This window comes from Dicentrarchus labrax, unplaced genomic scaffold (genome assembly GCF_905237075.1).
Source record: "Dicentrarchus labrax unplaced genomic scaffold, dlabrax2021, whole genome shotgun sequence".
NCBI lineage: Eukaryota > Metazoa > Chordata > Actinopteri > Moronidae > Dicentrarchus > Dicentrarchus labrax.
Window position 1 is genome coordinate 8,868,152 of NW_026136711.1, and position 71,516 is coordinate 8,939,667.

Genomic DNA, 71,516 nt, shown 5'->3' on the forward strand with positions numbered 1-71,516 from the left:
GAAGCGAGGGAGTTGCGATCTGCGACTGTACTGCTAGATGCCATTGAGTTCTACACATTTAAATTTTCAGCTGTTTCTTTCTTTCTTTTTCTATGGGTAATGTGCCATTGTGACACACTGCCGAGGTCCCTGTTTCTCTCCTGGGTTTTCAGGTCACTTTGGTGTGATTTCAAAACGTGTCCTTATGTAAGACCTGCATTTATGTATTCTCTGTGTTTGATGTATCAGTGACTAAAATCCAGCCCAGCTCAGTTAGACTGTACTGATATTCCTGTGTACCCATTCATTCAGGAATCTAGGCCTATTGTTAAATTAAAACTTCTTTCTCAGCCCCCTGGTAGTAAATTAGTAGGCTTGTGGAGGAGACTGGCACCGCACGGGCACACATTTCCACACACATGGGGGTAGAGGGAGGGGACGTGCTTGTGCTCACTGGAGGGGGGGTGGGGGGGTCTGTATCGTCAGCTCAGAGTGTGGAGGGAGGGCCCGCCTTGTGGCTTCCTGGCCCCCTGCACCGGACGGGTGTATTATAGATGCGCATGCAAGCAGCCGGGCGGCGGGGGCCACTGGACGGGTGCAATGTGACGGGGTCGGGGAGAGAGACTGGGACACAGCCTAAACCGCGCGGTGAGGAAAGGTTTAACCATTAACCACCATTAATCATTAAGGGAGCTGTGCGGAGCCGGTACCGTACTTAAGGCGTGCTCACCGGCGTCCACGCCTCAGCCAGAGCGCGTTAGCAGGAGGTGGAGGATGCACGCAGCCGGCCACACGGATCCCTGCGCTGTTACTGAACATCACTCCGGGTTGTCCGCTTCTCCTCTCCGGACCGCTGACACTTAGAAGGTAACCGAGGAGCTTTTTTTTATGACTACCTGCGGGACATTTCAGCCGCTGTTACATAGGAGAGAGAGCAGGAGACCGGCTGTGGGAGTCACATTAAGCCTTTAACTAACGGAATGTGACACTCTAACTTAAACCCCAGCTTCTACCCTAGGTGTGTGTGTGTGTGTGTGTGTGTGTGTGTGTGTGTGTGTGTGTGTGCGCGCTGTGGTGATGGTAGAGAATTGAAAATGATGGTGCGTTTGCATTCATTCTCATGAGTTAAATACTCGTGGTGATAGTGGCAGTGACATGGGGCTCCAGCCCGGTGCTGGAACAGAAAGCCCTCTGCCCTTGTTTAAGTGAGCAGTAGAATAGAAAAGGAGGGCTAGTCTATTCAGTCCTGACCAGGGGAGCACTAATTTACGCCTTTGCCATGTTGGGTTCGGGCGGTATTGGTCCTGACTACTAAACAGAGGATTGTTTCAGCGGGGAAAGCCAAGTCTGTGTGCGGATGTCGCAACATGCAGGCGGAGGAGAGCTGCGTCAGGGCAGCGTCAATTAGACTGGAAGCAGGTGGAGGGGCCTTCAAAATAAAAGCGTTTGTTTCTTCTGTTATGCAAGGACTGTAACTTTTGGCCGAATGTATGATTTGTTTCATGTCTGTGTGAGGAAACTGTGTGGGACCCTTTCATACTCTGATGCTGAGCTGAGCTTAAAATTGATCTTGTAGCTGTCACACCAGAGATCAGCCAGGTTTGTCACTACTACTGTCTTGAATATTTGATTAAGTCATTGTTCTCTTCACCACCAGTGATATAAGAATAAGCCTATAAATGAAACCAAGGACAGACTTGCTAAACTTACTGTAAGAAAACTAACTTTACTAAAATGATCATTTATTTATAATATGCATGACAGGGTGAAATATTTTCCTTCATTTGACACTAAATTCCCTTTGTAGTTGAAGCTTGGTCTCTCAAACACAATGATGTTTTAAATGTTATTTCTTACTTGTATAATTTGGGAAGAAGCTCTTTATTACAGTTTCCTTAAATGAACCTTTTACATTTTCTGTCCATAATTTGAATTTGAGAGTGACTGATGTTGCTTTACTTTGAAAGGTGTGACAGGAATTGCTGTCTTTGCATTGGGGCTGCGTTGACGGTGGGGTGACACTCGGTTTCCAGAGGATGTACGCAGCACTTCTGTTAATGGTAGAATATTTTTAGCCGCCGGGAGGAAATTTGGCGCTGGATGAAACTGTTTTTAAACTCACTGTTGGTCTCTCCTTACTTCTGCCACAGTGTCAGTGGAGAGTGAAGGACTTTTTTTTGTTGCTGGGCTTAAGTACTATGATAGTCTATTACAAGGGCTGACAGAGCATTAGTGGTAGCCTACTCAAACTGCACTCAAATTCTAGCAGTTGTAAGTTATATTATTGTGCTGCTATTATAGTTAGTTTTTCAGTATTTTTTTATTTATATAATACATATATTTTGTTTACTGGACATCTTGCATATCATTCTCCATTATGTCTTACTCAGGCCCGATTTAGTTTTCGTTCTATATAATAGCTTTTATGTGTGGGTAACTTAATCTGAATTTGATAGTTAGGAGAGAGCCTCGGTCTACCAGTTACTCATGTTTGGAAATAAACCTGGAATGGAGCTGGAGAATGTTAACATTAACGACTGAATAATCAATGAATTTGTTCTTTTCCCAGGTGACTGCCCACTCTGGTTGGGGGTACTTTTCCGCAGCCGGTAATTCAATCCTCACACTGCAGACCCTTAAATATCTCTACTGAAAACCGGCCAGCAACCACGTGGTGTAAGGTGAGACATTCCCAACCCAGTACACCACACCAGTCCCACATGGACAGTGGAGTGAGAGCATGACCAGTCTGCTGCTGCAATCTGGCCACTTAGACCTCTGATTTTATTTTTATTTTAGCCTATACTGAACTTCAAAGGACGGTTTACAAGTGAGGACAGGGGATTGCTGTGGTGAGTCCCCAAGCCTCTTGTTTTCCTTTCTCTTCTGTTTTGAACCAGTATGCTTTCTTCTTTTTTTTGCCGGCCTATCCTGAGCACCTTGCAGTGAATGGAGAACATACTGGTTCTGCTCCCGAAGCACCGTCAGGAACACGGGCTCTGCAGACGCACAGCTGCATGTGCCTTGCTGCAGGTTTTTTCTTACAGAGCAGTTTTCTCCTGGTCTTTAATAGCGACACCCACTCCCTGTAAGCCTCTTTAATGGGATAAATTAATTGGACTGATCAGGTTGAAAACCAGATCAGGTGGCCAATTTCATTCTGACTTCCCCAAAACTGTTAGGCCGAGGCAACCTGACCTTTTCTTGTCAAGCTCACTGTCTTCCAAAGGCTTCCGCATGGTACTTTGGTCGAAAGAACAAGACAAACTCCCCGACATCGACATGTCCTCCGGGGCAATTGAGATGAAGAAGGAGGGAGGCCCCCTGACCCCGGCCTTCCTCAACTCCAACTGCTCCATCCACCCGGTGATCCTCACCAAGGGCCCTGAGGAGATGAGCCCAGGGACCGGGGGCGAGTTCGAGCTCACAGAGGTCACATCTTTCACCGAGAGAGTCGGTGAGACCGGGGAGGATGAGGAGAGGTCGGAGATTGTGGTGGCGATGGACTGCCGGGCCAATGCCAAAGGTCAGCGGGAGGAGGATGCTCTCCTGGAGAACGCAAGCCAGAGCAACGAGAGCGACGACACCAGCACCGACCAGAGCCCAGAGCCACCGGCGCCCCTCAAGGAGACCTCCTTCTCCATTGGCCTGCAGGTGGTCTTCCCCTTCCTGCTGGCCGGGTTTGGGACAGTGGCAGCGGGAATGGTGCTAGACATTGTCCAGGTGAGTAATCCCTGCGTACTCTATACTAGTGAACACACTGCATGTATTTATGAAAAATGTGCTTGGTAATCAGAGATTGGTTAAGTGTCACTTTTTTGCACAAAAAGTTCTTCATTGAACCAAATGGGGTTCTACTCTTGTACAAGCCTTAAGAACATGTATGGAAAACTAATGGAAAGTTAAATGATTTAGGTACTTTGGAAGCTGATGACAGGTGGGGAACAAAACAGTTTTTGCCCACCATACTTTGATCTCAATTTGGAGAACAGTATCAGAGGAATGCCTGGATTCAGATATCCAGAAACTGGATTCTAAATAACTAATTCAGACATTAATCTGGTTAGTTGAACTCAAATGTATTCCCTTTTTTTAAAATCCAGTTACCTGTAAAAAACAATTGGAGCGCCGTCTTATTTAAAGTCAAATTAATTTATTGTTTTACAGTTGCGTTTCTGAGTAGACCGGCTGACCATGTGTACTGAGTCACACTGTGGGAAGGGCTCTGGAGCATCTGAGTGAACTGGTTTAGCGAGTCCAGTTTGTCTTGCCATGTGTCTGTCATTGTGCTGCTGGCCTATCTGATGGCATGCCCTTCGGGATGGGAGGATGGTACATTTGTGACACTCCATGGGGGTATTTACATAGCCTGCCTGCCTGTCCCCAGGGCTGGCACACACTGGTACACTCTTTGTCTTCTAATGACCTGTCACACACCCTTCTATTTGAAATCTGGCATACTTTGATACAATAGAGACAAGAATAGAAGGTATTTATTGTAGTACAGTGTGTAGCCAGAGAGCTGCTAGATCAACTATGCCTCCAAGAAAAGATATAATTCAGTTTATTATATCTCTCCTTCCTTCTGTTCCTGTCGACTCACTGCAGTTGATCTCTCGCTCAGAGTATATCTGAATGTGAATGTGCAGAGTGGAAATGCAGGCCTACATGCTGACAGGTCATATATTTCTTTAAAGTCAGCTTGTGATGCAGATAAAGCTGGAGGTGTCAGGCTGCCAGGAGACCAGTCCGGGGACACTGTGTACACGCACACTGATGCCAACATGGTGGACCCCAGAAACTCAGCACAGAGAGAACGGGAAGAGGCAGGGGAATAAGTGTGCTTTCTTTGAGCACCTGAAATGGCAGCTGACCTCAGTCGAGCCAGAGTCAGAGTGAAAACAAAATACAGTGCATTGTCAAAGCCTCCATTACGGTGTGGTTAGGTATTCCCGCTAAACCAGGAATGCAGAAGTTTGAGGTCAAAAAGTTTTCATGCTGCCTCAACTTAGGCACCATGCTGCTGCAGTTTCTCTAGTTTCCAAAACACTCTGCGCACCATTCCTTTGGAGGTGAGGCTAACTGGGAAAGAGGAGACACAGAGGGTACAGGGCCTTATCTTTCCCTGTTGGTCAGCCATGCTTGCCTGTGGGCAAACCTTGAAGAAACGCTTACACTGAGATGCGAGGTGAGGGTTGATGGTCAGTCTGAAACGAATGTTCCATTGACTTCGGCTGAGCACCTAGCAGGTTGTCTCGCTGCCTAATTCCCCCTCCATGACACCGTGAAACGCTAACTCAGCTAATCCCTCCTGTCCTTGCAGGAAGGTAATTGTCTAACTCTCTCTCAGTCTCTCTCTCTCTCTCTCTCTCTCTCTCTCTCCCTCTCGCCCTCTCTCTCTCTGCCTCTCTGGTTTGGTCAGACTACATTTCTCTGGATGAAAACTGTAACACGCTAGAGCCTTTCGTCTGCCTGGCCTGAGTTTGGAAGTTGCGGCTTGACTTGGCATTTTGCGTCTCTCTCTATGAGGTTTCTTTGAAATGTGACCTTTTTACCGTTGATCACACTGACTATGTACAGCACACACACAGAGCTTATGGCCTCATTCCCTCTCAAGGTTGGCCCAGAAAGGACTGTCCAGGCTGGTATAGAGGAGTGAGACGTCTGCATAGTTTGCTGAGTGACTTGGCAGCGGACTGACCTAAAACCGTCAGTCTCTCACAGCCAGGGCCAGAAACTTAGGACTCTGAGGGTGACCGGCTCACTAAGACTAAAGGTTGTGCATGGTTTGTAAAGGTCATGTAGTGCTAGTTTTCCTGGGAATGCCAGTGTCAAAGGCCAAATGGGTGTTTTCTATCGGTCACAAGACACAGTTTCATATTCTAAAACTTACAGTTCCTTGCTCTGTGCAGGCCAACTCCAAACCAAGAATTAAAAGAAAACTGTTAGCACAGTAGACTGCCATTATCATCTGTGTGTGTAAGTCTGACTTAGTGTCTAGCTGTTTGTCCTGTGCTGGGTCCGTAGACATACACCAAAATAAAGCAAAGAAGTGGGACACAGCTTAAGCCTCAAAAACAGTCTAAGTCTAAAAATACAGGCACCAGTAAACAGGAAATTCGTAGTGGACACAATGGTTTAACAGCAGCCAAACACTCGCTGCCCACCAGACACCATTTTGGTCCAACCACATCCACTTGCCTGGTTTTCACACAGGAGCCACTGGGAAACCAGAGCATGGGCGTATTACCTCAAACTGAATCATTATTCCAACTACTGGCTTCCAACCAGGGCTCTGTTCATTGGACAAATTTGATGCTCAAATATGCATCATTCCATCCAGAATTTGCCTCAACAATACCACTTAAAATATATACAGTATATATATATATATATATATACAGTATATGATCTATGATCCAAAGTGCGTTTTTCTAAACTTTCAATGGTATATGACTTTTTACACTTCCTATGGATTTGTTACACAGCAGATATTTTGCATTGTCATAGCAGGAAATCCACAGGTGTATTAATGACTGCAGGCCCTGCTATTCCTGCTATCGGTTCACTGTCTCTGACACTAAATGGAACTGAGCTGTTGTTACTGTTATTAAGTCCACCTGTGTTTATCTGTCTATGACAAGTCAAAATGTCTGCTGTGCAGCCAGTCCATTGCACTGATTGACTGCTTGTTTTAGGTCTCCCATTCATATTGGTCAGTCTTTTCCTTCAGCTAAAGATGTTATGTCCTGACAATCATTAACAACATATCAGCTCACAGCTATTAACACATGACAATACCCCAGTTACTTTTTTAAGGATCTGAGTGATAGAGATTGAAAGGATTAGTAGGTTAGAATGCTTTTGTGTTGCACCAAACCTTGGCTAATCTTTCACTCTGTCCAGGATCCTCAGGAATCCTAGTCCCTTGTTGCTTATTTGCACTCCTTCTGGTCAGATAGTTTTGGCTTTACACTCAGTCTACCATCACCTGGTCTTTGGACGCCAACAGACTTCTTTAAGACTTAGCTTAAAGCCTCATCATGTTTTTTTTGTTCATGTGTAGGAGCTTAAGTGCTTATTATTATTATAGGGAATTCTTCTTTGTTCGTCCATTTAATACCAATAAGGTCCGGCTGCATATGTGACATTCATCTTCCAGCTTTAACTCGAGTACACCCACCATGTCACGTGTCTGCACATGAGGCTGGGACCCAAATTGTACCATCCATGCTACAGCAAATGAAACAGACACCACCTGATGTTTTTGTGACGCTGTCGGCGTTGCTTTGCCCTTGCACGCCATCAGGTTCAGGCTCCCACTCAGTACAGCAAGTACAGTGACCACAAATAAAATGGGGCCATGTTACTCAACTGGGCAACTCAACCCTTGTGGGGCTTGCATACCAGAGCTCCTATAGGTCTGTACACAGAGGTACTGGGGTTGTCCAGTAGAGTTCCTAGAACCGAGGAGGTGGCCATGAGGAGGGAGGGCTTGTTTGGCTCAGAGCCAGTGTTCCATGGAGACAACAACATATATCACCACAGGGGAGGCAAAGAGGGAGATAGGGGAGTGAGACAGAAGTAGAGAGGGAGAGAGAGAGAGAGAGAGAGAGAGGGAGAAAGCTTGAAAACATGCGACTGTGAAAGAAGAGAGGAGTGCTCACAGAGGTACTCACAAGGCTGCTGGGTTGGCAGAAGGCAGTGAGCCAAGCTGAGGGGCTGGCTGTTGGAAAGGATCTCTGCTTGGCTTGATGACAGCAAGAGGATAGACAGAAGGAGTTTAACCCACAATGGAGTTTTGGTGCCACACCTACTGATAGAACACAAACTGAATTGTAGACGACAACCCCTATCAGCTCTGTACATCTGGATGCACAGTGGGAGTAACACAGTGAAGCAGAATGAGTGTATTAGCTTGTTAGTGTGAGAAATGCTGGCCAACAGTGTTTGCATGTTGCATCAACGTCAGCTACTCCTCTGTTTTCCTCCCCTCGTCTATTTTCTCTTCTCCTTCTCTTTTCTTTTCTGTGTCAGCCTCGGTGAATATTGATTCAGCTCTGGGCAGACTGGACTGTAAGTGCTGGGGGCCTTTGAGGCCGGCTCCAAAGATAAGCACTTTTTCTGGAGATAGATCGATGGCCTCAGCCTCAGCAATAGCTTTGTTTCTGGCCACAGTAGACCACAAACTTGCTATCACTGCATGAACTCTAATGGAGGCACAGCAGAGAGAGGCACTTCAACACGGTGACAAGCCCAGGGACTCGCAGGGTACCCACCTCTCAAGGGCTGGCCAGCAGCCAGGAAGGAGGTTATCAAGGGTCAGGTCTAATAACACCAACTATATATTTCATTACAGGCCATATACAAGGAACTGGATGCAAAGCTGAGCAGACACGTTCTCTTGCACGTGCCAAATATGATTTGTCATTTTTTCAAGCAAGCCCACCACCAAGTTGTCCTTTAGATCTAGCTGGCCTAGCTCCTGGCTGACTTCTTTCTTTGGTTCATGGGGCAATGCATGGAGCAAAATGTTGCTTTTTTAAGCTGAGGTAGGCGGTGAGCACGAAGCTGAAGCACTTTGAAGAGGCTTTGAATGATGTGCCAATCTAAGTATGTTACATGGTACATGGTATAGTCCTGTGTTCTCTCTCTGTTTTAGAGCGAGAGCGTCCAGACGATTTCTGTCGACACAGGGCTTTAGTAACGGTTGCTAGGAGCAGCTGACCTCACGTTTCTAACAGCGACCAAAGAAACACAACAAATCATGAGTTGTTATGAGTTGACTTACAACAAAATGTGCAGTTCCTTCCATCTCATCCATGCTTTTTGACATTATTCTTTTGCATGTTTTGATGGGTGCAGCAAGACTAGCTTGCTAGGTAGGAAGATGCTGTTTCCATTCTTAAAGCATTGTTTGGTCGACTCTGACTGGCTGGGGAAACACACTGTGCTACACACAGTCGAGGGCTATAAAGCTTGCGCTGTGTACAGACGGGACCAACAACTTCCCTGGCTGTGTTGGAATTTATTTCAGTCTGGACAAAGGAATTGGAGCAGAGGAGCCTCTCTGCAGAAATATACAGAATGAAGAGTTATACAATAAAATAGAATACATTTCCCAAAGTACTTGACCAAAGTTATACATATTCACTGTCCTTACCACTGAACACAAACCTGCAAAATCCCACTCAATCCAAACAGCTGTCCTACTGACACTTCCCAAACACCGACCATTATACATCATATACTTCAAAAACAATGAATAAAAAATTGGAGTGCAAAATCAGCAAAATGAACTTTATATGTACATGAAAGGGTTCCCCAGCAGAGAAGATGATCTGAGTTGATTTTTGAATTCAATGCTGTGCAAATTTAAGATATAAAGTTTGGCATTAGTGTGCACTGCCCATGTGTATTGACAGAAATAATTGAGTGTTTGCTAAAGTAATAACATCATTATAAGGGCTGCACAATATGGTTAAAACATCTTATTGCAATTAGTTTGACAGATATTGCAAAATGATTCATGATTAGTGTGAGAATGATCATTTTTTTAATCAGGAGAACAAACTTTGTACACCAGGGCATCTCTGCAGCACTACAGTACTTCATTACAATGCTGTTTTGTCACATTTTACCTTATTATCATAACTGCTAATTTGTACCATTTTGATGCTAGTGAAATATGAAGCAGCCCAGTCTGCAGTAGAACGGTGGGTAAAGATGAAATCACAAGGGAAAGGGAAGAATGGAAGCCAAAAGCGGAGGATCATAAATCATGTCAGCCTGAAGTCCCAGTGACCTTGTTCTGGTACAGGAGAGCAGAGAGCTGATATGATACGAGTGTAAAGGGTCTGTACAGACAGACTATCTGCTCCATCATATGGCTCTGGTTTCACCACTGAATCAATATTAAAGAACAAGGTCACAGAGACACTCGGCTCCCAACTAAGGATAAAGTGTATCTATGTAGGTGACACTGTACCGTGTCTCAGTAATTCTGATATGCCCCGTTTCAATACAGCATGGAGTTCATTATGTTGATGTTGTGTTACTGATATTACATGGTGGTCGTTTCAGCACTGGACGGTGTTTACGGAGGTGTCGGAGGTGTTCATCCTGGTTCCAGCACTGCTGGGGCTCAAAGGCAACCTGGAGATGACGCTGGCCTCAAGACTTTCCACAGCGGTAAGAAACAAGTGTGTTTGTGTTTGAGTCTGTGTGTCGGTGAGGTATCTAGTAACCAAATTTACAGTATGTCCAACCAGAAGAGCCATATGTTGTATTCTATTCCATTATACAATAGTTACAAAAAATCTTTTCTGTAAGACTTCAGAGATTTTGTATTCATTGTCTGTGTATAACACTTAATGTTAGCCCAGAGAATTGTTTCAGTAGATTGTGGTTGTGTAAAGTGTTTCCCCCTCAAAATGTACCCAATCTGTGTCATTGCTTGGCAACCCCCGTCAGACCCATTAAAGCTGATTGTTCTCGGAGTCAGAGGTCACGTTGCCAAACGCGACCTGGGTTTCACACAAACTGATAGCAACATTCCTGACCCATTCTTTTTTTTTTTAACAATTTCACTGACCTTGCCCAGCCCATTCACCTGAACACACAGGTTGCTCTTTATAGCTGAACTAAAAATGTCCAAACTTTTCAAACATCCATTGAGGAGCCAGGAGCCTATAATGCCGCTCTCTGAGCTAACATTGTCCATTGTATAGTCTGAGGGGTCCATGACCTAGCAGTATTGCTAACCAGAGGTCAGCAGCACACCCCAGTATTTCTCTTAAGCACACCAATCCTAACATTCTTTCCACTGGATGGTGGTAAACATGATGAAGCTGATTAGCATAGCCCACCCAGCATGGTGTGCTCAACTCTGTCACAATACAAAAATAATCTTTCTTTGAGTTTCGAAACAAGATGAAGAGTCATTTGCAAAAAAAGCCATTCTTACAATGAATAAACCAAATAAACATCAGTTTTATTGATATTCCAGCGAGTGCACAAAAAACAAGATTTAAAGATCCCCTCCAGACATGTATTAAGATGAATAGTGCACAAGAATGTGTGTCTGATATGTTTTTTTTTACAGAAAACTAAGTTATAATTTACATATTAAAAATATCCAACTGTAGGAACAAAAAGAACAACAGTTTTTTGAGTGGAGGGGCGCTTTAAGAAAATAAATCAATATGGAGACATCTGCTTTTGCAAATGTAGCCTTCCGTACAGACATGTTTTCCAAAATATGTCTTGGTAAATTTCTATTGTACATTAATCCATATAAGCTACAAATAGCTACAGTTTCATCAAATGTCCAAATCCTTATGGTATCAACCACACTGAGAAATAGTATAGCTAAACTCAAACATTTATTCAAGAATTGAATCTTAAAGAGTGTTCGCATGAACAGAACATATATATATGATTTCCATCATGCTTTTTACAATAAAAGCCAAATCATGGCTGTGGATGAAGGAGAACTGATAGTGACAGTATTTGGAAAAGTTAAATATTTATTGAGCCACCGATTTTTTTAACATTCCATGTTGTTTCCATATTCATTCAGAACGGCAGATGTGATGGTGAATCAATGTCAGATTTGGGAAGTTGATTCAACAATGTTTCACTAGCGCTTCAGCACTGCTTTAACAAATTGTCAATGGTTGTTGGTGCCTGGCTAATATGTTAAATCTGGAATCAAGTGTGCCTCAAAGTGAAAATATTTAGAAAGAATTAGCAGATAGAATGACTTTTTAATATTAACATTTTTAACTTCTGTCCCATTTGTCAGTCTGCATAGTTTTCAGTTCAGCACAAAATGATTCTCACATCCATCGTCACAAAGTAGGCCAGAGTCTGGTGCTTGTCCTGAGACATTACTGTTGTACTCTCTGCTGGCTGGGCCCAGCGGGACCACGTTTCTTTCCACGCCACCGCTAATTATGAGCAGATTAAGACCACTGCAAGTTTCCTAATGCGCTTATTACTGAAAAAATAATGTAATCCCTCGTACTGGCTGGCTGTAGGAGTTTTCATTTCACATGACCGTGTTTCCTTTTTGCGTTTTTTTCCTTTGGTCTTTTTGACCTCTTTGTCTTTGAATGTTAAACTGAAATGAGGCTTGTGTTTCCATATTTGCATCATTGTTTATCTGAACAAGCAGCTGTTTTCTTTGTTCTCATCTGATCCCTTCTCATGTTATTGAGCCTAATTGATTGTACGTATTTGGATAATGATATTTTGTGGATTACTGGAACTTGGCAGTGCCTGCGTTGCAACTGTTTCCAAGTTGCAAAAAACCACAACATTGACCACACTGGTATCAGAGATTACAACCACTACAAAAGCCTACCTTATCCTCATTTTGTGTGTATTAGATGTTTCAACACCTACGTTCAGCTTCCAACCTTGTAACGGATTTTCCCCACAGTTAACAAGTTGAAAATGAACAGTATTATTATTCAACGTAATGGTGCTTTTGAAACGCTGGGTATTTCAGCCTCTCATGCATCTTATGTCACCCGTGAATCACTTTCACAACATTCACCGTGCTCCATCTCTGTGATGATCCAAACACCACTAATCCAGCCGCCCACACACGTACAACCAAAGCCGAGGACTTGGCATCATCATCACACATTATCACCAGCCAATGCTACTGCGAATGTCTGAGCTTCATCTGTGTACGCAGTTTTGCTGTGAGTTGCAAAAAGCTTTTCAACTCTCCCTGTATAAAGCTAAGGCTGCTTATCTGAAAGGTTTTATTTCAAGTTCTGTCCAAAGGCAACCATGCTCTGCACAGATGTTTGGCTTTCTCTTGTCTTTCTGCCTCAGACCTTCTTAGTAGTATTTGTGGCAGTCAGCCACAGCTTGCCCGGCATAGAAGGAGGCATACGAGCACAGGTTCATATGGCGCTAATGGGCGTGGCTGTAATGCTGTGTATCTGGCTGATGCACAAGTTATAATGACGTACAGTCCGGCACACATGGACACATGGTCCTCTTGTCAGTCGGGCTGGTGAGGCCTTCCTGTCAGGCTGCCAGATATGTTTGTCAAGTAGGGACGGTGCTAGATTGTGAGAAATTTGAGAGGGTGGGAAAAGCACACACACACACACACACCCACACACAGAAAAAAATTAACACCCAGTCATTGAGATCGTCCCACTGTGGCTTTCCATTATTCATCAGTTCTGTAACCTTTCGATACTTTTTATGCATTTCAATATTTTTAACATTTAACAACTTCATCAGTTATCAGTAGAATAGTCATGATGGGATTGATTTCAAGGCTGTTTGAGCATTTCAGAAACTCCTGTTCCAGTCTCAGTTGTTTTTTTTTAACTAATAGTTTTTATGTTTTGCCCTAACATATTGTTTCTAATCCTTTTTATATGTTTTGTATGAATTGCATTTGCAATTTTGGATGCTTTTTGGAAAAAGAAACAAATACAGTCAATTAAAAGGATTTATTTAAAGTTTCAGTGTATAAAAGTCAACATTTTATTTATTAAAGCTGCAAATATCAATACAGGCTAACAGATATGCAGCCATAACAAACATAAGCATTTCCTTTGAGATTTGTTTCTAGCTGTCAGACCAATTAAGTCCAGTATTCACTCTCCCCTTTCCCTGTTCACTCTCTGGTTCTCAAACAACGTCTGATAAAAATGTCTTGGTCTTTATCTGCTGGATATTTTATATAGTTGCTGTACTGCAAAAAAGTTGCTGTACAACCAAAACAATGGCCTCAAAGAGGCTAAAAAGCTGATAAATTGAGTGGTCTTTTGCATTTGATTTTATGTTAATATCAAACATATTTATTAACGCAGGTACAACTGAAATAAGTTTATTTTTATAGGAAATAGGATCAATTTACTCAATACCAGAATAAATGTATTCTAAACAAGTTTATCAGATAGCTGTTAGCGTAGAGGCCACAGGGATACAATCTGGTTTATTATAACTTGGGTCCTATTTTTTTTTTGTTACGTTAGCTGTAATTTCGTGAATTGCTGACATAGTGGCATCCCTCAAAAAGCAACAGGTCAGACAACCAGGTTAGGCAAATATATTGTAAAGAGAAAGGTATTATAAACTTGTTACCCAAACTGTTTCCAGAATGACTCCCTGCAACACTGACCTGATCTACTTCTACATCTTAATTATGCACACACAGTTTAAGCAACACTTTGAGTGCAGTTTTACCTCCAAATGAATGGATAATCTGGCTATACTGTTAGCTTGTTTACAGCCTGTCTGACTGTTTGTTGCTGTGTTCCCACATCTCAAATTAGTGAGTACAAACACTATGGAAATAAGCGAAAAGTTTTAATAAACTGGAATCATTCTCCAAACATTTAAAACTCCATTAAGGAAAATGTGTACATATTCATATAAACTCAGACTGTTTTATTAACCCAAAACATGAAGCGGATATTCTCACAGGCAGACTTACATGTGTTTGGATGTGTCCAGATGTTTCCCTTCCCTCTGCATATGTAAATGTTAGAGGGGGAAAGGAAGAGGAGACCCTCTGTCTGTGTCCTCTCACTGTGGATGAGCATTAGGATCATTGCTCTGGACACACAGTAGCCCACTGTAGCCACAGCCACTTGACACTTGAGACCATCAGTGTGTGTGTGTGTGTGTGTGTGTGTGTGTGTGTATGTGTGTATGTGTGTGTATGTGTGTGAAAGAGGGGAGATGAGATAAGTGGAGTCGGCCACAGGGTGGGGGATCAGATCAGAGTGTCTTTGTCCAGAGAACTGACATCTGATTGTTCTGATGGGACCAAGAGGCAACAGCATGTACACACGCTGTACACCCACACACACATACACACAGACACATAGATGATAATGTGTTGACTTTGTGTGCTCTTGTCTCCCTTCAGGCTAATATTGGTCAGATGGACACAGCCAAGGACATGTGGAAGATGATCATGGGGAACTTGGCCCTCATCCAGGTAAATGAAACACATCTGTAGAGGACGATGAAGTGGACTGACCTCGCTTACATCCACTTAACAAACCAGGTTACAGGCAGAAATCCGGTTAGGGCAAGAAAATCAGATAATAAGTTAATGTGCCGTTCAGTTCAGTGGTCAGATTGCTCTAAAAGTCGGTTTACGTGCAGTCAGTCAGTAATCAGATTTCGCCACAACAGCAAATTAATCCCTTTTTCTAAAAATTCTAATTTTGACTGAAGCCGCAGAAAGAAGACGGTCAGTTTACGTGCAACTTTGCATTGATTTATCTGAATACAATTGCGCAGGCACTAGTAATGATGTTTCTTTTCATTCTGTCATACTTTAAAAACCTGAGTACTGTAGCAAAAATAATCTGGTTTCTTCAACAGAGTTGAAATTTTCTCTTGATCCCTTAACCTGATAAAGGAAACAGATTTTCATGACATTTCAGGAATCAAATTACTGCCAAACCTGGGAAAAATCTGGTTAGATAATTGCACTGTGTGTACAGTAAACACAGAGACTGATCATTACGGGGCACACCAATGACACGTGTGCACTGCATGACTGAAATCACATAGCGACACACAATGTGAATGAAAGCACACGATTAAAGCTCCTGCTACACACTAATGCTACACCCTGTGTTTCTGATCCGACCGCACCTACAGAGTGATGAAGGTGTAATTTGTCCTGCCCGACAGGTGTAGCAGGAGATGTCACAGATATCTCAGTCTGAAAATAACTTTCAGCAGGTGGGACAGGAAGTAGCATTGGCAGGACACTGCAGCAGCTAGTGTAACAGCCATTCCACTAGTTGTAAATTACCAGTGTTACTGTACATAAACAAGGACATAAAGTCCCACTGCCTCTATCGAACTGGACATATATATATATATATATATATAGATCATTTTCCAGTATTTCATTTCCCAAAATGAACTCCTGAGGGTCTGCCATTTGAAGTGGGCTCATAGTTATGTAATATTTGGTGAGTCCATATTTCCTGGAACACTTTAAACCAGTGCTGGCCGGGTGTTGACACAACCTCCTATATAGGGTCACTGTGGGTCACAATGGGGCTCCATTCAGAGAGAGATTCATCTACTCACTTAACTTTGTGTCGACTGTGGCACTGTGGCACTATATGTTACGTATACCTCCACAGTGTGCAGACTCTCAAAGCTGCTGACATGTAACGAGAGTTCACATGTTAACAGTAATCCATAGGAACCATTTTAATGTGCATGTGTGTGTGTTCAGGTCCAGGCCACTGTGGTGGGGTTCCTGGCCTCCATAGCTGCTGTGATCTTCGGCTGGATCCCAGAGGGACAATTCCGGCTGGGCCACGCGGTGCTGCTGTGTGCCTCCAGTGTGGCTACGGCCTTCATCGCCTCGCTGCTGCTAGGTACTGTATGGCCCGCACACAGGATGTGAGGGATATTCACAGTGTAAACAGCTGCTCATTACGCATATATGGGTTACGTTTCACTGTCGGTGCCAGCGCTAAAGTTCTGTTCTCAGCTACAGTTTCAACTAAATGCCACCTAAGATAGCTAATGTAACTGTCTGAACTCCTGGATGTTTAGTTGTACAGTTAGGTGCTTAAGTGCATTCAGCTAGCTATATGACACAGTAAAATTGTTAAATATTACTGCTGAGTACAATTAATGATGTACATTTACTTGTAGCCACAAACACAGTGTTTCATTAATTAGTAAAAAACATGTGAAACAATTATTAAAGATGTCTCGTTTCAAAACTATTCATGAGTACAGGTTGTTGCTGAATTAACAACATTAAACTTAAAAATTATGAAGTTAGTATAAAAGTGATCAGGAAACAAGTTCCAGGACTTTGCTCCTCTGACAGACGAAACTGTCTGGGCCAAATATGTTTTACAGAATGGAACTTTACAATGTGGTGGATGTGCTGCAGCTCTGCAGGCCCATGTATTTGCAGAGAGGCTGAGGGGCAAGTCCATTTAAACATTTAAAACAATCTTTACGTAATTAAAAGCAATACAATTTGCAAAGCTTAAGATCTGGTATTTAACTAAAATGCTGCAATGATGGTACCTTATTTGCTTTCTGTCTGAGATTTTCAAGGCCTGATTGTAAAGACACTCAATGGATTTAACTGGTTGGCCTGGTACTAGGCAGTCAAACCGTAGGACCTCTGTGACAAAATCATTGAATTTAAAAACACCATGGCACCCTTTCCATGAGACAAGGCATATCTTAAACTGTCCTTAAGCGACAGAACCCCGTTCACTGTAACCTGCAGTAAACACTGTGCTGTAGGAAACAGGATGTATTCTATTTCTGATGTGAGGGAACATAAAATGTATGTGCTTCAGATCTTCTCACTTTATGTTTTTAACCTTCAGGTTTTGTTTTTATCAGCTTCAAAACAAAAGAATCCCAATCCATCCTCCTGGAAAACACTCTGGCTGCACCCTTAAAGTCAACATGTTCCCCGTGTTTTGCTCCATTCACTTGTTTTGAAGTTAACAGCCAATAAGACCCCAGAACCCTGACAATAGATGTTTACACTGAACATCAGCATTATTATTATTATTATTACATAGAACATCACATGTAAACACTATGCAACTGTGCGTGTTGTTCCACGTTGTGACATCTCCGACCTAAAACCCCCGCAGGGCTCATCATGATCGGCGTGATCATCGCGTCCAGGAAAGTCGGCATCAACCCGGACAATGTGGCCACGCCCATCGCTGCTAGCCTGGGAGACCTGATCACCCTGTCCCTGCTGGCAGGCGTCTCAACAGGACTGTACAAGGAACTAGGTAATAAACACAAACACAGGTCGCAGATTAAATCTGATACATTTAGTATCTGGTGCTTATTTGTGCTCACATCAGTGTCGGACAATTTTTATGACGTCTTTGGCCTTCACAGATCATTCAGCTGCAGGTGAAGGGAGGACATTTTTGTTATTTTATAGGGTCGTTTTCACTCGTTTGCTAATTGCATACAGTGCAGGCTGTGCTGAGCTGAACATGGGCAAGAAATATACGGAGGAGACCGGATGGAGAAATATAATATATTTATGACTATTTTACAGCTTTATTCAGATGTCAGATACAAATATCCTGTGCATTCATGGCAGGAAAAAGGAAAAAATATCTAATACACACACAACTATCAACAACAGACTGAATCGTCACGTGTTTCATCACAGTTTCTACGTTTATGATACGGCTTCAAAAGCCTTTGAAGATGTTATCCTAAAAGGGAGCAGCCTGTGCAGAAACGTGTGAAATGTGACTCTGCATCTGGCTGCACGGTAAATAAGGATGAAAGCCGCCCACACCTAACCTAACCTAACCTCGCTGTGTTTTAGGGGCGAGAAACTCCACAGCTATTTGGCTCTGTGATCCCCACTGACACAGCCATCGTTTCCACAGACAGGCAAACACTGACACACACAGGAGCAGCGTGGAGTAATCCCACAGCTCCTCCGGTCGTCTGGGAGTCTTTACTGTCTGACTCACTTTAAATGCCACAGTCAGGTACTACATTGAGCCTATTTGGGTTATTTTAGCTCAAAAAAACGCAGCCGGTGTCTGGGTCTGTCTGCTTAAATGTTGTGTTTGTGGTGGTTGTCTCCCGTAGAGTCAACTTAGTGGTAACGCTGCACCCTAGAGGTAACAACTGGAATTTACTGTCAGTCCAAAACGAGTCCTCACAAGCTCAGAGTTGCTACAGTTTATTGGTTAAATGTCAAACTCAGCTTTTGTTTTTTTGTTGTTTGACCTGTTGGACTTTAATATGACTTTATGCCATTTGAAGCACTATGATTATGATCTTTGTTTAAAGTGATTGGTGTATGAATCCACCTTCTCTTTCTCGCACACAGAGTTCAATGACTACGCCAACCCGCTGGTGTGTGCGGTGTTTGTGGCGTTGTGCCCCCTATGGGTGCTGATAGCCAGGAGGATCCCCTCCACCAGAGAGCTCCTCTACTCCGGCTGGGAGCCGGTCATCATCGCCATGGCCATCAGCAGGTAGAGTTTTTTTAAATATAACTATTAGATATTATAACAACAAACTATTCATTTGAAGACTGTAGTTGTAAAATTATTTACAAGTTTACTTTTTGCATTTATGTAATTTTCTACTTTGAAATCAGACAGTATACTAAAAGTAAAGAAAATCTTCATATCAGTAGTAGTAAGTATTAATACAAGTTACTACTGCTACAAGATACTATTAAAAGTAAAGGTCCTGAATTCAAAATCTTAATTATGTAAGTATTATCAGCAAAATGTACTCAAAGAATCAAAAGTCATAGTGCAGTGGAATGCTCCCTGTCAGTGTGTTACTATTATATTGGATGTTTTTGGATTAATATTACTGCTACATCAATGTGTAGGTTGCATTTTACTGCTGTACATACTTTAATATAATATACATGTTTTTCTATATACTGTTGGGTAGTTTCATCTACAGCAGTGCATCATATCATCATATGTTTGTAGCATGGCTGTCCTGTGAGAACCATGTAACTAACTAATATCTAATCCAAGAAGTTTCTCAAATAGATTATTTTGCTTAAAAAGTAGGAACATTGCCTCAGCCCATAAAGAAACATTTCCTCCTTCAGGTTATTCAAAATATTCAAATTCACAATCACCAAATTTAGAGATAGGTGGTGTTCACTGTAGAGGAATTGTAATCTGAAAAGAAACTAATAATTTAAGCTGTCAAATAATAAGTAGTAAAAAGTAGAGTAAAAAATACGATATTTGCCTACATTTTGCTAATGTTAGCAAAAAGTTGGCTAAGTAGCCAGCTAATCTATATCAGTTGTTATGTAGTTTGTTAGCTAACCTATATACCATATAGCATGTCTAAGTACAGGAAAGAGAAGGTTGCCTGACGTTCCACCAGCTCAACTGCTATTGGAGCACAGTGAAAAGGGGGCGGGATTAAGTAAGGGTCAATTTCGTGATGGGTCTTCATGTATCTTCTATGTAATGACGGCAGGTCACACAGCACTTCAGTTAATCCCTCTCGTCTGTCTTTTAGTGTTGGTGGTCTGATCCTCGACAAGACTGTCACCAACCCAAACTTTGCTGGCATGGCTGTCTTCACCCCGGTCATCAACGGTGAGCAGTCACAAAACCTAAAGGATGAAAACTTTAATGCTCGCTTTGGGGAAATAAGATACAGAAAGAAAGAGATGAGTGAGTGGCGTAGATAAAAAACAGCTAATAGGTTACTAAGTGGTGGCGAGATGGATGCTTCATCCACGCAGGCGGAGAACAAATATAGAAAAATCTGTTCTTGCGCTGAAGTGTGTATTTGAAGTTGATGTCACCTCCTCCGCCTGGTTGAATAACAGATGGATGTGTCAAATGTGAGCAAACGAACGTGCAAAGTGGTGATCCTTTAAAACTGACAGATGGAGGTGGCATATTGCTCTCACTGGGTTAAAAACCTCCTATCTCCGTAATGCCAGGTTTTTAGTCTTGAGAACTGAGAAGTCATAATCAAGAGATTTAAAACAGCAGAACTGGAACTTGATCAATCAATATCTGTTATTTTATCTGGCTTTTCCACTCTGCTTGTGTGTGTGTGCGTGTCAGGTGTGGGAGGTAACCTGGTCGCGGTTCAGGCCAGTCGAATCTCCACCTATCTGCACATGAACGGTCTACCCATGGGGGATCCAAACCCCGTCCCCAGGAAGTGCCCCACACCCTGCACCTCCTTCTTCGGCTCCTGTAAGTTGACGGGCGGCTGTGGAATGTTCCACTGTTTCTCTCTTTGTTTTATCTCATGGACGCAGATCTTTCCATGACGGCTTGTCATTGGGATTTGGTCCACCCCGCGTTCTGCATTTAGTGCCAGCGTCTGTCCTAAAAAAAGACTGGTTTAATACTAGGTCCTCTTTCTCTTCTAGCTGTGAACTCTCGTTCGGCCCGTGTGCTCTTCCTACTGGTTGCCCCGGGTCACCTGGTCTTCCTCTACACCATCAACTCCCTGAGGGGGGGGCACACCACCCTGACACCCATCTTCATTACCTTCTACCTGGCTGCTGCACTACTACAGGTACACACCATCAACATATAAAAGATAGAAAAATATCCCCGATATGGGTGCCACCATCTCACATTGGTGAAATTATTCAGATTCTGTTAATTCAGACTCATTAAAACCAAACTTACCAGAGAAATTAACACTAGAACATACATCAGCGTGATAAGAACTAACTAAAAGGACCGAAAGCATCTTTGGGAAAAAATTATTTTTAGAGAGCTGTCATGTTGTCCGTCTTTATACATGTCTATCGAGTATGGAATATGTGGCAAGCTAAAACTGGGTGCAGTGTATGTACACAGTGCTCACACCATGTTGTTCACTGAGAGTTCCATAACACGCAGATTAAATGTATTAAATGTAAATGTATCTGATTGGTTGATCCCCCTTGGAACTGCCACAAGTGATCTCCTGCCTAGCAGAGCACATAACAACATTTCTCTTAAAGACGCTGCTTCCTCATGGACACTTACATTATAGAAGTATAAGTATAAAACAAACCTGCAAATGTGTTTGAGTAACACCCCTGTACGTTAGCTTATGTACAGATTGGAGAAGCAGAACTCCAGCTGTAGTCAAACAGGTTCAAGGTTCATCATTTTTCATAATAATTTTCCAAGTATATAGTTGCAACTAGCCTGCTATTTTTATTATTTTATTACGTGCATTCATATTCACCCAGTATTGGTGTGCACATGTAAACAATAAAGTAGAATTAGATTTTTTTGAATAGAGCTTCTGCCGTCTAATAAACATATTTTTGTTTCGTTTTAGTTTTTTCACCCAGGATGACTTTTTTATTATCTTGTGTGATTTACGAGGTTGCAATGAATTTGCTGTGGCTTCTCCAAAATACTGAGCAAAACTTTGCAACCGCACTACCTTATCTCATAATTATGACTTACTATCTAAGATAATTACAGACCTAACATTATATTACATCTCCATAATTGTGAGGAACATTTCTCTAATTACAGGATCAGGATCTCATAATTAAGCATCATATTCTGTGCTCCGTCAGATTGTGACCTGATTAGGAATTTCCGCTGCACTGCCAGTGAAAACATTCAATTTGATAGCTGTTACCAAATATTAGGATCATCATGACTCTCTCTTCTCAATAGGTTTGCTCAACCGTCGCAGAAAATATTACCATATAACCGTATTACACTATTATAATTATTATCATCAGTTACAATGATGATGAATGAAAACAGAAGGGTTTTGTCTGTTGAACATTATTTATTATAATTTCAAAAAATGTATGTCCTACATTTTTTAAAGCTTAATGCACAAAACATGCTAGATCAAATATGGATCCAGATTATGTTACTGTGTTTAGACTGTTTCCCACCTAAAATTGTTTTAGACACATATTTTAGTGTACTGTTTATCTGAAATACGAAATTGTGTAACTCGGCGAGCTGCCATTGTTTCCTGCTACGCTATTGTTTCCGAGTCGAATGAGAGCAGCTCAACTCACATGATGTCACCTCCACTGGGTCATGTTGACAACCATAATGCCAAACTCGAGGCTTTTAAACACTACTCCAAAAACCAATGGATGATGTCACGATAGGTTTATGCTTGATTACAGACAGTGTTCTTTCTTGGATCCAGTGAAAGTTATGTATGCATTTCCTTGCAAAGAAAATACATTTATTTAGCAGCTTAGATCTGTACAAGTCTATACTCCAGCTGTGGATGGCAGCCCCAGTAAGTATTGTCCAAGATCCAGGATTGATTTGTTGTCATTACAAGCCCGTCTGCACAGTCAATCAAACACAGCCTTCCTTTAGTTGTTGAGAACAAAGCAAAACCTCTGTGGTTCCTGTAAATAAAAAGTTTGCGTATGCTTCGTCTTCCTCCAGGTGATAATCCTTCTCTACCTGGCAGACTGGATGGTCCACTGGATGTGGGGCAGAGGCATGGACCCCGACAACTTCTCCATCCCCTACCTGACCGCTCTGGGTGACTTGCTGGGGACCGGCTTCCTCGCCCTCTGCTTCCACATGCGCTGGTTCATCGGGGACAGAGACAGTAACGCGGGCAACTGAATGCACGCAACAGACATACACACCCACACACACACACACAAAAAAATGAAAATCACACACCGCACGCTTGCACGCACGGACAGTGTCGAGTATCACCTGTATGCCTGAACATTATCTGGAAGTGGACATCGTCTACAATAAAAGGGCTAATCTCCTGTAGGGCTCTGACTGATGGTGCAGTGCACTCGCAGGGCAGTAACGTTTCATCATCAGGATATCAGGACACTGATGCACCACAGCAGCAGCCCAGAATACTGGACAGTATTTGTGTTTCACCTTAGATACACGCATATCTCCACCTCAACCACCTGATGGATCCTGACCCACAGACTACACCGATCCTTTATTTTACTTAATAACTGAGTCCGACTACTTTTGCTATTATGAAACTATTGACAATGATTGTTGGTAGATAATGCATTTGATATGAATTGATATCTCTTTGGGGCCAGTACTCATTATTTTCGATGGGGACGTTGAGCCCTCCCATTTTTTTAAGTATCAAGTTTGAACACTTGAGACAAAAGACAGCAAAAAATCTATCCAAACAAGCCTAGAATGCTTGATCACCAAGTGCTATGTCATATATCCAGAATGAATCTACATCATATGAAATCTAATGTGTCTCATTTCTGATTTAGTAGAGTGCATAGGGCTAGCAGTTCCCTCTGTTTTACTTTGGCCTTGTGACAGTAGGGAACAGGGTTCGGGGGAGTTTTACCACAGGGGACTGGACCACAAACGTAACAAGCTAAATCCCTTTTGGCATCGCTCCCATCAGCGGATGGCTTAATTTGAGTCGGAACAAGAACCAGGAGTGTAATTCCTGCGCTCACTTCCCCTCAATTCTGGGCTTGAGAATTAGGGATATCAGATCACAGTCCAACAAATGCTTACGTCAGCCACTACCAGAACAGCTTTGCCTCTGATTGGAGTCAGGAATCGCCTAATGAATGCCAATTTAAAACGAGGTGTTTTTCTTTCACACAAAACCCATATTTTATTCCTCCTTTACTTGCTTTTTTTGGCCAAATCCTCTAGAAACCATTATTATGCAAGAGTCTTTGAGCAAACACACAGAAACAGTGGGAAATAGTAAGTGGAAAATGTCATAACTGTCAGTTAGGAATGTGTCACACACCTCACTGTTCGTTGCAGCTCACGATGGGGTTTTTCCTTGGATGCCAAGAGGTTAGAGAGGTCTTATTTTGCCGCGAGCTGTTCCAGGTGAGAATAGCACCAGTCCCCCCTGTCTGAAACCATCTGCCAACTCTCTACTGGAGCAGGCTAGTTGTTGTTATTGTTGTTGTGTTGCCCAAGCCAGGCTTACAGTAAGTGACAGGAGGCTCAACATGCTGCAACGCACTGGAAACAACTAGCAGAGTACACAGTGTGAAAGTGTGCTAGGTTGCTTTTGCCAGGATGAGCTCGCTCGGTTTCAGCTACCACAGTCTGACACCAGATGAAAGGTACTGATTGCTGATGTTTTGTGTGGGTATTTGATGTCTTTAGATCTTTCATTTGACCCTTTTGGTTCCCAGAATGCAATTTAGACCACGTTGGAGCGTTGAATCAATGAAAGACCAATGAGTTTAACAGTTAGCTTTTAGTTAGTTAGGTTTTTTCAAATTCTGTAGAGTGGGTTGTAGTAAAATTCTGGAAATTCTTCCAGAAAATGTATTTTTTTTTTCTTTTGTCACATATAAAAATGATAGGATGACTAATAATAATCTCTCTGGTCGGGGGAGAACCTGACCTTTTGATAAGTAAATGACTGGACGATGTTTAATCAAAGGGCAAAATCTTAGCCACACGTCAGTTTAACCTTAGTGCGTACACACACACACACACACACACACACACACACACACACACACCAGCTACCCGCCACCAGACTTTGAGACTCAGCTGACCTGAGTTGACTCTCTTTTTGAGGGCTCACAGGTGAGGAGCAGGTAAAAAGGAAGTGGTTAGCCATTTTGACAGACTGTACCGAGTACAGACGTCGGCCCAGAGGCAGTGTCTTTAGGAGAAACTTGCATGTGATGCTTGACTTATCCGGCACTTGTCAGACTTCTGTGCTGTTTCGAAGGGGCCAGCAGAATGCATGTGCAGGGCACATAGTGTGAATGTGCAACAAACTTGATTATTTTACCTGTTAATGATTTTTCTTTTTTTGTTGGTCTGACTGATTTTTTTCTTTTTAAATGTGTCGCTTATGTTAAAATTGTGATTTCTCTTTTCTATTCCTTTTCTCCTCTCCCTAATCTTTTTAACTCCTCGCGATTATTGTTTTGTGTCACGAATCTCATCAAACAACCACTGTAATGATGAAGAAGCAACTTCTCCCCGCTGGTCAAATGCACAAAGTACTGTAATCTGCAAAACGGACACCAGAGGGCACCGCAGGGATCCTCTCAACTGTACAGCTTCTCAGTGCGTCTCTGTGTCCTCTGGATTCAAACCCACACACACGTCCACCCGCAGTGACATTTATTTTGTCTTCTTTTCTACCGCGTTTTGACTTGTTTGTGGAAGTTGCATCCTTCTGTCTGTTCACCTTCAGTCTGCATCCTCCACTCTCTTACTGAGCAGGTGCCAGCGTTCTGCCTCTGTGTCAATGGAAAGTTGTGAATACTTCTATAAGGGGGCAAGTAATGCTTTGTCTATTTATTTTTAGAAGCACACAAAGCAAATTGTACATACTATATTTATTCTATATATGAGGTTGTTTATTTTGTCATTTCATTTTGGTTCAGTTTCGTTGTCACCATGTTGATGTCATTTTTCTCCTCTCTTTTATGTTTTTTTTTTTCTTTCTCCTTTTGCAAAAGGCCAGTAGAGCTTTTTGGTGCATGCCGCAATAGAATGGCGGTGAGGCTAATGAATAGCACAGTGCCTAATACCAGTCTTTACACACCTCACACATACGCGCACACACCCTGTCCCACACAGGGAGAGCATACTTATAAGACATAGAATGGCCTTAACCTATCAGAGCCAAGCTCAACTCAGAGTAACCAATCAGGAGCTAGGTTCGCCACAGAGTAGCGTCTCTTTAATTAGCTTTGATTAATAAAAGATGTACAGTCAGTTGATCATGATGTGTAATGTAATAATGACTTTATATGATGCAGCAGTGGAGAGGAGAGAGGTTTTTGGTCACGTGAATCTGCAAAAAATGAGGACTCGGAGGCTGAAGAGCTAGGCGGGTTGTGCAGGGCATCTAAAAAGGAGTCAAGTTAAGCACCAACAGAAGTAAGATTTGAACCCACAAACAAACAAAAAGTACACAATGCTACTTCTCCTTATGATTCCAGATGTTTCACCCCTGTATAAAATACCCAGCCTTAAAAACCCTTCATCCACCTACTGCCTTGTTAACCTCAGTGCTTCAAACCCTCGAGCCCCTGAACTCACAGCGAGCCGCACTGATCCTCAGGCTGCCAGCCTCCACATTAAGACAGAGCCTTTAATCACCTGTCCCAGTCAGCTCCGCTGCCTCTGAAAAACTGATGTAAAACATGTACAGTCCTACTGGGGCCGAGGTCTTTGCGTTCTCTGTGCGTTCTTCTTGTTAAAGCCCTCCCTCTGTGAGGCTGGAAGAAGGCTCTCTCCCTGCAGGACTTTGTAAATTGCTGGAAATAAAGGACTATATTATTTCATACCATTCCTCCGTCTCATTGTCTGTTTGTGTCAGCATTCACTGTAAAGGTGTCTGTGGGTGCCTGGTTAGCTCAGTGGTTAGAGCTGGTGACCCACGTACCGAGGCTGAGTCCTTGCTGCAGCGGCCCACGGTTCGAATCCGAGCTGGGGCCCTTTGCTGTGTGTCATCCCCTCTCTCTCTGACCCCCTTTCCTGTCTACCTACAGTTGTCTCTATCAATTAAAAAGGCAATAAAAGCCCCCCCCCAAAAAAATATTATATTAAATGTGTCTGTGATCTGACAGGAAATGGCAGAAATGCACAAAAATACGGTACTATCGAAGGTGGTGATACGTTTGTGTACAGACAGTTAGGGGCACTATGCAGAAGTTTAAAGACTGGATCTTTGACAGATTTTATTTTGATATAATATGATACGATATACAGATCTGGATACAGGTTCATAAACATAGGAACATATACCATTGGATCTTTCCCAGTACTTCATAGGCATCTTTTGGGATTGTTGCGACCTAAAAGGCCTGTTTTCACAGCAGCTTTTCTAAAATCATTTCAGTTCACACTGCAATTGCAAGGTCGCACAGAATTCATGGGGATTGGTTGAATTTGCATTCAGAATTTCCTGGTGGGACAGCTTTCCTGATACAGGTCCTTTTTGTCCAGTGCCGGTGCTCTTAAGGCTGCTCCTCTTTCCTCTGCTATAATCATGTTCGAACAAATCCTCCATTTTTGTAGTAAACAGTGTAACATTACTAGTTTAGTTTACTAACAGGTCAATAGGAAAGCTGATAGTGGAGCTCCCTTTGCTGGATCACACGGTTAGCTACTTCAAACGGCCTGTTGCCTTTATAGACAGTACATTTTTAATTTGATGAACGACATTCAGACAAATTTTAAAAATTCAAATAAAAAATGACAGCAGTAGTACAGATGTTGTTGGTCAGAAGCAGAGATGAAGCTCCAAAGTAAGGCTACCCGCCCTTTAATTTGTATAGTAGATGTGTAACAGGCTGATGTGAGTCTCAAAAGTCCCCCTCCACTCAAAAATCTGATTTTCTTCTTGTTCCTACAGTGTGCTATTTGAATGCTGTCTGTGCAGGGTCTGACACTAGAAGGATGTTTTCACATTCATCTGCTGAAAGTGGAAAGTTTCTCTTTGGTCTGTGCTCCAGCAGGATATGTGACATAAGTTGCATACTGGACCAGGATGGACTTCCAGACTATTTGTGATCACAAATAGTCTGGAAGTCCATCCTAGTCCAGTATGCAACTTGTACAGTGTGATGTAGAGACTAGAAGGCACCAGTGCACATCCACTGTGAATGGACTTTACAGTGAAGTAGGAGACATCTTGTGTCCAGCAGGTAAACTTTAGAAATGAACATTTGCACATTCAGAGATTCTGGAAGTTTTAATGAGGTAGAAGGAGTAGATGCCACATAGCAGACACACATTACTGTTCTAAGCAGACTATTTTTAATTGTATGGTAATACATGTCTGGAGGGGATCTTTAGATTTATAGTAAATATCATTTAAGATATAGAATGATGCTGAAACCAGTTATGTTTCATGATGTCAGAGCTTTATCTATCAACTTACACAGTGAACAAAGGGTTCGAAAAAAAATTTAATCATTAAAATTAAATAGATACAAAATAGAACACATATGGATTGAATAAAGTAAATAAGATTAATTTTTAAATACACTGAATTAGTTAAAAAAAATTAGGATACACAACATACATGGGTGCAAACAGGCAAAAGATAAAGAAAGTTAAAGGATCAACTAAAAGTAGCACCGCAGTAGCTTATCTAACAGGAGATGAGCAGAGGGTTGACGCTGCTGGTTTGACAGCCAGAGGATGGAAGCAGGAGTTTCTCTCTGCTGTCTCCTGCTTCATCGCCCCCTCCGTTTCCAAGGAGATCCCTGGAGGACAGGCGGACACAGAGGGCGTCAGCTACCTGCAGGACCTGAGACGGACCTGGATGGGCAAAGCGCCAAGAAAAATGTAAGCAATGAGCAACACTAAAACATGAGTACTCGGGCAACTGGAAGATCAGACCTACCGTCCCCGCTCCTACTGCACACGTCCAGAGTATCCATCACAATCTTCCCCAGGGCCCTGCGTGACACGTTCTAGAGAAGAAAGGAAAGAGAAGCTTTACTTTCTTTTTTTAGTGAACAACAATAAACGTGAAAAACGCGTACCAAAAGCAAAGCAACAATAACAAAAATCCCAAAAGAACTCACAAACATATTACATACAGTATATTGTCCAGCCAAATACCTTAGTTAGATCATTAGAGGGGAACTGTATGGAGGCCCAAAGGGTGCAATGTTAAATAAATAAATAAATATGTAATTATGAAATAAATAATGACATAATGTTAACATAACATACATACACTGTGTGAAATGTATAAGCCTACATATCCATTAACACTTTTATTTCATGCCACTTTACTCACTATTCATAAGATCGCACACTGCCTCTCTTAAGCTAAGGTAAACAGCTACTACTAAATTTAGCCTGTTAGCTAGAGCAACAGCATTAAAGTAATTCTGAATCAACCATTGAGCTGCTGCTGTACATAAACACAGTACACATACACATTATGTATTATCTCAAAAAGGCTGCACATAGCTGGTTAACACGCTAGGAGAGATTATGAGCTTAGTTTATTACTCAGCATCAACGTAAAGAGACGGTGCAAAAAGTTCATCAACAGTCTTTCTTTGTGATCACTGCTACCACCAGAGAAGATGACATTCCTGAACTTTTTGGTGATTTCCTACATAAAAGGGGAAGAAGGTAACTAAAATCCTATTTTCTTGCCATATCAGCCCTGTGAGACACTAATCAATGAAAACTGCGCACATCCAACAGGAATGGAATAAACACTAGATGGCACCGAAGAGTTGCATGTGTATGCCTGAGGTGAACCGTTGTGTGTGTGTGTGTGTGTGTGTGTGTGTGTGTGTGTGTGTGTGTGTGTGTGTGTATTGTGTGTGAACCTTGTTGCGTAGCTGTAGCAGCAGTGTTAGGGCATCTGCAAATTTCTCCTCCAGCAAAGACAGACGTGTCTTTTCTTTCTCCCTCAGACTCGTCTTGTCCTCCTCTTCCTCGGGCCTCTGGCAAACAGGAGGTGGAACAAATGAATTATTCTATCCTAATCTGACATTAGGGTTAAAACTGTTTGTAACCTAGTCTGCAGTTGAAGCCATTCAACTTGCCATCTTATCTTCTCGTTATCATCTCTCTCTCTTTCACCTTTTCTTTTTCACAACCTCTGCTTCCCTCTGGCTGCTCTTGGTTTTGTCCCTTCCAGCTGCAGCGCCCCCTGCTGTCCTTAAAAGTGCTGATGAGGTTTTTATCGTGCAGGTGACTCTGAGAGGGAAGCTGGTGGACTGCATGGCTCTGACATCTGGAAGAAGAGACGAGAGAAGTGACATCTGACCTTTGGAATGGAGACAGGTGTGCACAGTGGTGGTGAGTGTGCCTTAGATGTTAGCTAACCCTTTGCCACAGCTGTGCATCCAGCTCATGTGCTTCTTCGCCTCCGACAGGCTGCCCTGTCCTTCCTCCCTCATCCCCCGGTCGTCTTCCTCTTCATCAGAGGCAGCTCTCCCCTCCACTGCTCTCTGCAGACACTCTGCATCTGCTAACAGGACAGACGTTGACTCTAATGTTCTGTTGCAAAGCATTGGTGAATGAATGATGTTCTGTGTGCCCTTTAGACCTTTTTCACTGCAGACATCTTAGCTCATCATAGCAGGGAAAGCACAGGTGTAATAGAGTGCTACTCTAATCTAAAAGTAATGAGATTTTTCTATTGGAGTTTGGATTGTTGCAAGGCGAACAAAGGTTTATGATACACATTTTGTTCAGCAAGATAATCTTAACAAATGTACACCACTTCTATGACTGACAGAAGTAGAAAGCTAATGCTATAAACAAACTACACCACAGTTGCATGACTTCAACATCCCCACCACAATTAAATCTTGTTATTATCTGCAAGTTGTAAAGTTTGAGTTAGAATAGTTTGCAAGACCGTGAGTATATCCACAACAAGCTGTGAAGGCGGACTAGACTGTAGATCTCGGCGTGCTGACGTTTAATGTCCCCCGACAACCTCTGTAGTCTCGTTTAGCCACTTGTTAGCAAGCACTTTTTAAAGATACACTTGAAAATTCACTTGTTTGGTATTTACTGACATATTTTATGCCGTAGAACAAAAACCTTTTTCTTTCTACCAAAACCCCAACAAAAAAAAAAAAAAAAAAAAAAAAAACTTTGTTCGGCATTGTTCAGTGATTCATTTATTTTACAGTCACTCACCTGTCTTGCTGCAGGCGTCTTCTGTTCCGATTGGGTAGGTCTGTTGATGGGCGGGGTCAGGGATGCAGGTGCATCGGGATCTGAGGTTGGTAAAGGAAGAGAACATGCCTCAAATATACTGACAATCCGTTAATACTGTGGACAGAGACTCCTTCGTTTGTGTATTTGTATGTGGGTTATCGAACCTTGTATGTATTTCAATCACTGGCTTAGACCCCTCTAATGAAAGGTAAAACTACTAAAGCCACCTACTGACAACATACACACAGCCTGTCACACAGAGGATAGCTGCTCACGTTCCAGATCATAGAAACTCTAGTCTAGTCTCATAGAGACTCTTACATTGAAAGTCTCTAACAAAGTCCAACATCCTAGTTTTGGTAAAAACATATTCCAAAGCTTTGCAGAAGTTAATACGAGGCTTCAGCAGGCTTCAGTCTTTAGACAAATCCAGTGTGTATCTGCCAAAAAATCCTTCCTTGTGTTATCCTTCCACTGTAAACTTGATTTGACTAATACACTTTGCCACATGTTCAATCTGAGCTACATGTACACAACTTTTAAAACTGATTTCTCTGGCCACTTGGGGGCATCAGAACAAGCTGTAACACATGCATCACTATGTGTGACATCTTTCACATTACACATTGTCATTGGATTCATTTGTAAGACAATTCTTTGAAAGCATCAGAACAGGTTTGAACTCTCGAATGCATTGTGGATGCGAATTAAATAAATCTGTGTACAATCTGGTCACTGTGGATGGTTAGAGTCTTTGTTAAACATTAAGGCAGTGGGGTTTTTGAAGGTTAACCCAACACTCTGACTCAGAATGAGTCAGTCAATGTGTGTAATTTAAGCTGTGGCTTTAGTGCATTGAATATCAAATCAGCAGAGCACACAGGCAAATGATGTGTAAATAGATGCACAAACATGCCCATGCACTTTCCTCCACTCACTCACCAGAGTTGTTCTGATGCCTAAAATGTGGTATTGTGTATCAGCAAGTACACACAGCTGTGCACAGATCAGATTTTTTACTTTTCTTGCCTAGAGAGAGAGAAGATGACACGCAGCAAGGACTCAGCCTTTTGCACTGCTACTTCCCAGCAGTGTCCCATTCGCCATTTTTTTCTCTCTACCAGGCCATACAACAATGATAGCATTCATACAGGGTTAGTAGTATGCTTGTTAAAATGTATTGGATCATGTATTGGATCGGTACTCCCTTATTGGCCAATAAGGAAAGTTAAGCTATCCGAATCTGTATCGGGACAGAAAATATAAAAATATCTCTACCCACACCCCCATGTAGTCTTGTATGTACCTGTACTGGTGTAGTTCCGTCTCCAGCTGGGTGATCCTGGACTGGAGCTGTGGCACACACTGGGCCTGCTCCTGGATCATCCGAACCCTCTCAAGCCCCAAGCTCAGAGCCTCCCTGGCCTCTTCCGCCCGCCTCCTGATGGGGATCATCCAAGATCATCAAACCATCCTTCTAATATCTATCCATGCTTCCACTCAAACAACATCCAGTTATGTTTAAAAAAAACTCCAACCTGATGTGAGCGTTCTCCTTCCTCAGTGCAGACTCCACCGCCTGAAGCTTGCGCACCTCCTGGTACGCCCATCGCAGCTCCTCCTCCAGACGCTCATTGAATTTGATGGCCTCCTCCAGCTGCCCATCACGTGCAGAGCGGATCAGCTTCAGCTCCCTCAGAAGGGGGTCCCTGATGTCCCGTCTCCTAGCCACCCTCCTCGCCCCTTCTCCTCCAGCACTACTGCACTGCCCTTTAATTCTGAGTGTTGGTACCAGTTTTCCCTGAATGAGGGTGATGGAAGTTGTTGTGGGAGTTGAAGGAGTTGAAACTGTGGAGGTGAAACCAGAAGGTGAGGGCAGGGTGCGGCTCCTCTCCCGTCGGAGGGCCACCTCCAGGGCCAAGCAGCGAGCGTCGCTCCCCTGCAGCGCCGAGCGGAGGTCCTCCACCAGTTCCCTCAAAGCTGCTACCTCATCTGGTGAAGAAGATGAAGAAGAGAGGTGAAACTTGGTGAAAGTGAAACCAAATCACTGCTCATTTCAAGGATTTATGGGTCATTGTTTTCTCAGTTCAATACTGTTTCAGTTACAGGAACACCCAAAAGTATTTCAGTTCAAATGTAAATGAATTGTCTGTCCTCTGAAGTTGATGTTCCTGCTTCAGTACTTAAGTCTTCACTGGGTTTGCCAGATTCATTTTACATTTCACACTGTTTATAGTCCCTGTTCAGAAACTACTGAAACTTTACTTGAGTATTTCCATTTTATACTTACTTTTATTCATCTACCACATTTACACTACACCAACTACAACAGTAAAATCCAGCTTACACAATATTGTTTTTTTTTTCAATATGTAAAGTGTCTGAATACATTATCCACCATTGTTACTATTGGAGAATGTAAACAGGCACTGGTGGAAGGTAACTATATTACTTTCACTAACTATGAGTATATTTACTCAAGTACACTGTAAAACCTGATTAGTTAGTTCAACTCAGACTGTTTGAAAAAAATGGCATTAAACCATTTAAGTTTGTTTAGTCAAACAGCTTAAGCATGAAAAAATACAGTAACTCAAGTATTAGTTAAATAACTTCAGTAAATGAAGGTAATTTACCAACTCCATTCAGTAAATTGAACTTAAAACTAGTACGTAAATTACAGTCATATGCAGCATTTCTCCAAACTTATTTAAAATGTGTCCACAGAATGTATCTATTATATTCATCCATACTTATCTATATCTTACGGAAGCCCTAAAGGGCTTCCGTTTTCCTGTGATAACGAGTTAATTTTCTCGAGATCTCGAGACAACGCAACTTTGTTTTCCTGTGATAACGAGTTAATGTGATAACTGTGGTCAAGCCAGCCGTTACTCCGATCTCCGTGGTCAAATCAGCCGCACTTAAATTTACAGCGTAAAGACCAGCTGATTTGACCATGGATATCGGAGTAACGGCTGGCTTGATCGCAGTTATCATATCGCAGTCGTTATCTCGAGATCTCGAGAAAATTAACTCGTTATCACAGGAAAACAGAGGAAATAAAATGTATGAATACATGGCTCTTTAGGGCTTCCGTAATATCTAGCTATAATAAAGTAATACTAACTTAATTACATCTTCTTCACACAAATGTTACGTAAGTTGCATTTACTCATTTTCTTCCACTAAAGCAGATTATTACATTACCTGTCAAAACAGCTGACATACAATAAAAACAACTTACAATGAATTCATAATCAAAATGATAGTTAGTTGTTTTACAAATTATTCTGTTGTATTTGTTTGTTTATTTGACAGGGACAGTATACAGCTACTTAGCTGCACCAGAGTTAGCTATGAGCCATTTTACATCTATAGTCTCTGGGCAGGAAAAGTCTATGTTAAGAAATGAACACAATAACAAGATAATACATAATGTTACATAAAAAAGAAACATTTTTAGAAGCTTATCATTGTATCAAGACTCTCAGATGGTTTTATTTAAATACCTGTTCAAGCCTTCAGATTTATCTTGTGACTCTTTGGAGGGGCCCGGCCCCTAGGTTGGAAACCACTGCACTAAACTAGCTAACTGTATGTAAAGCAGTTCAAACTAACTGCACCTCCACCAGCTATACAGCAGTAAAATACTGATTACACACTGATGCATCAGTATTATGTAATTATGTGATATACTGTATAATAATAATATATCAGTCACAGGGGAGCTTTTAACAGAGTGAGTGCTTTTTATGCTTTAAATACATTTTGTGAATACTTCTGTGCTTTTACTTAGGTAGGATTTTGATTGCAGGACTTTTACTTGCAATGGAATATTGAATTGGTATTTTCTGTCTAAGTAAAGGATCTGAGCGGAGAGTAATTCAGGTGTGAAATCACACTAAAGTGGGGATGGTTATATGTTGGTGAAGAAAAATCAAAACCAAACTGAAGTAAGTTTAAATGAATTAGTGCTTCATCGCCGACTTTCCTGCCTCACTGATTACTGCTCTGTGGATTCAGTAAATAGCAGCCCAGATTAGGCAGTTCTATTATATATGTGCAGAAATTCCTATAACTGTAATAAGCTGAAGCATGTGCAGCAGTAATGCAGTAAGATCACAGGGGGGATTTAAATGCATTAACACAGCTGGTACAGTACCTGAGTCGCGGTCTTCTGCGGTTCGACCTTTCATTGATCTGTTAGCGGCTCCATTCTGATCCCTGGTCAGATCGAAACTCACACACTTTCTCCGTCTGACACGCGGCCACCGGAGACGGATCTGTCGCTCCACCAGCTCCGTGTCCTCAGTAACGGGCAGGCGCCAGGCGCACTCCCCGGTGCCTCTGCGCGCACTGCGCACACGGAAATACCCACAGAGCCGCGAGTGGAAGTCTTTAAAGGATAGCTGGCAGGGCAGCCCAGAGCACACATCCCTAAACTCTTCATCCGCCTCTTCTTTTAATCCATCTCCGGTTCCTTCCTTTCCTTTCATCGCCCTCTTTCCTTTCTCTGCTCCGGTGAGTCCCAGCACGGCGCACAGCGCGGTGAAGTCCTCCGACGACACCGTATCGTCCCGGTTGGGGTAGGCCAGGTGGTGGAAAACCTCCTGCAGGTATTGGTCTATTCCAGTGGCCAGGACGACGATCTCGTTTTCCACGCCGGGATCGGGACAGTGGTGATGGGCCAGGACGCTCCGGAGCCACTCGCTTTTACGCGCTGCTCGCGGCGAAGGCTGGAGGCGCTGCAGGGACACGGCGGTGCGCTCCATGACTGCACATAAACTAGCTACTTCTTCTAAATATTACCAAGTTAAAATCAGTCGGGTCCGATTTCAAACCAGGCTGGAAGGACGTTCCTGTGTGGTTTGCGTAATTCAGTGGAAACCTCACCTTGGATTCCTTTCCGGCGCATCAAGTCTAGATAGGATCTCCTTGGTTGAGAGAAAACCCACTGCACCGACTCCACCCTTTTGTGTGCACAGTCTGACCGCGTGTGTGTGTGTTTGTGTGTGTGTGTGTGTGTGACTGTACCAGTAAGGTGCTTTTCACCGCTTACAGTTGAGTAGTAGTAGAGTGGGGCCAATTTTTGGTTGTTTGATCTCTATAACAAAAGTGGATCAAGTGTCACCACAGAGAGTTTTTGAGGTAAATGATATCATTTGCAGAGACTTGGGGCATTTTGTGGCACCTGTCATCCAGAGACAAAAACAAACCACAACAATCCAGAGTGAGTTATGCTGGGTTTCAGTTTGCACCTTTACCAGAATGAGTGTCCCTGACTCACTGCCTGTATAGCAACAACAATAAAGAGAGACTTCTGATACTCTGACTGCAGTTGCCCACTTTTCATCGGCAGGCACACATACCTTCACTTGGAACTCAAAAGTGATTTTGTTTCCAGGAAACTGAGCAACTCCCAGCGGAAATACCTTTCCCCACCCTGACCACCACTTGTCACACACCTGACAGCCAAAACAAAGAAGGTGTCTTGATTACACCCACCTAGGCATGACTAGACCACACCACACTAGTTACACATGGATTACACTCCACTGCTGCACTTAACTATAGAATAACACACTTCAGTACATCACAACTAGTGTCTTCTTCTCTTCTCAAGAAAACATTCCTACCCTTTGCCAGTTTCTGCTTCTCAGTTGTGAGGAGTTGCTGCTTTTATGTGATTGTACTGTCAGTTTAATATCTTTGGGATTTGGATTGTTACTCAGACATATGTCCCGTTTGGCTCTGGGAATTTCAGAGGAGCATTTTCATTATTTTATCACTTTTCATATACAAACACGACATTTAACCAAAAGCAAATAGAGAGCTGCAATGCATGTAACTATAGTCAAACACCAGTAAGCACAAAACACTCTTTCAAATCCATTCTCTGCAGTTGCACATAAACCAAAGAAGGCCAAGTTTAAATATTTACTGTACTCCCCTTCAATCTTTGAGCTGATTTTCATTTGGTGGAGCAGTTTTGACTTTAAAGTAGTGGAAATAAATTCTAACTGTTGAACAGCAATTGCTCGACAGCTTGGCAACTTCCTGTACTTACTGGGAAGATCAATAGCACTCTCATATGTGTTGATTAAATAAATGATTAAGCTGGTTAGCTTAGCTTAGCATAAAGACTGGAAAAAGGTGAACTGATAGCCTGGCTCTGACTATAGGAAACAAAATCCAGCTACCATCTCTTCTAATGCTCTCTCATTGACACATTATATCTTGTTTGTTTAATCAGTACAAAAACTGAAGTGTAAAACCACGTGCAGAGACCAGCAGAGACTCCTCTGTTTACAGCTTTATACTACTACAGATATGAGCTTATTTTCAAAAATGTCAAGCTATTCTTTTAAGTAAATATGCAAAAAAAGAAAAAACATTTTTTTAAATTCTGCAAAGCGGCAAAAATGTCACAGGGAATTATGATGACTGCATTCCAGCACACATCATTTATCATTCTCCCCTTGACAGACCTTTTTCACAGCAGCCTTTTTGACATGAAAAAGTAGGGTAAATGCAGGTTTTACCAATGACACTAACTGAGTTTCTTTTCCATGTAGTGTAGCAGAGTCTTTCCAGTGAGCCAGCATGCACAATAGCACGCGGAACCTTGATTATTGGTATGATTGGGAACAGTCATACCCTGTGTTTACTCTATCTATTATCTATTTCAATAATAGGAGAATAATTCAAAGTGAACCAAACCTTTTTACCTTTGCATACCGCACACTAATGGACTGGCTAGCAGATGAGTCACCTGAGCCCACAGTGGGAAACCTCAGATATTATTTAGTCTTTGTTTTGGTTTCCTGCACTAATCTGAATATGGTCATACTGCAGCACTGGCAGTGACTCATCCGGGGTTTTTACCTTTGGAAAGGTGTGTGAGTGCACTGTTTCAGTCGGTGCTACTTACAGTTCGAGATAATGTACTGTACTTTGGCCAAGACAAGCAAATGGATTCTCAAACGCACACAAATTGTCCCGGAGACATAAAAAGTCACTTATCTCCTGTGGCCCGTTTCACAGACATGTGGAGGCAGGCAGAGCTTAGTTCAGGTCCTCTGGCTGTGTCTTAGAAAATGTTTTTCCTTCCAGGCTGCCGGGAAGAATCTGTGATAAGACAGTCAAGGACAGTACAGTTACAGATACACATAGATATTATTTTTATTTAACACATCAATGTACTGGTAAACTACTGTATACCCCTCAGTTTGTTCATCATACAGCAAACATTGGCAATGTGTGGCAGAAATCATATCTTTGTATATGGCATTCTTACCTAATAGACTCTAATTTCTTGTAGATGTATACAGATCTTAAAAACTCTATTCTGCAAAGAAAGATAGAAGTTCGGGTGAGTTTATGTGGCACTACGCTACAAACCTGTACACACAAACAGTACCCACCCACAGGGAGTAGGTACATGCCCTTTGGCGATGCTATATAAGTTCACTGTCAGCTGTCAGTCAAACCTGCAACTACACATCCATTACCAGCGGCAGCAAATAACAAAAAATGGGTTGTGCACATCAGTCGTCAGCTCAGGGTTTTCATAAAGATAATTCAAGTTCCAGTATGTGGGACCCTCCCTCTGCCCCGACTGGTGTTTCTTTGGAATTAAAGCTCTTGTTTCTCCATCGCGTTCAAAAAGAGCATAGGTTTAAATAAATCACATAATAGGTGTTTTTGGTGAGGGTAAATGCTCACTTTATCTGGTTCTTCATATATATGTTTGTGTGTGTGTTTATGTGGGGTAACCAGTAGTTAATGTGTGGCTCAGCACTAGTCCCTTCAGTCCTGCTGTCGTGATGCCTCCTTCTGAGAGTCAGTCCTCCAGCTGCCGCCTGCTCTGGGTGAAAGGACCTGATCTGAAAATGAAAGGATGGGCAGCAAGAAGAGGGGGCTGTAAATAAAGGGGAGGGGTGTGTGTGTGTGTGTGTGTGTGTGTGTGTGTGTGTGTGTGTATGCGTGTGTCTGTGTGTATGCGTGTGTCTGTATGCATGTCTGTGTGTGTGTGTGTGTGTGTGTGTGTGTGTGTGTGTGTGTGTGTGTGCTCATGCATGCATGCCCGAGTGTCCTGTTGTTCACCTTTGAGGGGAGGAGTGAGGCAGTAATAGTATTGATAGGAGTTGGGTTAAGGCTTTGTGTTGGCTGCCATATGCTCCTCTGAGGGTCAACAAAAAGACAAATACAGCCACACACTCCCAACACACACACACACACACACACACACACACACACACACACACACACACACACACACACACGAACACACACACACACACACACACACACACACACACACACACACACACACACACACACATACACATGTAGAACCTCTTCGAAGTGGTGACACTGACCGATGTGCTGTGTCAGTTCACTGAGGGCCCATCCTAGTTAAACCCTGCAGGGATGTGAAGGTCTCTAAATGTCAGGTCACAAACATTAACCTATTTGCCAGCTTTTGGTTGTCCTCTCACTTCTTTATTGATCTGTGACCATTTCCTATCACGGCCTGCATGTCTCAGTACTGAGCCACATGTCAATGACAGAAGGAGGTCTGCACAGTCTCCTCAAAGTTTTTGTATAGTATCATATGTGTCTCTGCAAAGACACAGCGCTACAGATGCTGTGTGCTGTATACAAAGTATCTACCTCCCTTGTCTCATTGTGCATTATCTCCTGCCAGACAGAATTGAAACAATGTTTTGGGAGATTTAAAAGCTTTTCTCAAGTCTAAAATTACAACCGAAATGTCCACTTTCCCAGTCTCACTTAGCTGTATTTACTCACTGTATTTACTCCATTAAATTCAGTGTAATGTTGGGCTCAAATTAAAGCAAATTAAAATTCCAAAATGGAGCAAATGTTGCAGCAGTGACAGAAATAGTCAAATTCTGTATGTATATACTACCACAATACTACGGTACAAAACAGTAAAATGTACTGTAAATAAAAGTAGAAGAAGAGAAAATAAAGAAAACATAATATCTATTGCCATCAGATAAATGTAGTGGGGGAACAACACACAATATTTTCCTCTTAACTGTAAGAAAAACTCCTTAAAATGGCAATACTTAAACCTGCAATACCTTTTTGAGCACTTGGGGGAAGCAGAAACATGCTTTTAATACAACATCTGACATATTATCACCTTTTATGTTAATATGGCAGACTTGTTTAACAGTGACCCATGACATCTAGCAGATACAGAGTAACATTTGCATTCAATTTCTGTCCACCTGATGAATATAAGGCCATTATTTACTCTCCTTTTAGCTCTGTTTTGGTCTCTGCCAACTCCTGAGGAAAATATTTGGTTCTTTGCCTGTTAAATGCTTCAATATGTTCACCAGCTAGTCACTAACTGTGTCTGTCCACTGATGAGAGTGAAGCAAGCAGCAGTCTCCATGGTTAACAAATGAAACCAACGTGGAAGTAAGAAAAACTGCAGTTCCTTGAACGGCCACTTGAGGCTGGCTCCAGAAGTCAGTCAATCTCCATAAGCCCCCATATTAAAATGCCCAACTTTACAGCAGACGTCCTGGAGACTACGTCCATTTTTAATTATACAACCTATGGTTATGGCTTGAAAACCAAAACAATTGACTGAAAGACACTAACACGTTCTGTAGAGCTGAGGTGAACTAGAGTTGAGTGATGAGTCTCACAATGATGGCTCATTTCACATACTCATGAGATTTATTGTTAATATAAAATTACAGCTGCTTTAAGTAGCAGTACCTCAAATTGCCAAATGGTTCTTAAGTACAGTACATTTCCTAAAGTCATTTTAAATCTTATGTCATGGTGTTTGGTTTGAAAGTTTAATGCCAGAATATGACCAATCATGATCTACCCTCTTTTCTGTATTTTATGGGTTAGTCTACTTTGTAGGCTGAAAGGTCCGCAGCCATGAGAACGTGTAATCCAGCTTTATGTTGTGATAGTCCAAGCAATCTTTTGTCAACAGTGCATTAGGCTTTGAGTGCTCGCTACTTTGTGTGTTCAGGTGTGTCTATCTGAAGAATCTGGAGTGGGACAATCGTTGACCTAAATCTCTGATAAAACTCTACCTCTGAAATCTCACAGAGGCTTTCTATAAGGCAGCTAACACACAGCAGCTGTGAAAAGAGAGAGTGAAAAGAGAAAGGAAAGAGAGGAAAATGGAGAATTAAGAATTAAGAAAATGGTGTAAAAGAAAAAGGGAAAGGCTGTGATGACAAAAGAAACACTGGAGGGCAGGGGAGGGCAAGTTCACGACATAAGTTTGGAGGAAACAAAATTTTGCATTGTACATTTCAGTGTGTATTTCTGACCCACAGTGTTCAATAGTCCCTTTTCACAGCAGATATTCTGATATAAAATAGTAGGATAATGTTGCTCTGTGTCTATTATGTGTAAATATACAGCTGTTTGCTAACTTTAGCCATAGGAGTGTAAGAAATTATTGAAAAATATTGTATCATGATATTTTGTTTTGTGACATTGTATCGATTCTCAAAAACACGATAGATTTTTATATTTGAAGCTGTTTAACCTAGTTCTTTGTACAATGACAATTTTCCTAAAATTAGGTTTAAATTAAAAAAGAAATGGCCTTGCTTACAGTATCACAATATATTGCAATATATTGAATCGTAACCTCTGTATTGTGATACGTGTTGTATCACCAGATTCTTGCCAATACACAGCCCTAGTCAGCCAACAATAAAGGTGATTATGGCACGACTATGTGTCAGAGTTTTACAGGAAAGAGGTAACTGGTAGGAAGATGTAATTAATGGCATTTGTTCAATTGTTTTCAGTTTACAATTAAAGCTTTTTAAGTATTTTGGCTGATTTGAAAATCAGTCATTCTTGTTCACAATGTTTTTACGAACAAGGGCTCGCTGCAGTATCATAGCTTTATTTTGACTACTGTCAGTCTTGACCCTGGTAAAAGATTCCAATAAGAAAACAATAAGGACATTACAACAGGCCAACAGTAAAGTTTATCAGTCCTTCAGTCCAGCGAGCTCTAAACTGTCCAGATGGTCAGACGTCTTTGAATGACCTTCCATTATTGTGTTGTAGATCATAAACTGTGCACATTGTTCTGCCACTTAAAGGACATCTGTCAACTTTGAAACCAATCCATGTCCTCTGTGTGGGTTTGTGTAAATGTTAGGAAGTTGTGTGTGAAAGTAAACAGTGCTCACATGGAACGTTCCCTCTTCCGAAACACTCCGATTCATTCTAACCATACAATCTGTGATAGATGAGGAGTGTGTCAACACGAGCCTTGACAATGAGAAATTAGGTTAGGTAGACAAGAAGCAGGCTCGGACTTCATTCTTTCAATGGAGATGTGATTTATGATCTGTGTGTGTTTTTGTGTGTGTTGGGGGGGCGCTGTATCACACAGCACTCCATGGTGTGACAATGTAAACATTTCCTCATTCCTGAGATATCGAAGGAGCACTGGTCAACCTTTGAGCTGTCCCACCTGTGTACAAGGTCATGGCTGAACCGCATGTACCTACACACCCTCACACACACACACACACACGCAATTTGCCAACTGCATTCCAGCGAGCCAGTCAAGAGCCTGGATTAAGAGAGAAGATGAGACATGTGGCTACAGGTAGAGCTTGGCTCTGAACTGCTACAGTCACACACAGTGTCTGGGTGTGAGTACACACACACACACACACACACACACACACACACACAACACACACATCCCACTGAGTCCTGTAAAACTAAAAGTAGCCTTCAGTCATTTGTAAATTCAATGTTTAGCTTTCTGGGCGTTCACAAGTGATGCATACAATACATTGCTCCCTCATAAAGGCATCAGTAACCTCCATCTCACACACAGACACAAACACACAGACACAAACACATTTCCAGTTCCCCTTAAAGGTCCAGTGTGTGACATTTAGGAAGTTCAATTGGCAGAAATGGAATATAATATTCAGAACTATGTTTTCATTAATGTATAATCACCTGAATATAGGAATCATTGTGTTGGTCAGTGGGTTGCCTTTCATGGAGTTTTGCGTGTCTTTAATGGCCATCGTAGTTTGCCCTTGCATTTTTAAGGGAAGGGTAGGATTTGGTTGCATCTAGCGGTGAAGTTGCAGATTGCAACCAACTGAATACAGCTCAGCCTTCCAAGTGTGTAGGAGAAACTACAGTGTCCGAAAAACTTGCAAAAAAACACAATGTTTTGTTTGTCCCTTTGGGGCTACTGTAGAAAAACATGGCGGTTCAACATGGCGGACTTCGTAGAAGATGACCAGCAGCATCTGATAAAAACATCTCATTCTAACAACACAACGTTTTTTATTTTCAGATCATACACTGATAAAAACATACCTATGAATATTATATTCCATTTCTGACTCCTAAATCCCACACACTGGACTTTTAATGCCCCTCCTACAATTTCATGCCTAACTATTAGATGCATATTTTGAAAAAGGAAGCTGCATGAAGTAACACAGCACAGCAGGATATGCTAGTCAATAGTAAATATTTTATAAATGAGTCAGAAAAAGTTTTTTTTTTTTCAGCAAACCCACAATGGCCTGAAGTCAGCTGCTCAGTCTAACAGTTTCATAGCAGGCATTGGTCTTCTCACAGTTCACATGACACCAACTTCAGACTCAGCCTTAAAAACCCTTAAAAAAAAGTGTTTGTCTCAACAGGCGCACTTTAAGGAATGTACTGTAGATTAGCCTCAGTCAAAGCAGTATGTGTGATAAGTGTGTGAGGTGACTGCTGGACCCGGTTTAGATATAGCATTATATTTTCATTGTTTTTTGTGACATAGTGGGCCATCATTGTGTCCTTTATGTATCACTTTTATTCTAGCTGTTTATGTTTCCATTTAGCTAAAATCATATTTGTAGAAACTGAAAACTATTCAGAAGAATGATACAAACCTATAAACCATATCTAATAGTCTGTAATGATATTGTGGTTATAGCGATAGCATGAGAATATCTCCTGTTTCCTTCTATGTCGATGAGATCATAAAAATCTTATCATTAAAATAAGATATCAGAGACATAGAATCAGTAAAGGTTTTACAGTGACAAAGAAATATGTGATAAAGTATTGCAACCCATTATAAATTCAGAGTTAAAGACCACTGAAGGCAGACCAGATAATTTTATTAGCACATTTCATTACAAGTAAACTCAATGGGCTTTACATTCAAATTCATACAATGTAACATGTAGAGCAGAATGTAATAAATGCAATGACAAAATGCCCACAGACACAACTATTCAAAAGATTTTCATTGTTTTTCTGAATGGGGACAGTTATGACTGATCTCAGGTCAGCAGGCATTTTGTTCCAAAGAACAGGGGCAATAAGTTAACCCTGGTTCAAATATGGATGAGTGGATTGCAGTCAGCGAGCATGTTGGAAGTGTACAGAGGGGGGTCCAAACCATTTAGTGCACTAGGAACCAAGGAAGAGATTTAAGTGCTGCAGTAAAATGTTGGCATGAGGCGAATGCATAAGGACTCTGGCTGCTGCAATAAGAATGTTATGGGAAGATTAAACAGATTTTTCATCTATGAGGGCCCAATCACGGCTCTCTGCTCCCAAACAGTAAACACTGCGTCTGAAAATCCCCCAAACTTCCTGTGGACTTATTTATGTGTTCTGGCTTAGCACACACACACACACACACACACACACACACACACACACACACACACACACACACACACACACACACACCAGTGATAGGAGTAGTTGCCTCTAGCAATATAGGCAACAAGTTTGAGCAGATTTAATGTGGCCGGATGTCCGGGGTTGTTTATGTCATTGTTCACCGCCTGTTTGGCTCTAGGAGAGTTTAGTGACAGACCTAAGAGTCATGGTGAGCATGGGAGCCAGGATGAGTAAGAGCCACAGCTCCGGGAGTACGAGTCTGACCAACTTTCTCTCAAAATAGGGATATCCTTCCAATCTTTCAGAATGTTTAACCCAAGCTTTTTTTCCTAAAAATCCCAAGATCACAATATGAGACAGTATTAGGGATGGGACAATATACGATATTAGCATGTATTCCATTATCGTGATAGGGTACAATGATTACAATAAATATGTGTTTCTTAACGAAATGTAAGATAAAGTGATTCCTGTATGCTTTAGTGCTATTTTAACTATATGAAGTATATTTTCATGATTATCGTGATAATATCGCAATTATTTTGGCCATATTGTCGTAATATGAAATGTTCATGTCATCCCATCCCTAGACAGTATATCACATTTCTTCGGCTTCCTTAGGTTTTTTTGAAAGGGTTCATTCATGTTCAGCACTAATACACTCATATCAAGTTTTATAATTATATGGCAATGCATATGTGGCTTTTTTTGATTAGATTTGCACAATCTCTGCTTCATCCCAACTGACTGACAACAAAAGTGTCCAAAGAGATGGATGGAGAACAGTTTGGAAACTCCTCTCAAACAACATATAGTACCAGGAGACACTGATAGTCAGAGTGAAGAGTAGAAGAACTTATCAATGCAGCTGATAGCTACAGTATTCTCTCATGTACTTCAGGGTAACCTGTCCCCCTGATTGCGCCACTTGGCAAAGACATTTTTATTACCATACTGCCACCATTTGGCTGATAGTTGGTACTGCCGCAGTGGAGGTTGCTGGTTGTTGCAGATCATGTTCTCCTCATTTCATCTCAACAGTGTGGGACTGTTTGTGCCTTTATCTTGTCTGCTACTACTCACCTTAAGGCACAGTGCCCTAAATGTGACAGAGCTGGTGCTTTTGGCAGGTTTAAACTGATTCATGTAAACTTATAATATGTCTGTAGGCTAGATCCATTGCTCCCCAGTAAGACTTATTTCCAAACTTCATTTTATTTCTAAGGGCTTGCAGAAAGTACTTTTGAAAAGCAATGAAATCTTTGACAAATTCCAGTCTGGTGTTTGGTTGAGGCATAGTGCTGAAACTGCCCTGTTCAGGCTTTCCAATGATATTTAATGCATGCAGATGCTGGGGAATGTCCAGTCCTGTTGCTGCTAGATCTGAGGGTAGCTTTTCACACGGTTGACCAGTCTATTCTCCTTAGTTGGCTTCAGCAATGGGCAGGACTGCCCTTGACTGGTTGGCCTCCTATTTGTCAGACAGGAGTTTTTCTGTCTACTGACCAAGGCCTTCTGGCGGTCCTGAAAGCCAGGCTTAAAACCAAAGGTGACTGAGCCTTTGCAGCTGTGGCTCCCATCCTCTGGAACCGCCCTCCCAGAATTATAAAAAGTGAGTCTGTTGATAGTTTCTCTAATTATATATAGCTTTCTCATTTAAATGTATTATGTAATTTTTTTGTACTGACATACTCTCCTGTATGTATTTTATATAGCTTTAATTACATTTTTATTTATTGTGTAGCTCTCTTATTTTTTATTTCCTTTGCTAACTTTGTTGTTAATATTTCTAAACCATATCATATATAACCATAAAATCCTGAATGCAGGACTCTTTGATGACAAAGTTATTATATATATTATAAAGTTACAGGACATGTAATAATATTTTTTTTCTATGTGGTATTGCTACACGTACTTTTTTTTTATTATTAGAGAAATTACTGACTGGTGGTCATATTGCTACTTGTAAGGAAAACTAAACCAATTTCACACATACCATGTGTTTTTTTTTTTTTTTTTTGCTGTTTAATAAACTGGAAAATGATGCATTCATCAACTCATACAGGCACATATTGACATGAGCACACACATTTACAGCCCCACTTCAATGCCTCTCCAATGATTCCAAGCCTTACTATCGGCTATAAAAGGCTGACTCAGAAAGAGGAAGGTGTATAAAGTAAAGTAAAGTAGTATAAAAGACACGATATGCAAATCCACAGTGTTACTGTAATGTCCTCGCAGGTCACGTGACAGTAACTTTAGACTTGATTGGGGAAAAGAAACCTTGTCAGAAACAGAAAGTACGTTCAGGTGTTCAGTATGTGAGAGTGCAGTAGACTCGGGCTCCACTCGGACACGCTCGGAAATGGTGGGCGTGCTCGACTGTGGTGCGTCTCAACCGGCGGTACAATCGGATGATCCCGGGCGGGCGGAGCCAAGTAGGAGGAAATGGTACCGTTGGCTGTCTGCTCTCAAGAAAACCGGCGACGAGCATCCATACCCGGCAGTTTGACAGTACATCTTCACTGCTTTCAGCTCACCGTCACCGCAACAGCCGTCAAGCAAGATCCATCTGTTAAGCAAAACTTGAGTCGTTCACACAAACACAGCAACATTAAGCGACTTAGAAACCAAAGCAACACTTGTATGCTGCAATTTCTGCCAATATCCGTGAAGGGCTCGGAGATTAGCGGTACCTATAAACGGCTGCAGGATGGAGACGCAGATACATGTGCCCGTGGGGTCGCCGGTGATCAGAAAAATTCCCATTTTCGTGGACGAACACAGCGTGACGGAGGGGGCGATGAAGCTCATTAAAGAGCTGAGACCGGCGTGGGACGCGAGCCTTGTCAAGACGAAGGTAACGTTAGCCGCTAAGCTAGCTGTGCCGGGCGTGCTAGGCTAGGCTAAGATTGGCAGCTCTGCAGCATCACCGGGCACTAACTAGAGGAGGGCCGGGAGACGTTAACGTTATCTACCGGCGAGGTTCACTTCTTTGAACAGACGACACACCGGCGGCTACGTTATTCTCTGAATTGTTGATTAAACAAGCGGTTATGTTTGATATTCTGTAGCAGTTTTATCACAATGACATGATAACGTTAACTAAGCTAGCAAGACGTTCTCAGACCTGAACTCTAACTAAGCTAACAAAGTAACGTCAGGAGATAACGTTAAGTTACCGGCAATATTCCGGTTACAGAGAGCTTTACATGACCAACGTACGCAACATGTCAATATAGCACGAAAGCCAAGTCATGTTCGTGTGAGTGACGTGATGGAGAGTTTGGTTGAGACATATGGTGACTGATAATTGTTTGCTCATGGAAGCAGACACACCTTATGAAGACTGTGTTATAGTTGGTTTGAAGGGATATTCATTATGTCTGTCTGCTCTCCTGTCCGCTGACGGAGGTCACTGGATGTTAGTGGAAGTAGACACAGTAGCTATGAGCTGGGATCTGCCACTGTGTAGGTAAAAGCATAGCACTTAATATATTGTTATATGCTTGTTATAGTTTCCATTTGCAATGTACAGCACACAGCTAATACCTAGTAGGGGTGTCACCTGTGTCTGAAATGGGCCAGTACTGAGTACCTCTAATTTTTGTCCACACGAATACCCTTACTTCTGATTGAGTGACAGCTCTGGTGAGCATGGCTGTACCCGCCACTGAGCTCACCAATGTCTGGACCTCAGTATTTTTTAGGAGGGGTATACAGTTGCCTACAAATAACTACTTTGATGCTTTGATGCAAACCACCCTGGCAAGTTGAGGTTTTGGACCTCAGTATTTCTAAAACCCTGCTTACAGCATTGCTGGTGAGGTTCTAGCGTTACACTGAAAAACAGCATGTATTTGTTAAAAAGGATAAAAAAACGAGGGTTAGGGTTGTATTGAATCAGGATACTGGCAGCTTTTTTGGTCCAATTCAGGCACTGGGTATAACTGTACTATATTACATTAGTATGTATTACGTTGAGTATTTTGAAAGAAAATGACTAAAAACTTTTTCATTATTCACAGGTTTTAAACGTTCTTTCCCATTTACATTTTAGTACAAAATGCAAATAATGTATTTTGTATTATGTATATTTAAATTCATTACTACTAAAAAGTGCCTACAGGAGAATGTTCTCATAAGAATAAAGAGCACAAGTTAAATTATAGGCGTACTTTCTCTAAATGCCACTTGTCCTCAAAGTAATTCCTCAGTCAGGGTGTTAAGACAGGGTTTTAGAAAGTCTAAAATCCAATAATCTGAATTTTAGGCCTTAAAATGTCTTCATTATGACTTTACCAGGTCTTAAAAATGGTTGGATTAATGAAGTTAATGCTACTTAAATAAAGGTGCCTTTTTTAGTCTCTCTTTTAAATGTGTTCTTGGGAAACAATTGTAGTGATCATGCTGTAACAACTGCAAAATGAAACCAGGATGGAACCACCATCGAGTTTCCTTCACATCCTTTGTATTGTTTTGGCCAATGTGGACGTAAAATAGGTCTAAAACTGCATTCATAATTGTCTTACGAAGGTCTTCAATTTAACCTGTTGAAACCCTGCCAAAGTAATATACAGAGTTAGCATGAATCGGCATTAATTAGTACATATAAAGCAAACGGAAAGACATGAACAGAAGGCGAAGCATACTGTGCAAATACACAGATATGTGCTTTTTCTGCTAATAAAGATGGTGTGCCTGCTGAAGTTGTAAACCTTCCAACTTTATCTAAAATTGGGACCATTTCGAGTTTCTCAGTGACAGGAGTCGGTTAAGTTAATATATCACATTTGGGGTCATTTGGGGATGTCGTGTTGCCGGGGTTCAGAGCCACTGCAAAATGAGTCCTGCTGAATACAGCTCTGTGGGATGGAGCTCTGTCTTGGGGACAGATCACTGACAGTCTCAGCTCTCACGGCTCACATAGCAAAATACTGTGCCACAATATAAAGTTACACCCTTAGTTGGACACGGAAAAACTGCTAGTGGTCACATTTGAGAGGTTTAAGAGAATATGAGACTTAATAATGACTGAATTGACTTTTACAGCTGCTACAGACAATTGCATAAATTGTATTGAAAATATTTAAACAAACATAAGGTTGCAAATAAACAGTAGACACTTTTCTCTCAGAAATAAAATAATACATTTAAAACTTTTCAGTAAGAGCACTAAGCAAAATGCATACAACAGACTCCTTTTAAACAGTGCCTAAAAGGAATATAGATGATGATGACTGATCCAACTTTGTTTTTCCTGTTCTTTCCAAAGTACTTTTTATTGTTTCCAAGGTAGTATATTAACCCATGTCTTCTGCTACCAGTAACCTTCACCACTTCTGTTGAATATTTTACTCTGTTCATTTAATATTAAAGAACATAATCAGATTATATCCAGGGAGTGTAGCTACCTCAAATAAAATCAGAACAATCTTAAGGCCTTATTTGCCTATTTGAGTCATTTTCATTGGCACTTACAGGATGTAAATATATTTTGCACATTTCTGGGCAACAGAACACCATTTTTTGAGTGGTTTAATTCCATTTGTGGTTTGCTCGGATTATTGGTATATATTCTAATATTTCTCTAAAATAACCACATATCAGACTTTTTTAGGGATAAAATGAAAAAGTCCTAAACTTATTTCCATCATTGTCCCTGGTGTTTTCCACCAACCTGTATGAAAAATCAGTAACATAATTTCAGGAATCATAGTGTGATCATAGTCCCAATTTTGGCATAGAAAGTCATGATGAGAGTAGAGCTAGACAGACAGGAGCCTGGTTCCCTGGTCCTGCTGTGTCTGTGGCTGGTAAAATGGCGCTCCCCTTGTGGTTAATCAAAATGAAGCTGCTAATGAAGAAAGGAGAGCTGTGCTGTGTCTATGGTGCCCTCTAAAATTGATGGTTAACTGATGGTAATAGAAACTGCAGCCAGTATTGTTACCATGAGAATGTTTTACCACGGTATACCGGCACATCTCTAATTGTGATGTATGTATTGATATCAGGGAAAAGGCTAATTACTATCATTGATTTCAGCCATATTGCCCTGCCCTACGTTTGTGCTGATGTTTATGACCCAATATGGTAATCCCAAGTATTATGCAGTAGGGAAAAGTGATTTTCAGTATTTCTAACAGTATGAAGAAAGGTTTAATTCCTGATTGTCTATTGGTCACATAGAGAGAAAGATCTATTTTTAGAACATACAGCACTTGAGGGTGTGTAAAATAATAACGGATATTGCTGATTGCATAGCAATCAAGTTTTTTCTATCGTAATAAACACTTTGATTAATGATATAATTGTTTGATATCAATCACTGTCAGATTGGATCAAAGTGATCAATTCCTAACTCACATCTGTCGTCAAAAACGAACACTTAGCACAAGAAAAGATTACCGTTCAAAGGTCTGGAATCACCATCAGTTATCTTGATCTTCTTGATCTTCTTTCCTTCAATAATGGCTATTTGAACATAGATAAAAACAATATAATTCAGACACCAAAGGTATTTTTTACATTTAACATTTTGGCCTCAAAAGAAGAAAATTTAAAGGATTAAAACTTCAATTTAGTCAACATCCCCAGTGTTGCTTAATGGGACCATTTTACCCTAAATATCCTTAATTCTGGAATTAGTTTTTCAGTACAGAACCAGCTGGCTCTAAATATTTTGGGTTCCCATTTTTCTTCAGGCCCTCTGCAGTCTCCTCACTGGTTGGATTGGACAGGTTTAAACTGTGATTTGTCAGTTAATAGTACGTTCAGCTGATACTCTGACCCCAACCGTGCAAACTTAGACCAACATTGTATTTCTGTTTTGAAGTTTAGCTATAGCTTTGCTAAAGTAACATGTCCGCAATTCCAGCTTTTTATAGACATTACTGACACTGAAACAGGAACCTGTCCTATTTCAATCTACACAGATTTAGCTAATCTTCCAGTTTCTTTTACAGTGGCTGCTGATTTCTTATATTCTGCTTTAACTGTTGCTCAGAGGGATCTTTGTCTTTTTCTGCCCTTTCATTTGTCAGTCTGGTTGAACCATTGTGCAGCGTTGTGTTCCTCGATACATAATGACATTCAGTTTTAAAGAGGGCTTTCTATAACCTAAAAGCATGAAAGATCATTCAGAAACACAGTCTGTATGTACAGAATGAAGCTTTTGTGGCAGCCCATTCCAAACCTTTGAGCGAGCCTGTATGAAGAGTTATAAAAAGAACAATGGCACTGACTGCTATTTTCCACAATATTCTGTTTGTTCATGTTAAGGAAAACAATCATGTCAGCATGTGTGGGTGTACAGTCAATACACACTCACAATATGTATAATGAATTAAAAAAGAAAAAAGGGTTGATATATCCATCGTCGCATCCACCCCGGGTGTTACATTCTCCAACCACTATGGAACAGATGCAGCCTTTGTGCAGAATGCTTTCACCAAACCATCACCACACACACACACACACACACACACACACACACACACACACACACACACACACACACACACACACACAGGAGTGTGTTGTTAAGTGATCCTTCACCTTGTCAGGAAAGGAAAATGTATAATTGATTCCTCGTAAAAGGATCAAGTGACTGATGTGTCGTGGCCAGGTCAAAGTCTTTGAACGCAGCCAAGGCAGCTGTGTGTTTGCTGGCTAATCTCACTAGATCTGATTCCACGCCCATTCATACACCTGCAGCCGAGAGCGTGCAGTGTTAACCTCGATCTTTACAGGCCAGACCAGCAGAGCTTTTCTCAGTGACCGCCACCAAACCAGGCGGTTTGTCTAACAGAGCTCATATGGTACAGCAGCACGACTGCCAGGGTACTCATGACCCAGGTCACAGCGGAACGTGGACTGAGGAGAGTGTTAATGGCGTTATTTGGTCGAGTTGGGAGGATGTTCTGGAGCAGCAGGGCCATGAGAGCGGGAAACGTGAAGAGCAACGGGGCAGCGCTGTTGACAGAAACACCTGATTAGCCCCGCCACCTGGACAGGAAGACTTCTACTGTAAACACACACTGTCCATTTCCAAACATCCCACACACACGCTGAGTTCCTGCAAACAGCAGAGTGTGCCAACAGCAACAGAGCAACAGTCTCCTCTTACAACTTTCTCATGCTGAAGACACCGTGATTTGCCAAAGAAAGGAGGCCTTGCCATCAGACCACAGAACATAGACTCAGAAAAACCAACCCGTCAGGCAGTATATGGCTGAATGTTTACCTCTGTCTGGGTCTAAGCTTACCGCTGTCTGTCGATGTATTGATCACCGGTCTTAGCGGTGTATTGTTTGGCGGGTCGAAGGGATCAGTCATGTGGTAGCAAAGGCGCGTATGCTTGTGTATGTACGGTCATAACAGGGATGCCTGCACGCCCATCTTTGTGGCGAGCCACGTGCGGAATGCCAGATATGTGTGAGTGAGCGTCTGGGCCGGGGGAGATGCAGGCAGCGTGTATGTTGTTATTGTGTTCGCTGCAGTGGGATGGACTGGCTTCCACTGGAGTGATGTTGTCACTCAGATATGTAATGCCTAGCCTCAGACACAGAAGGCTTTCTGCTTACTCTTCACTTTAGAAGGGGTGCTTGACGTAACTTGTTGACCCACTGATGCAACACCGACACCACCCTTGCAGAGGAGGCGTCAGGCCTCATGCAAGAACTGGTACAAACTTTTTGAGCGGCAAGTACGATTTTAGAGAACTAGTCCCATTCATTCATTATGAGTTTAAATGCGTTGGTGAAATTAACAGACTCACTCAAGCGTCTACCTCACAGTCTTTCTAGGTTCACCGCACATCCTCTGTTACACCCGGCAGTGTAACCTCCTCTAAAATAGAATGCATTCTCTTGTCACGTCACTTTGACTACCTCCCATCTGAGTCATGGACCGCTTTGCTTTAGCAAGACGTTTCTTTTAGCATCAAATGTGTCAAATAAGATTTACATTGTGAATTACATTAAGAAAACATGAGATTCTGTCTTTTTTTGTCCCACATCCCAAGGACTTAAAAAACACGCTTGGCCTCTATCTCTGGGCCGCAGGCACATGTGACAGTGATTCAGTTAAAAATGTTTCTCTGTGGTACTTTGATCTCATGTAGGTCAGAGCTGCATGGTGTCTGCACTGTTGATCCCGACCTGAAGACAACTGATAAAATGACTGGAGTCGACAGGTTGGGGGTATTCCTCTGTATCTCTATGAGAGGTTATATGACTTCTTCTCTTCCTATTCCAGCTCTTCACTGATGGAACCACCAACAAGCTAGTGGGCTGCTACGTGGAGGACACCCCAGAAGACGTGGTCCTGGTCCGGGTATACGGGAACAAGACGGAACTGATTGTGGACAGAGACAATGAGCTTAAAAGCTTTCAGGTAGTGTAAAAGCAAAGGGATTGTGGTCTTCTGTCAATGTTCAGTAAATTCCCCTATCTAATTCTTATGTTTTGTATATTTTTGTGTCTCTCCTGTAGGTGCTACACGCTAATGGCTGTGCTCCTCGCCTCTACTGCACCTTTCAGAACGGTATCTGCTATGAGTTCATGCAGGGGGACGCTCTTGGGACACAGGATGTCAGGGATCCTTCACTACTCAGGTCGGGACATGGTAGAGTCATGGGACAGGGATCTTTACTGACTTAGCTCAGTGATAGCAGGATTATAACACTGTGCAATCATTGTGTTCAGAATCCTCTCAGGTTTCTCCATCCTACATATAGCAGAGTGTCTGTTGGATCTTAAATGGTATATATAAAGTTGTATTTTTCAGTCTCATGAAAAGGATTTATTCATCATGCTGTAACAACTAAACCTGAACAATACCAATGTGCCTTCATATTCCAGTATGGATGTAAAATAGGTCTTAAATTGCATTCATAATGGTCTTAAAAAGTCTTAAATGGAACCTGGACACAAACTACTTTACAATGCAGAAATGCCTCGATGCTGCACAGGAAAGAGGCAAATGAAGCACATGTGAGTCACATGCAAATGACTGATGGATGATTCATACTATAAAAACGAGGGAACAAAAACCAATTCTGAATCCTTAGTCTCTGTATTACTACAGCACTTACTGTAATGTACACAAACCAGTCAGTACTAATACTTACTCTGGTCACACACATTCTCCTTGGTGGCTGTTAAACACTATTGTCTACATCAGCTCAGATTGTCACGTGATGTACTCAGCTGTTTTCATTGGACTCTTTCCAGGAACTCCGCAAGAGATACTTGTCCTCATCTAACCTTGCAGATAAAAGCATCTTAATCTTGTAGCAGAGCTGTCTGTCATTGGACTGTCTTCATAACAGGATACTAATACAGAAATGTACTAATTTCATGTTGAGATGATGAGAACTTTATTTGTCTTTTTGTGTTTCTATGTCTCCTCTCAGACTGATAGCCAGGGAGATGGCTCGTATCCATGCCATCCATGCACACAATGGCTGTATCCCCAAACCCAACCTCTGGATCAAGATGCGAAAATACTTCTCCCTCGTGGCCACAGAGTTTACCGACCAAGCATCCAACATCAGGTGAGAGCCAGGTTCTCAGTGGTTCTCACATGCTCCTGCTCGTGGCTCAGTACACACACAGTGATAATGATGCAAATAGTTCCCCAAGCGCAGCCTGATTTGCCTGTAACATTAGTTATGTGGACAGAGTCGGTTTTCCCTGAGCCTGATATCATCTGGGAGCACTCAGTAAAGTAGTTTTATCAAACGGTTAGTTACCCTGTTTAATTTCCTAGTTACCAGAGGTGTCTAACACATGATGTACATACAGAAAAGGTGTCTAGCTTACTGTGGAGTCTTATTTCAGAGGTTGGTTTTACTCAAAGGTCTGGCTTCCTCTTGCCAGAACAGACCAGAACTTTACCGGACTTTACAACCACCTGTACTCTTTACTGATAGCACATTTTAGCCACACTAGCATTGGCTCTAGAGAGTCAGTGTGTCCACATCTGAAATATCTGAACAACTATTGGATGGATTAGCATGACATCTTGTAAAGACATTCCTGGTCCCCAGATTCTGACACACCATACAGTTTTAGTGACAAGTGTGCGCAATGTTGTCTGACAAAGTCGACATAAATCCAGGTTACTGACACCTGCTGTGCTGTATGATTGCATGTTAAAATGAACAATCACAGAAAATTAGAGATGACAAAGTTGTTTGGTCAACTAAGCTGCCATACATTTGACTGTGAGTAGGCGGTGGATACAGTCAGGAACTCTGCAGAGTGACAGCCCAATAAACCATGTTCAGTCCCCCCCCTCTGTGGTTAACTGTACTGTGATTTAATTCACTATATAGTTCTTAAGTACATATTTTTCTTTGATAAACAGCAGTCACAACATCACAAATCTACATAAATCCAGGTTCTGTTGTGTATTCAGCTATACCAACATTTTAAATGTTTCACCTGACAAGCATAGGTTGGTATTGTCATTATGAGCATGTTAGCATTCTGATGTTAGCATTTGGCCCAAAGCTCAGCTCACAGAGCTGCTAGCATGGCTGTAGACTCACAGTCTTGTTATTTAGACGTTAAGGTGTTCAGAAGTAGTATGGATTTTAGTTGGAAAAAGACTGAACCTGCACTGTTTACGTAGGCGTATTTAAATAGGCTGGTCTCTTATGGAAGGAAGGAACCTTTTGGCAATCAGGGCAATAAGAGCTGATGTGATTTGTAAATCAGACTGCTTCTGAGATAAAGACACTACAACCTGAGAGTTTATAAATCTTAGAACTTATCCAATCAACCTTTGACTCATGGGCTGACACACATAAGGCGGGTGCATTTGGCATTAATAAATCCATTTTATAGAATTTCATTTGCCTCTCTGGGACAGAGGAAGGGTGTTAAAGTTAGAAGAAGTTAGAGTTCAGGCTGAAGATGATGGTTCGTTTTGCATCTTGGTAGAGTGTTTCATAACCTGGCCAGCTGCCCAGTCCCAGCTGATACCTTTGTTCTGATGGCTATTAGATTAAATCCAGCATGTGGCTTATATAACTGTAACAATAATAGCCGACTGGATTATGGAGTCTGAGGCATGCAGTGGGCCAGCAGATGTTTGCTTAGCTCAGTGTATCAGGTCACTTTATGCTCTTCCTTGGTTACACAGACAGCTAGAGTGTGCTGGGTACTGGACAGCACACACTTGTTGCTCTATGGTCTGAAGCAGGCTGTACAGAAGTCCAGATGTTTAAAGGGTTTCAAAGAATTAGCAGACAGAGATATGAATCCTCTTTGCTATACACCAGGCAGAGATTGAACAGTTGAGTCAGGCTGCAGGTGAAGGAGATGGAGCAATCAGGGGAGAGATCTAGGTATCTCCAAGGAGAGGGCGTGTATGTGCGTGTGGTGTAAACAATCTCTCTCTCTCTCTCTCATCTCCTGCTATCAGGCTGACCGGATTACGTCCCATAAGCCCATTACAGTTAGCACAGGGGTCTCTGCTCAGTCTGGTTGGCTGAGACGTTAACTCAGTGACTTAACCCTTTCCCCATTAGCCAAAAATACCACTTTCATGAATGTTCAGTAGGCCTGTGGCAGGGATTTACATTTTTAAAATAAGTACAGGTGCAGGACATGTCATTTTTAAAGCATAGCATGCACATACAGTGAATGACTTAGACTTAGATTTAGACTTAGACTTCTCTTTATTGATCCTTTTGGGATGACTCCCGCAAGGAAATTGGATTTCCAGCAGCTTACACAACACTTTTACACTAGAAAGTAAAAGAGGTATAAGAAATACAGTATAAGATAAACAGTAAACTCTTAGCTAAATATAGAAAGTGAACAATAAACAGTAAACAATAAACTCTTAGCTAAATATAGAAAGTAGAGTTAAGTAAAATAAAATTCACGGAAAATAAAGTCAAATAAGATAAATGTAGAGAACTGTATAGAGGATAAATATAGATAAATATATAGGACTGTATATGGCATTGTGTTATTATACAGTGGATAAATGACATCAGCAGAAATTAGCAGTTAAATTAAATTATTGCACTTAAGTGGTGGATTAAGTTATTGCACAAAAAAGAAGAAGAATAGTGTCCAGGTATGTATTAGTAGATTATTATTGCACAGTGCTACCACTCCTTCCCTTTTGTCCTCTTTACCCTATTTCCTCCTCCCCCCGAGTGAGGAGTTGTAGAGTATGATGGCATGAGGGACAAAGGAGTTCTTGAGTCTGTTGGTGCTACACTTGGGAAGGAGCAGCCTTTCACTGAACAGGCTCCTCTGGTTGCTGATGACGGTGTGTAGGGGGTGGCTGGCATTGTCAATAATGTCCAGCAGTTTGTCCAGTGTCCTCTTCTCTGCCACAGTCACCAGTGAGTCCAGCTTCATGCCGACCACAGAGCCGGCCCGTCTGATCAGTTTATCCGGTCTGGAGCTGTCTTTCTTGGATATGCTGCCCCCCCAGCACACCACAGTGTAGAAGAAGACGCTGGTAACCACAGACTGGTAAAACAGCAGTTTGTTGCAGATGTTGAAAGACCACAATCTCCTAAGAAAGTACAACCAGCTTTGTGTCTTCCCGTACAGGTGGAATGGGTCAGATCTCAAAGCTCATTTCAAAATGAGACACAGTAGTGTAGCTATAGTGACTCTGGAACACCCTGCTGCACCTCCAGTGTCCACTGAGAGCTTGTTTCTCTGTAGCTGTGCTCCCAGGAGCCAGCAGGCCAGAGCCCCACTGAGCCTGTGTGCTGTCTGTACATGTTGGTCTCAGTTGTTAACATAAGTTCCCACTTTGTGATGATCCCAAAACCATGAAAAACTTTTGTTTTGGTCTAAAACAATTACTAAAACAATTTCTTTCACTGTCCTTGACCATGCTTGTAGGGTCAGTGTTGGGGTTGCAGACACACAACATAGTTGTCTGAACAGCCAAAGAGATAAAACTGGAGTCTCTGTGTGAAAAAGCCTAACTCTCTCTCTCTGCTTGTCTCTGTGCTTCCTGTCCAGAATCCAGCAGGAGGTTCCCAGCAAGGCGGTGCTGGAGCAGGAGATGGTATGGATGAAGGAGCATCTCTCCACGTTGGGCTCCCCTGTGGTGCTCTGCCATAATGACCTTCTCTGCAAGAACATCATCCACAACAGTAAAGAGGGTAAATAGTACCTTTTACCTAAAGTCTGCATTGCCAGTCTCATCATCACTGTTTTTACTATGACGGAATACTAAACTGACAGCAAATATATTCACATTTTAGAAGCACCAATTAAGTTTTGTTGTTATTGCTTAAAAAGTTAAATTATTACAATTCAAAAGATTGCCAATTAATTATCTGTCGATCGACTGAATCGTTTCAGCTCTACTTTAGACCCTGTTTACACCTGAACAAATGTATCTAAATATATTTATCTGAGAAAGGAAGAACACACATTCAAGCAGGTGTAAATAAAAACAGTAGGTTTGGTGCTGGATCAACTCAACCACTTCGGCAGGTGGTCTGGCTCTCTTGTAACGAGATCTCAGCCAGGTGGTAATGACATCTGCAAACATGTTTAAAGGTCACCTGACTCCACCTTTTCCTGCTGCTGTCATAAAAAACAAGCCCATCAGCAATGGAAACATAAGTGGAGCCCATACAGCAGCACTGCATTAAGAGAGAAGTCTGACTATTTTTGTTACTTTTCAACAAGCACGCCCATTTTTCGTTACCTTAGAATGAGACGTTTTTATCTACACACTGGTCCTTTAAGAAGCTGAAATCGGAGAATTTGGACATATTTTCTTACAAAATCAAAGTAGTACTATTCAACTATTTGTTTCAGCTCAACACAGGATGTCACTGCCCTCACTGGATCCTGGGGTAGTTGGCGGTCCAGTTTTTGCTGCAACAGGTTGCATAAGCTGTAGACTCTGGATGAGATAGAACTGCTATTTTTGTACACTATTATATGAAGTACACTATTTTACATTCTCTTACTGTCCCCTCATTGTCTCTCAGGTCATGTTCGCTTCATAGACTACGAATACTCCAGCTACAACTACCAGGCCTTCGACATCGGCAACCACTTCAATGAATTTGCAGGTTTGTTGAACCACAGTGTGATCTGAATTGATTTAGAACTTATGCCATATCTATACAGTGCGGATTCTTATACAGCAATGTGTCCCGTGTGTGATCAGGAATGGCAGAGCTGGACTATGGGCTGTACCCCAGTCGGGAGATGCAGATGGACTGGCTCCAAGTGTACCTGCAGGCATACAAGCTCTTCACCAAGAAAACAGAGGAGGTCAGCCCGCGAGAGCTGGAGACACTCTACGTACAGGTCAACAAGTTTGCTCTGGTGAGGAGGAATATGTTGGCAAACACACACTATCTCGTACACACTCACACCCACAGTGTCTCACATTACTTTAATCTGATATCTGATTTGTCTCTCTTAAGGCTTCTCATTTCTTTTGGGGCTTCTGGGCACTCATCCAGGCCAAATACTCCTCCATCGACTTTGACTTCCTTGGGTAAGTTGCTGTGAGCGTATGTGCGTGCGCGTGTGTGTGATTCAGATCTGTGAGTGGCGACCCCCCGTTTAGGATATTACATAAGTGATAGGTGGGACTGTGGGTCTCCGGAGAATCTGTCAGCGTGGGTTAAACAGAGCGCAGTGAAAGGCTGAAACCAAAAGCCAACATGTCTCTCATTTCTTTTTGTGAGCATCCATACCACTTAACACTTCCTGCTCACACACAGACACCAGCTTTGCCTCCCATAGTTGTCCACAGACAGGAGTAGACCTAAAGAGTTTTATGGATGGTAACCCAATCACTCCTGTTTCAGTCACAGAAAGGCAGTTCTAGAGTGAATAGCTCCCCTGCTTTGCATGTTGTCAGTGTCTGATAATTAGACTGCTGCTGCAAAGAAAGGTGATATATTAAAATTTAACTGGAACTGAAATTGTCACAATTTTATTTAGAATCTGTCCTCAATTCAAAAACTAAATTTATTATTTATTTCAGACTGGACGTGCTGTGATGATAGCTCAGTTCACAACGACAAAACACACAGATCACTTTGGTCTTGTCAATGGAACCATTTGGCTGCTTTTTTTAAAGTAAACTTTCCATTCAGAATATTATTGGCATCCATTTCGGCGTCTCGCGCTCGCCATCCACTCAAAACGTAACGTCTACTACACTTAAACAAGTGTGTGCAGCGTGCCTGTTGTTTTGTTTCCGGTCTAGCTTGATCCGGTGTGGTGTTGTAGTTTTTCTAACGTTACTAGTTGTTGCAACAGCAGGTGAAAAAAACGTGTGCTAGGCCAAAAAGAACGTTAATCTCACAATAAAAACATTGACGCCGTTAAAATGGGTTTGCGTTTAGCGGACAGCACTAAAAGATAAAAGATATGAAGGTTATCTGAAAGTTTTGTACAGTGCAGCAGTGTCTGTTGGTCAGTCTGCTCATTTGCTAGTGCTGGATTTTGGTGCGCCCCTTCCCTAACGTTAGTTTATTCTCTGGGTGATAGCATACATTCACAAAATCACCTTTGTCTTACAAAGCTAACTATTGTTATTAAATCCAAAATGCACCCAAACTCTTACCTTTTCTGATAAACTACAAGCTATTCTAGTATGTGTGCTTTACATGGTTTGGGTGTGGCATTGTGCTCCTGTGGTTGTACAAAAATAGTTTTGTATATTTTATAAATAATACAATGAAAAAATAGCTGCACTATAATTACAATTTATAATCCTTTAAAAAAATGTGTGGAGATTTCAAACAGGAGTTTCTCCTTCTGTGCCATCACCACCTCTCTGCTCTTCTGTCTTGCAGGTACGCTGTGCTACGTTTCAACCAGTACTTCAAGACCAAACCCACAGTGATGGCCCTGCAGATCCCTGAATGAGAGGAGACAGGAAGACAGAATGCGGAGAGAAGACAGGAGGAAGGGTGGGACCGGTTTAATGCCGGGTCTTCCTGTAGGGTGGGAACTCTTCTCTGTGAGCCAGCTGTTGATGGACCACTGCTTGGTCTACTACCTGGCTTCCTTTTCTGCAACAAGCGCAATTACTCCTTCATTCCTCCATCTTAGCTTCATGTCTGTCACAACTGTAGCTCAAGAATTATCAAACTTCCAGTTCTGTGTGTACGGGTGTGAATGTATGCTTGTGTATGTCCTTAATTTATCTTGAAACCCGACGTCTTGCTTTCCCTCGTAGGGCAGCTGAACAAGGCGTAGTGAGCACAGCCGCCACACAGAGTTTAAGGTAGAGATCATTGACTTAAAACCTGCTTTATTTTTCTGTCACAATGGCGCCAAAATGTTCCACAACGCTGGTAATGAAGGTCAAAAGAGGGCCTAAGAAGGGTTTGATGCTGACATTGACATATAGTTTGTTCTCTGTGTGCTATATCTATGGCTCAATGCCATGGCCTCATTATAGTTAGAAAGGTACTATAGAGGCAGTTCACCTGGGATTCCTCAGATTTTGCGTGTGGTGTGTACGGTGAGACCAATCCTCCTCCTCTCTGCAGATATTTTAACGCTTTATGTTCTATTATGTGCGGTCCTTCCTCTTTTCTCTCCATCTTTGGTACTAAGTGCTCGTCGCTGCGGATATTCCTGCACTGCACTTCCCAGAGATCACCTGTGCATCCAACACAGTGGGCGGTACCCCGTCGTCTCTTCCCTCAGATTTTTTCCGGCCGTTGCAGTTTGAGCTTCTGTCAGTTCCTCTGCTAGTTATTCTAAGCAAACCGCTGCTGCTGCTAGAAATGAACAGACCTTTCTGTGTGCTAGTGGACTTTTCTCCCTGGAAGGACCTACCAGACACTGAGTGTGTGGGACAGCAAATGGAAAAGCTTTTCACAGACTTGTCTGTAGGTTGAATCACTCTTGTGTTATAGCAATCGGTGATAGAGAGTAGCTAAATGTGCATTAATTTATTTATGTGAAGACATTGTGGATTATTTAACATCTCAGGTGAAACAAATCTTGAGCTTTGGTTGCTTTGTGTTGAATAGAGACATGAAGGAGGAGGGGAGGTAGATGTTGGTTAAAAAGAGGGGACCTGTGTAAATGTCACTCTGTGTGCATTCTGTCCTCCAACCGTTTTTCCACCTTCTTGACTTTTATGGTTACAGCGAGTCGCTCTGTTAAACTTTCCATTTAAACTTTCCAGAGCTCTTGGAAAATCACAACCTCAGTGACCCCCACCGCCAACCCCTCCTCCCTCTCTTTTATGCCCTCCTGCTGTCTGCTCTCCGCACGTTACCATCTTTGATCTCCTCCCACCCCGGTTTTGTTTCATATCTCCCTTTATCTGTTTAGACTGTGGCAGTAGCACCTGTTCCACAGACCATCTTACCATCAGAGGCTGCTCTCAGCCCCACACTGTAATCCTTTCCCAGTTACATCCCAGATTTGGAGCCAAATTTTGTTACATAATCAGACATTGCATAAGTTATATCCGGGGTCAAATCAAGTCTAGCTTAAAAAAAGAGGCATGAATGGGGCTGTGCTGCTGTCATGAGATCACCCATTACTTAGATGGAAAAAGATGGCATCTGACCCAAAACATTCTAGAAGGAAACTAGAGTTCTTGAAGGGAAATTTCACACACCAAAGCCTGTTTAAAGGTGTTGATGAGTACTTCTGCAAATGTGGAAAAAGTTATATAAAAAAATCAAAACAGTGTCCTCAAGTGATGTCACTTGAGTCAGTGTCAGTCGGGGTCTACAGGTTTGAAAATGAAAACAAATCTGGACATGTGGTGTCAGAAAGAAGTGAGCTTATGGGTAATGTAGGTCTGGTTCTGCTGCATCGATTTGTGTTTAAAATGGTTTGCCATGAGTCCGACAATGTTATAGGAGTGCAATGCTATAGCTGTGGAGTGCCCTTTAAACAAAGCATTATCAGGACTCTTAGGTTAATACACTAGAGTTTCAGTACTGTACATATTCTGTCTGTCTTTGTACTCCAGCTATTTACTATAACACTTCTGTAAGAGGGGAGGACTTGTGAAAGCTTTTGATTTTAAAGAAACGGTCAAAATTGAAGCAGCAGAGACTGAGAGAGCCTGAACACTGGATCCTACATTTCCCACAATGCAACTCTTTCAACTTTCATTCTTTCTTTCTTTCTTTCTTTCTTTCCAGTTGGCAATGCAAAGTTTCTCTTGTAAATTTGTCTCCAATCCCACACTGAAATGACTGAAGTGACGTCAGTTGAGTCTAGGGCTGCGACTAATGATTATTTTCATCAAGGAGTGATCTGCAGGTTAGAGCTCTGAAATCTTACAACAAATGCTAATCAAAACATCCCTGAGCCCTAAATAACCTCTTTTTTTCCTGACCAACAATCCAAAACCCCAGAATATTCATTACAGTGATTTATGACAAAGAAAAGCAAATGCCCCCATTGAACAAGCTGAAAGCAGAAAACTTGAAAAGTGACTTCAACTATTAAGCAATTATAAAACCAGTTGCTGAGTAGTACTTACACAACCATCTGCATGTATCAAATCAGTGGAGTACCCTTAAAGCACAGTTGGTCTTAATGGCCATTCATTTCTCCTTTTTCTCATTCTGGCCACTCACAGTTTAAGAGCCTCTATAATCAACTTAGATTGAATTAGACATTGGCTTTAATTCATTTGGCCTTAACTAAGTTATACATACACTCCAAGAAGGTCTTAAAGAGTCTTGTATTTGGCTTTTTGAAACCTGCAGATACTTTGACCCCTGACCTCTGGTTATAATGAACTGAAGCACAGTCCTTTACTTTCATGAGTGAATCTGAGCAAAAGATGATACCTTGTGAAGCTGTTCATTAATGCTGGGCTCCAGAAAAGGGATGTCCTCTCTCTTACACACATACTCTTTAGGATATCTAACCTCTCACAGGCCCAGCAGGGGGAGACACTGAGCTCTGACCTTTGTCCTCCAGTGCAGGTCTCATGTAACTGTCAGGCTTAATAATTTACAAAGTGAGCAGCAGCCCCTCAGAGCAGCAGAACAGGCAGATACCAGCTGATGTTAATGGTTACCAGTCTGGACAGTCCACCTAAGGAATGACACAAGTGCTTTCGGAGGAATCACATGTATATTTGAAATGTGTGAGTGGTTCTTATCCTTAGTGATGATCAGAGCCTTCTGAATGTGAATTATAACTCAGGGGCTGTGTGAAGCTAAAGTGGGTTTAAGAGTTGCTTAGTGAAAGATGTACTCGTATGATGGCACATATTTGGGAGCGAAAAGCTACAGACGAAATAGTTGAAAAAGCTATCACCCATGTCAGTAGTGCATTTTTAATTTGAGAATAATCGAGAGGCCCTTATTTTAGGGAACTACAAGTGGAGTAATCTGCTTAGTAGATTTGCAGACAAAGACCAAATTAGTGAGCTTGCTGCTTGAACGCACAATCCTAATACCCTGGTAGGAATTCAGCCTGGATAAAAAGGGCATTTGCACTCCATGAGCTCTGAATGAATTTCTCCATTCACTTAATAGAGGACACTGACCCACAGTGGACCTCATCTAGTGACACAGTTTGGGATTTTGGAAGATAAAAGTTAGGGGGCAGCTTTATTTTGTTTCCTCGGAAATTCTAACTAACATTAGCAGGCAGTGATGTTAAAGGCTAGAGCTAAATGTAGGGTTGTCCTAAAAACTTTGCACTCATTCAGAAGTGTGCTAATATTTTAGCAGCCGTCTGGTCCACTGGTCACCTTACCCACCGTGTGGAATGGCATCAAAACGTTACGCACCAAAATCATGTTGTTGCTGACATAGTTCAGTCCAGTGTGTATTTTATAGGTTATATATATGAAATTCACTTTCCACTGGATGTCTCACTAGAGCACCAGCATCTCAGACCAAAACAGTGGGACAGAAATACACTAAAATTCACCAAGACCTACGTCTTTCCAACAATCACTAGCGCTGGTTTAGTCAGAGTAAACCCTTGATTCGCAGAGAATAGCTGCAAAATGTTATGCTATGTAACGTTGGCTAATCCTTGGGGACAAATGCACCGTCAAAGTGCGTCCACTAAAAGTTGTTGTTTCTGCCACTGACAGGCTCAGATTGTTGTTTTAAGTGTCTGACAACATCATGGAAATAGATAGACCTTTTGTTAACTATCGCTTGCCACCACACTCTGTAGACAGAAATGATCATTTTACCTCGTATATCATCGTCTGACATTCAAAGTAGACAGAAACAAAATAAAACTCACCACAATAGTATGTGTTAGTCTTCCCACTGTCCCAACTGTCACCAGCTCTGGTTTGGTTGAAATAAATCCTTAATTCACCGATGTAGATGAGTGAAACAGCAGTTTCTGTCGCTCCACTCAGCTCGGACACTTGTGACCATATGACATATTGACAGGTCTTTAAAAAACAACTTAATACAGTGCTGAAAAGCAGTGTTTTTCACCCCTTTATTTAGCCCTAGCAATGTGAAAAGTTAAACCACTAGAGGTCAGTAAAGACACGATTTTCAGTAGTCATTGTTACGTTGATCTTTAAACACACAAACTAGCACTGGAGAACAAGTGACTGATTTGACAGAACCAGAGCTTTCAACTGCATCACACCGTCTTCATCAGCAGGTTGAGTTTGCTCAGTTGTCATGGAGATGGATCTGTTCTCGAAAAAAAGCCAGAAAACTGGTTAGTATCACTTAAGTTATGAAGTATTTCCAATGACATTAAATGTGTGTGTTTTTTCTAAATCTACAAATACAAAAGCTCCGTCTGTGGATATACGTAAAGAATCTATAGTGGAAAGACAAAGTGATGGGGCCTTTAACTATCCATAGGAAAATGATCATCAATGAGACCTATGACAGCTCTTCCTACTACGCGTCTTAATTGTAACTTGTTTTGTTTATGAAAAAGGTAGCTAATGTTAGCTAAAGGTTTTGTCTGACATTGTTGCTTTCAGAAGTTGTGGATCCACAGACCGTAGAGTGAAAACAATGAAGTGTAACTGCTGAAAGTATCAGTATCATACTTTTAATCATTCAACTGAACATTACCAGACACACCTTGATGACTTTGTTGACAATTTGCTCATTACATTACACACTGGGTAAGGTGAAAATAAGCCAAACAAGAAGTTATTGTGGACAGTGAAGCTGAAAAACCTTTAAAGACCAATACATCCATTGTTTTTCTGCTGACCACGGGCCATCTGCATTTCCTGTTCCATGCTGGCTGTCAGAGATTTCACTCTCTTTATGTTAGGTCAGTTTTAAACAGGGTTTATTTATTGAGTGAATCTAATGTTGCATTTCACACCTTTTCTTTCATCGTTTTCTAATCATACCAAAATGGTTAGCATCAGAGGGTTTGCATTGCAGTTCATTTGAGATTAACTATTTTTATGTGTGAATGTACTAACTTAATTTTGAGAAACACTGTACAGATAACTGATTTTTTTCCCCCCTTTGTATGCTGATATTTCCTTTTTGTAAATGCTCTGAGCGCTGTGTAAAGGGACCCAGCATTTGGCTTGCGGATGTGACTTTGTAAATGTACTCATCCGCTGCTAAAGGAGATGCTGCGTCGAATGCGTGCGGAGATGGAGGATGTAAATACTGTAAGAAATACTGTGAAAAAGCTTACTGTACAGTGATCCTTCACACCTCTGTAGGAGTGGCAAGAAGAATTATTTAACAGTCGTCAGTAAATATTTCCATTAAAATGTATAAAATACTAAAATTGGCTGTGTGCTTTCGATTTGTCCGCTCTCCAAAGTTGTGGGAATCCATGAAACTACCAATGTGTGACTTTTCTTTTGACACTCCAGCTTCCTCCTGTTTGTTTCTGTGTGCCAGCTGACCCGGTGCCTTGGCCCAAACAGGAGGAAGGAAGGAAGAAACTTGTGCTGTGGGACATCCTGCCAAAACACACACACACACACACACACACACACACGCTGAAATAGACTGTGGTGATGACTGTCAACATCCTATGTGTGGAGGTCTCCGACTTCATCTGTCTTTTTCTACTCGCACTCTCACCGTATTTTATTTAAACATATAAAAGGAGTTTTTAACAGGTTCTGACACAGTCTCAGCTTCATACTGGTGCCTCCTATTGGACCTACAGAAACAAACAAAACCACCAGCGTTAATCTTGATGCCTGCCAACGGTCAGATTCCCCTTGAAATCAATAAAACACTCCCACTTTTGTCCACAGGGGCCCCCAGAGTCAACACAAAGTGAACATTGTTATTGTTGCTGTATGAATAAACTCCATCAAGACTGAGTTAGGTGCAACCAATACTTTTCAATAGAAAGAAATTAGTCGGATGTAGCCTAAAGCATCCAATTCCCAGCACTCACGTAGAGTAACACTTTTATTAGGTTAGAACGGTACAAATGTGTTAAAGTGTGTTTTTGTCTGTGCTCCTCTAGCTGATGTGAAGTGAGTGGGACTCAAGCTTGAGCAAGATTGAATCCGATAACGGTAGACCTTTTTCACACAAAAAGTAGGGTAAACACAGGCATTACCATTGATACTAAATAAGGTTCTACCTTGAAGTTGCAGTAGGTAACTAAATAGTGATGCTTTTGGTTGGCAGCATGAAGATAGTTGAGTCTCATTCCCAGGGGCCCACAGCGTTAGACGACCTGGGAATGAGACTCAACATTTAGCTATCTTTCTTGCCTCTGATTGGTTGTTTTCTTTCAGGTGAGTCGCATTCTTGCAAATGTCATGAGGAGCCAGAGGAACGTGTTTTATATCACAAATGATCTGTCTGATGTTGGATATAGTGAAAGTGAAAGCAAATATGACAAATAGTTCTTTTATAAAGTCAGCTACTGTGGATTTTAGTAATTGAACGTATGTTAATGTTAAAGTATTTGCAATATAAGAAGTAGGTCAGGAGGTGCAGGAGGTCCCAGAGTTAAACTAAACTAACTCTCTTTACAGTTTGATACTCTGGCATAGTAAATCCACAGGGAATAAATTCATGCATTCATCTCAAACAGGTTGGACTACTGTAACGCTCTACTTGCAGAATGATCCAAACAATCAGTAGTCTAATGGCTCCAAGTCCTCACATATTACTCCAGTACGTTACGTCAGTAACCTAATCCAAGTATCACAATATTAACAACTTGATTACTTTTGGATTTCCTCAACAAGTGTGCTTTTTGTGCCTTTATTTTGAAAGGACAGGTGAAGATAGACAGGAAAGGGGGGAGAGATTGAAGGGGGTGACATGCTGCAAAGGGCCACAGGTTGGGATCAAACCTGGGCCGCTGCGGTAAGGACTCATGGGGTGGACGCTCTATCCCCATTTTTACTAAATACAACTGTAATCTGATTACGTCTTCTTTTCTGACTGTAATGGATTACAGTTACATTTAGTAACAATGGGGATTAAGAGCAGGATTACAATTTTAAAATACATCAGTTTTTCTTACGCACTGAGCAGGGCTGCAGGGTAGCTCACCTTTTTTTTTTTTTTTGCATTCTGATTACATAACAGAGTTGCATGTAATCCGTTACTCCCAAAGCCTGCCTGTAAGGCTCGTAATGGTTTCGGCTCCTCGGTACATTTCTGACTTTCTCACTGAGGTCTTCTAGTGTGTGTGTGTGTGTGTGTGTGTGTGTGTATACTGTGATAGGGCAGGGGTTTGTTGCTGATCGTGTGTATGTTTTGGGGTTTTTATTGCTGCGTGGTATGTTTAATATACGGTGGGTCAGTTTCTGCACTTAACTCCAGCTTATATTCTTACGTTCCTTAGGTTCTCGTGTTTACGCCTATATTGTCAATCAAAATGAAGAAAGCACATCTTTCCATTTTTTTCAGTTGAAACTTTCTTTAAACTCCTTCCCCTTGTTCATGGCAGACAGGTGTCTCAGTAGGAGAGGCACAGGTGTGATCCAGTCAGGTGCGTCACTTCCTGTGATTGTCAGATGCTAATTTGCAGTGATTGTTTTTTTAACCAGCTGGAATACGGGAAATAAACAGCATACGCTGCCATGCTGATATAATGGGTAAATGCAACGGCGAGCTGAGAAGAGCTGAGGTGGTGTGTTACCGTGGGAACCAAGCAGGGCCTGCGGGGAGACATTCACACACACACACACTCGCACACACAAGAAGAAAATCACACGCAATTAACACAACCAATTTATTGTCTTTCAAGAAAAAAACCAACAACACAAAACTCTGAAAACATAAAGAAACGTACACCTTTAAATTACACAGGCTCTTATAAACAAAATAAAGTCTCTTTCTATATTTACATCAGCAGGGGTAACGACAGGTGGCTCCTCAGCGCGTCTCCGCTAAAAAAACGATATTTTCCCCCCGATATCCGTCTCTGTGCACAAAAGCCAGCATCTTTACTTTACACAGCCCTGACCATGATTGTATTCAGTGAAGTCTTCTCCCGCTATTTTGATTAGTCAACCTTACAGTTAGCTAAAAGTTAGCTACCAGTTACCTACAGGTGGATTGACCCCAGTGTTAGGTACATTACGTTGTAGTTGAACTGGTCTTGGTCAGTGTGGTCAGTGTGGTCATTGAGCGAGGAGAACAAAAACACCAAAATGATCTATGTGCTCCAAACTGTTAGCCACAGATTCCTACAGGCTAATAGCACCATGCTGTTAGCTAAACATTGTAGCTTGCCGGTTATTAACATGTCTTGTCTTACGTTTTCGATTAAACTGTACCACTTTATTACATACAACTACAAATTACGCTACAGCTCATTTAAGATAGCTCACCATTTGGCTTTAAAGTCTGTAGCTTGTTATTAAAATCTATAAAGACAGTGTATGCTAAACTGTAGCATCATTAGCATTGAGCCTACCATGATTTATTACTGGAACTAAGGATTTCCTTTTTCCTGCTGAGACAACCTCATTAACGTCACTGTTCAATCAGTGTTCTTATTTGGGAAGTTGCGTGCGTTTTCATGTACACAGTTCACTAGCTAGCTAGCTCACAGCACACAAATATTACTTTTACTTGTACCCCATTAAAACACGAGCTTTCAGCATACGTCTGCAACAAGCAGCAATATAGTAACTCCAACCGTCAGTGAATGCAGCCTCACTATCAAAGAACGTAGTGCAGGCCTGCGAAGTGCTAATATGGAGCCCAATATCGCTCAGTAAGCAGAACTGTTAGCACGGAGCACCGATGATGTACTGAGGACTCGTGGATGATTTTGGTATCTTTGTTCTCATAAAATCGACCAGTGGTTCAGTCACTCAAAACCTTGGTATATTTGTTTCACTGTCAACAAGCTCATAACCATTAATTGACCCTTTCTCCGTCTCTGTATCCACCATTAGAGAGGGGGTTTACAAGTACATCCAGCCAATGAACGGCAGCTTCCGCTCCCATGTGAAATGTAATGTGTGAACAGGAAAATAAAAGATAGTTAGACAGTGTAGCCTATTCAGATCGAACTTCACCTTAATTCTAACATGAGGCCGATTGATCTATCACTGCAAAAATGTCATTTAGTTTCACTTTCACTCTTCAAATCTGAAACTAATTCCAGTGCCGCTTCAGAAAAAACATCTGTATGTCAATATCTTAGAACGAGGCCCAACGTACTCGTACCAAGACGATGGCGATTGCGAGTCATTTTTCCAGATGACAAAAAAGAATATATGTATAGAGTGTATATGTGGATATTTTCTGCAGTGCTG

The 71,516-nt window shown here is 41.8% G+C and overlaps 4 protein-coding genes across 16 annotated transcripts in view; 2 read left to right on the top strand and 2 right to left on the bottom strand.

Annotated features, from left to right (window-relative positions):
- Window positions 1–497: 497 nt before the first annotated feature.
- Window positions 498–26,762, top strand: slc41a1 (solute carrier family 41 member 1). Of its 4 annotated transcripts, none has more exons than XM_051415230.1 (12): window positions 498–846; window positions 2,549–2,660; window positions 2,779–3,702; window positions 10,063–10,170; window positions 14,891–14,962; window positions 16,229–16,373; window positions 17,631–17,777; window positions 18,851–18,998; window positions 20,023–20,102; window positions 20,583–20,717; window positions 20,897–21,045; window positions 22,905–26,762. In XM_051415230.1, exons 3-12 carry the CDS (start codon window positions 3,217–3,219, stop codon window positions 23,088–23,090), a joined length of 1,656 nt encoding a protein of 551 aa, XP_051271190.1. In that variant the 5' UTR covers window positions 498–846; window positions 2,549–2,660; window positions 2,779–3,216; the 3' UTR covers window positions 23,091–26,762. The 4 variants fall into 4 exon arrangements, with proteins under 4 accessions (XP_051271190.1, XP_051271193.1, XP_051271192.1 ...); XM_051415233.1 differs by lacking the exon at window positions 498–846 and adding an exon at window positions 2,013–2,039; XM_051415232.1 differs by lacking the exon at window positions 498–846 and adding an exon at window positions 2,021–2,039 and having other exon boundaries at window positions 2,549–3,702.
- Window positions 26,763–28,148: 1,386 nt separating this feature from the next.
- si:ch211-112f3.4 (EF-hand and coiled-coil domain-containing protein 1) lies at window positions 28,149–36,460 on the bottom strand. Of its 3 annotated transcripts, none has more exons than XM_051415994.1 (9): window positions 35,287–36,456; window positions 32,660–33,113; window positions 32,428–32,562; window positions 31,101–31,180; window positions 30,276–30,420; window positions 30,030–30,183; window positions 29,774–29,890; window positions 28,825–28,894; window positions 28,149–28,739 (listed from the first exon to the last, which is right to left on the bottom strand). In XM_051415994.1, exons 1-9 carry the CDS (start codon window positions 35,894–35,896, stop codon window positions 28,570–28,572), a joined length of 1,935 nt encoding a protein of 644 aa, XP_051271954.1. In that variant the 5' UTR covers window positions 35,897–36,456; the 3' UTR covers window positions 28,149–28,569. The 3 variants fall into 3 exon arrangements, 2 of the variants coding, with proteins under 2 accessions (XP_051271954.1, XP_051271955.1); XM_051415995.1 differs by having other exon boundaries at window positions 30,276–30,417; window positions 35,287–36,455; XR_007886624.1 differs by lacking the exon at window positions 28,149–28,739 and having other exon boundaries at window positions 28,876–28,894; window positions 29,993–30,183; window positions 35,287–36,460.
- A 10,811-nt stretch (window positions 36,461–47,271) lies between these two features.
- etnk2 (ethanolamine kinase 2) lies at window positions 47,272–67,549 on the top strand. Its single transcript, XM_051414713.1, has 9 exons — window positions 47,272–47,688; window positions 54,087–54,224; window positions 54,323–54,444; window positions 55,246–55,386; window positions 58,838–58,980; window positions 59,824–59,907; window positions 60,006–60,166; window positions 60,268–60,341; window positions 61,654–67,549. Exons 1-9 carry the CDS (start codon window positions 47,542–47,544, stop codon window positions 61,724–61,726), a joined length of 1,083 nt encoding a protein of 360 aa, XP_051270673.1. The 5' UTR covers window positions 47,272–47,541; the 3' UTR covers window positions 61,727–67,549.
- A 2,416-nt stretch (window positions 67,550–69,965) lies between these two features.
- Window positions 69,966–71,516, bottom strand: part of LOC127372481 (transcription factor SOX-13) — a 48,668-nt gene continuing 47,117 nt past the window's right edge. For all 8 annotated transcript variants that reach the window (XM_051416220.1, XM_051416215.1, XM_051416214.1 and 5 more), the window contains exon 14: window positions 69,966–71,516. This exon is cut by the window's right edge and continues 2,310 nt beyond it. The gene's annotated coding sequence lies outside the window, so the exon portion shown is untranslated.

What these genes read in the sequence shown, in the direction of transcription:
- slc41a1 (XM_051415230.1), top strand. Translation starts at nt 3,217, where the DNA reads ATGGTACTTTGGTCGAAAGAACAAGACAAACTCCCCGACATCGACATG. An exon ending in GGAACTTGGCCCTCATCCAG is followed by an intron (nt 14,963 to 16,228) that starts GTAAATGAAACA and finishes GTGTGTGTTCAG; the next exon opens with GTCCAGGCCACTGTGGTGGG. An exon ending in CTTCACCCCGGTCATCAACG is followed by an intron (nt 20,103 to 20,582) that starts GTGAGCAGTCAC and finishes TGTGCGTGTCAG; the next exon opens with GTGTGGGAGGTAACCTGGTC.
- si:ch211-112f3.4 (XM_051415994.1), bottom strand. Translation starts at nt 35,896, where the DNA reads ATGGAGCGCACCGCCGTGTCCCTGCAGCGCCTCCAGCCTTCGCCGCGA. An exon ending in TGCTACAGCTACGCAACAAG is followed by an intron (nt 28,895 to 29,773) that starts GTTCACACACAA and finishes TTTCTTCTCTAG; the next exon opens with AACGTGTCACGCAGGGCCCT. An exon ending in GTGCAGTAGGAGCGGGGACG is followed by an intron (nt 28,740 to 28,824) that starts GTAGGTCTGATC and finishes TTGCCCATCCAG; the next exon opens with GTCCGTCTCAGGTCCTGCAG.
- etnk2 (XM_051414713.1), top strand. Translation starts at nt 47,542, where the DNA reads ATGGAGACGCAGATACATGTGCCCGTGGGGTCGCCGGTGATCAGAAAA. An exon ending in CGAGCCTTGTCAAGACGAAG is followed by an intron (nt 47,689 to 54,086) that starts GTAACGTTAGCC and finishes TTCCTATTCCAG; the next exon opens with CTCTTCACTGATGGAACCAC. An exon ending in CATCCACAACAGTAAAGAGG is followed by an intron (nt 58,981 to 59,823) that starts GTAAATAGTACC and finishes ATTGTCTCTCAG; the next exon opens with GTCATGTTCGCTTCATAGAC.